The 72,089-nt window shown below is 39.8% G+C and overlaps 2 protein-coding genes and 2 pseudogenes across 2 annotated transcripts; 3 read left to right on the forward strand and 1 right to left on the reverse strand.

The window, feature by feature from the left end:
- Positions 1-5,494: 5,494 nt before the first annotated feature.
- LOC118241700 (scavenger receptor cysteine-rich type 1 protein M130) lies at positions 5,495-10,049 on the forward strand. Its single transcript, XM_035528163.1, has 4 exons — positions 5,495-5,600; positions 5,892-6,206; positions 9,428-9,507; positions 10,041-10,049. The coding sequence occupies exons 1-4, from the start codon at positions 5,522-5,524 to the stop codon at positions 10,047-10,049; spliced, it is 483 nt and encodes a 160-aa protein (XP_035384056.1). The 5' UTR covers positions 5,495-5,521.
- Positions 10,050-10,185: 136 nt separating this feature from the next.
- LOC113568581 (deleted in malignant brain tumors 1 protein-like) lies at positions 10,186-12,974 on the forward strand. Its single transcript, XM_035528164.1, has 6 exons — positions 10,186-10,349; positions 10,689-10,991; positions 11,150-11,458; positions 11,702-12,016; positions 12,765-12,877; positions 12,945-12,974. The coding sequence occupies exons 1-6, from the start codon at positions 10,238-10,240 to the stop codon at positions 12,972-12,974; spliced, it is 1,182 nt and encodes a 393-aa protein (XP_035384057.1). The 5' UTR covers positions 10,186-10,237.
- Positions 12,975-16,447: 3,473 nt separating this feature from the next.
- Positions 16,448-27,202, forward strand: LOC118241649 (annotated as a pseudogene).
- A 6,938-nt stretch (positions 27,203-34,140) lies between these two features.
- Positions 34,141-48,513, reverse strand: LOC118241701 (annotated as a pseudogene).
- Positions 48,514-72,089: the final 23,576 nt, after the last annotated feature.

Genomic DNA, 72,089 nt, shown 5'->3' on the forward strand with positions numbered 1-72,089 from the left:
ATGCTGTGTTTTCATCAGACAGGTGAGTAAAGGGCTTGGGGATCTTTGTGAGTTTGTGTTGTGGCATCTACAGCTAACTTACTGTGCTTTTCTGTAGTGGTATCAGACCATACTGTGTAAGGGCCATCAAAATGTTCAGCTTCAGCCACCAGAATACTGCTCTGCCTGTCAGTGTGATTGTGACAGTATCACTGTTGCACCTCATTGTTGTAGAGTGCACACTCTGGGATGTCATCCTGTTGTGAAAAGGTGAACAAAATGAGATTTTGACAATACTACTATATTTATAACAACTCAGTGTAAGCTTAGCTCACCTTCAGATGCTTAAAAAGCTTATTTGGTGATACTACTGTCAGAGAAGGAATGCTGAGGAAAGTTTGTTGCTCAGAGCTGCTTTGTGTTTGGTTTACAGAAGTCAGTATTGGACATTGGATTTGGATCAGTCTACAAGAATGATGCAGGTTTGCCAGTTTTATATTTTATTTAATAAAATGGGTAAGAGCACAGCAGTTTAATTCACAATGAGTACATTCAGAAAACAAAACTTTATTAGGTGGCATTGTATTTACCAACCTTTTGGAACTTTTTCAGCCGTTTTCCACAGCCACAAGAACTGTTGCAATATGTCTGCAAACTTCACTTAATCTGAGATTCATCAACTTAACTTGTTCCAACTTCACCATACACATTACTGATGCCCTCTGCACTGTAGAAACACACAGTCCCAACTTTTCCACTAAAAAAGTAAATGTATACGTCCAAACTGCGGTACGCTTTCACTCCCTCTATGGTGTAAAATTCTTCTCAAACGTATCTGGTAAAGATAATTGATCGTGTATGACTACGTTCTGTGTATATCCTATTTTCTCTGCGTTCGGGAGACTCGGAAAGTATGCGCTCGTCATTTTCATAGCCGGATATTTAAAAATGGCTGTACCGGAAACGCGAAAGAAACGGACATGCTTTGTTCTTGTTTCTTTCATTGAAACGGTCTGTAGTCAATGTATTGCTCGTACGAACAATTTCACATACATTTTTCTTTTAGCCTGTTGTCTTTATTCATTCTAAACACTTGCATTTTACACAGGTTGGTCCTTGGTATCTCTGAAAAATAACAAGGGGGTTTGTCATGCACATTATCTATTGTTTACATGTATTGATGTGGAAACCTAGACATGTTTACAACTTTAGTGCATTAATTAACCTGCCAAATAATACTGCCCTGCCTGATCTTTATGCATTTTTACTGTATATTTGAGGCCTACTTATGGTATTCAGTTCCTGTGGGGAGCCTGTCAGATGGGCCATCAAAGTTAATTTTCCACTTGGTACACTACAGAGCACAGGCCAGCTAGTTATCCGCAGAAGAGTTTAGCAAGAGCCTATTTTTATGTTCTATTCTGGCTTTCTGGTACAGGTTAGGTGCAGGTCAAGCATGGGTTGTTTGAGGTTTGCAAAATTGACAAAAAATAGACAAAGCCAGACAAACAGACTCCTGTGTGCCCTTCTAGATCAACTATCCGACCTAGGTGGACCAGTCAGCAGTCAGGAAGGACCGGTCAGCCACCAGAGGGCCAAAACCAGGAGCAACCAGCAAAAAATTCAGGGGACACATCCCCTTGAAAACCCTGGCTACCAGGACAGGGACAGCAGGAGGCTTGGTTCCAGAGCACGCCCCTTGCATCATTGGCAATGTTGTTGGCTGGGGGAGTCACAATCTTCCTCTCTGCTGCCTTATTGGGACAGGGGCCAGCACAACCATGGGGGTGGCCCCTAGCACACCACATGTAGAGGGGCATTGGGCAGGCGTGAGAGATCAGCGGGGGACACCTCCCACAGTCAGGTGTCATGGGGGAGTAGTAGTCTGGTTCCTCATCATCAGAGAAGTGAGGAGGTGATCCATCGGGGCTTTCAAATCTGCCTGGACTGGCATCAGGCAAGGACCAGTATAGAAAAACAGAAAAGGAACTTTATTGATAACAACAACTTATACAACAAAAAAGCCACCTCAAGAAAAAAAGAAAAATAAACTTTTTTCATCTGAAAACCTTAGGTTTGTGGTGTCCTTTTATTCGCATTCTTATCTCCTTATTGTAGTATGTATGAGTGTAATGGAGGTTTCTTGTTTATGTTACAGTCTTGTAACTAGTACTATGCAGAGCACACAGAAAGTTTACATGTGGAGTTATAGTCGGAGTAGAGTTAAGCAAGCCAGAACAGATGTGCTGAGATTGTCCTCTATTTGTTTCGATTAGATTAAACACAATAGCTGCACACTGACCTAGACATTGTATGAAAATGGAATGTATTACAGATGCAATATAAATAATTTCTATCATGCAGCTATTTGCTATTCGATTTTTTGTCAAAAATAAATTTGTCACGCTTGACACAATTTGTTTTCACTAACATACCTAATCTGGATCAGATTTTTAAAATGTATTTTGGCTGAAAAGTTCATTTGGCCGAAGCAGTATAGAGCTGTGTTATTTCTATCAGTTTTAACAGACTTTTTAACCATTTTTACATCTAGCACACATATGAGGCACATTGTAACGTTTGCACTCACTACTTTTGGCTAAATTGTTCAGAACTGGTAGTTGGAAACAAAGTTTACATGTACATTTGTAGCAAAGATGTAAAGCAAAGAAGATATAGGCTACGCTGTTCACTCCGAGCTCCCCTACATGTTATTTTTAAAATCTATTTTATGCATAAAATCTATCGTATGTATACATAAGTGCTTGCACAGCAGGTGAATGACCTCTGTCATAAATGATTACATGTCAATTAGGAATATATTTATATCAATTAAACTGGGAAATATATAAATTAGGAATGCAAATAGGACAGGAATAAACATTCAAAATAGCGATTATGGCAGCAATAAATATTAATCATAATTCTATTATTGCGCTTTTGGGGAAACTGAAAGTTGTGGGTTTATAAAAAGCCATTATTTTTCAAGTGATTTTACGCTTGTGTACGCTAACTAAAAATAAATTTCAAACCTTTTAGAACAATCAAATTTTTAGTAGGGTTAAATGACATTTCTCTCTTTACTACGCTCAACTTCTGTTTAATGTTCCTCCTTTTTAGATAAATACATGAAAAATACACCATCGAAATTTTCTGTATAGGAAACGTTTTACAAGTTTCCTTAATAACTCTTTTCAGGAAAGCGTCAGAGTTTCTGAGCCTCTTCTCTCGAACGAAAATTAGCGGAAGAATGGTTTTAAAGTATGTTTTCCGTTTTCCGTTTGATCATTTGTTGCATTTATTTTAATGTGAACTTGACGATTTAACATCCAGCGATACTGAATGTCAAGCGAATAAACTTTACCACAATAGTAATGACCGTTTTCCGCTGATAGTGTTTGTATAGTATGAGTGAGTATAATGCTTTGAATACTTAGTTGTATGGTAAGTCGTTTAGGGCGAAATGAGTGAAACAGATATGCGCGCACGCACATTGCTTGGGCATACATATGAAAACATTCGCACATACATACAAAAACACATCCTCATATGCACATACTGCTTATATATAGGTTAACTTAAACTTACACATATACACTACTTGCATTTGCGTACGATAACTTGCATATTCATACACTTAGACTATTTTTTGTACGTATGTAGACGCGCGTGTGTAAAAAAAAATGAGTGCGCAAGAAAGTCATTTCATTGTAACAGGAAGGCAGATATTTAACATGTATACTGCACGCTGAGACTAAAGTGTGGAGCGATCTAGCGTTTGTTTAATTGTGAGTTATGGAAATTTGAAAATTAATTTAAGATTGCGGGTTATTGATCGGATTTAGCTACAATTAGAAATGACAAGATTATCTGATATGTTATCTTAGTAAATCATTACAACGAATGTCATTGATATTGGAAGTGTATTCTAATAAGTGATGACGACATATAAGCTCTGAATATTTATTCACATACTGTAGGCCGATTGGAGGATATTGAGAAGCTAACATGTAGCCTAATGGTATGACATAGCCACGTCATTGCCAGCAGGTCTACAGGCTACACATCATATAATCTTATAATTTCTAATTCAAATAACGATGAAACGTTTGAACGTAAAATATCTGAACATAGTTCTCGCTAGCACTGGAAGTGTATTCCAAAATTTGTTTAAAATTCTCATTAGATAATAAAGTTTTTTCTAGTGGTGGGACATCAGTATGTTGTCTGTGTCAAACAATCCATAGATTATTTCCAAAAAGTGAAGTGATTCCGATATGATTAATATGATCCCCTGCCAAAGTGTACTATGGGCTAGTATGGGAGCACTAGTATGAGTTGAACAAAATGTTGGTGGAACTACAAGAATATTCCTTCCTTAGTGTCTTTGATCTTCAATCTATCAGAATTAGATGCGGACATAAAAATGTTTTTCTTTTTTTAGAGGCCTCTCTTCACATTACATTGACGATCATGCTGTATAGATGTTAAATATCTGACTTCCTGTTAAAATGAAATTACTTCTGGGCACACTAAAAATTGTTTTACACACACGTGACCACATACATACACACAAACATAGTTAAACTCTATGTTTATGCACCAGTGAATGAATGTGCAAGTGCGTGTATACATAAGTGTAAGTTATCCTACAAAAAAATGTAGTGAAAATGCTTCAAATGTATGTGCAAATATTTCCTATGAATGCACAAGTGTTTCATATATATGTGCAAGTAGTGTGCATGTGCGCAACTGTTTCACAGTTTTCACCCTAAACGGCCTTCCATATATATGACACTGTGGGATACACCTTCTAGAAAGACGTTGCTCTGACATTATGGTGTTTATCGCTGACTTACAGTTTCAGAAAAAGCAAGTCTATCAATTCCAAAAAAATAAAAAAATAAATATGAATGGCGTTAGTTAGACATGAGCATTTTTCCTAAAAGCTGAACTATTTTTAAACTGCAACTTCTGCAGCATGATTAGACAACAATGTCTAACTTACTGCAGCTGAATGTCTGTATATGAGTGTGGGTTTGCTTCACACGTCTCCTTCATTATTGTTCGGACACTCAGGTGAAATTTACCTTATGTGAACTCTTATTAGCAATGAACTAATATGTGTATCTTTCTCAAGAGGAGTTGTGCTTGACACTGAACGTTATTTATCAGTGCTTAGATCAGCACTGTGCAGGTGGCATTAAAGCTGTATATTCACAAGCGCTTCCTCTCTCCATTTTGGTGGTGTCTTTCTCACCACATTCTCATCAGTCAGAGACCTATAGAGACAGGAGGTGGAGTTCTATTCATCAGTGCTGACGTTCTTTTGATATATATGGAAATTTTTTAAAGAACCTTCTTTGATTTGTCATTGAAGCTGTTTGATGATTTCCCCTTCCATTTCCAATAAGGTAATAGTAAGTGTGATTGGCGACTATGAGGAGCTCTCGCTCTCTATAGGGGGTTGAGGGGACCCAGTTCCTTCAGTCTTTCTGGGGGAGTGGATGTGAAGTTTGTTTTGCCTGCTGAGTTGAACAGAATGTGTGCAGGGCAGAGGGAGATGGAAAGCTATCTGGCTCTCATTCTGCTGTCATCCACAGTCACATTCATCACAGCTGGTAAGTCCTTGGTATCAGAAAACACATTTGAGTATATATTATTATTATTATTATTATTATTATCATTTTTTGTCTAGATATTTTTGCTTTTAACAGAATATCATAATAAATTACAATGATCATGATACATTTATTAAAAATAGAAGAGAGGGAATAAACAGCTGTCTGCAGCATTACATAGCTATTCTGAACTCCTGTGCAGTTAACATGGTCTTTCTCTATTTGTTTCTCACTCTCTGTTTCTCTCTCTCTCTCTCTCTCTCTCTCTCTGTGTGTGTCTCTGGTATACAGATACTGTCAGGCTGATGAATGGTAGCAGTCACTGTGCAGGGAGGGTAGAGACTCTTTATGGAGGAAAGTGGGGAACGGCGTGTGAGGGTGACTGGGATATGAAAAATGCTGCAGTGGTGTGTAGAGAGCTGGGCTGTGGGGAGGCTGTAGATGTACTGGGTAATGCTCACTTTGGACAGGGATCAGGACTAATCTGGGCAAATCATAGGATCTGTACTGGATCAGAGTCCACATGGGAAAAATGTGGAGCTGCTACTACTTGGAAATTGCTTCAGGAATGTAGTCATGAGAACGATGCTGGAATAATCTGCTCAGGTAAACTGTTAATTCTTATTCTCAAATTGAGTTTTTGTGCATGGTCCATGCTAAGATTTTTACTTTTTACATTTCAACACTAGCTTGACTGGAGTCTCTCTTTGAGGCTGTATACTGTACAATAACTATATACTATATGCTATAGTAACAATAAATCTCTCATCTCTCACTCTCTCTCTCTCTCTCTCTCTCTCTCTCTCTCTTTTATATATATATATATATATGCACAAATACATACAATATAGAGTTAGATACAGAGAGAGGGAGTGGGAGAAAATAAATTTTAATTTTTCAGCTGAGTTCACTGAGTATGTACTTTGCATGCACGGGTGTACTATGTCTTGCATATGCATATTTTATGTCACATCACAACTTTTTCAGGCTGGAAAAGGGTAAAAAACCGGACTTAATCCCATTTTGTTTGCCTTCAGATCTGCTATAATTCTTCATGGTGTAGATTCAACAAGATCCTAGAAACATTCCTTAGAGATTTTGGTCCACATTGCCATGATAGCATCATGCAATTGCTGCAGACTTGTTGACTGCACATCTGTGTTGCAAATCTTCCATTCCACATCCAAAAGGTAGTCTATTGGATTGAGATCTGATGACTATGCAGGCTATTTGAGTACAGGCACCTCACTGTCATGTTAAAGAAACCAGAATTAGAAGAATTAGACAAACACACTGTTACACTGTGTTCTGAAGAGCACAGCATGTGAAAAAAATTTTAGTCATGCAGAAGTGAAAATGTAGGTGCACGTTCTTGATTACAAGAAAAGAAGTTTGTACAATATATTTGATATGTTCTCTCTATGTGGGGTTTGGTGCTTCCAATGGACTGTGTTATTACCAAGACAACAGGCACTAAATGCTTCACAGAAGGGGGATGGGCCAGTAGGTGGGTGTTTACCTGGCCAAAAAGTAAAGAAAACTTAAATGTCTGTTGGATTTTTTATTTTTACCTTGAAAATATATGTTTCTTATTTCTTTATTTTAATTAAAAGTCTTACAGGGAGAAAGACAGTTAAGGTAACTGTCCATTTACTGGAAAACTAGTTAAAATGAAAGCAAAAACATGCTGGGAGGTGAGACAGGATGCAGAAACGAGCCGTGTTCACACATGGTCATGTACCCCCCCGACACACACACACACACACACACACACACACACAATGACAAACACCAACAAGACATCACACAGACATGGTGAGGGGCCATGCTGTTACAAAACTCCCCCTTCCCCGATGGCGCGACTCCTGGCGCACCAGCCTATCGAGCCACGGCCCCCAGACCAACAGTAAATGATGAGGTCGGAGGAACAAGTGGACCGACATAGGCTAGCATGGACAGGACAGAGGGGAGGACAACAGAGACTAAGTCAATGACACATGGATGGGCACACTTACAGGAAGGGGGGCAGGAACAGGCAGGAACAGGCACATGTGAAACAGAACCATATAAAGGAGTGGGAAGAGTCTGGTGAGGCCGGGAGGAAAACCAGCCAGTCCTCCAGTCGCAGGTTAAGGCACGGTCCAGTGAGTCTAGGAGGAAGCGCTCACCTCTGGCTTGGGTGGTGATGGCATCTCTGTCTTCTTGCCAGATGACATAGCAAACCTACCATTGGGGTCCAGTGCTAGTGGTGCTTCCATCTCTCCCACTTTGGGGTCGTGTGCACTAGGTGAGAAAGTGTCTCTTAGCGACTTGGGCACTCGCGATGTAGCCTTTTTGGAGGGAACATATGGGCTCTTGAGTGGTGTGCTCTGGATGGAGCCTTGGGTGCTGGGGGCTTGTCATTATCATAGGCCCCTGACCTAATTTCTGATCCAAAAGTATGATCCTCAAGTATAGAAGTATGGAGGGCCTCCTTAACTTCCATGCAAAGGTCCTTAGAGTGATCAGACTTTGCTTTAGACTTGAAGCTTTCGAGGTCATCATAGTCCTCACATTTACATTTACGGCATTTAGCATATGCTCTTATCCAGAGCCACTTACAAAATTCAACCTTGCTATAGCCATCCCGATAGTCTAGGAGGGGCAGGGAAGATCCTTCAGAGTAATCATTCTAGTAGCCTGGGGGGCAGGTAGAATCCTGCAGAGTCTGACCCTGGACCACCAGGCCCACCAAGATGAAAGGTTCCTCCATGCAGGCTGGGGAAGCCTCATGAGGCTCCAATTCCTCAGGTTACCAATGGCTAGGTTAGAATCAGATGAGATATGAGCAACCTTTGTGCGAAACCTTAACTAGCACAAAAAGCATGTCCTTCATGGAAAAAGTACTCACCTTGTCCCTTTTTCTCACGCTCGGCATCAGCCAGCTGCCCAATTTTGAGTGCTAAATAAGTCACAAAAAGTCACAGTCATAAGTGAGGTGTAAACATGTTTATTCCAATATAATTGTTTTGCTTGGTAAATATGCCCACCATTTCACTCATATGATTATGGTAAAAATAGCATAATTTCATGGCCTCATAGATGAGTCAGGTCTCAGAGGGCAGGTGGAGTTTAGAGTAGATTTGCAGCCAGTGACCATCTCTGTTGAAATGTAAAAAGAGACATAGGTGAAATAATAAAGGTCTTTTTGCACATTAAAAAATTCTGTGAAGCAGGAGATTTAAACAAAAGCCTGAAATTTCTTTCAATCATAATTTTCTCATTATCTTTTCATATATGCTTGTTCAAGCACATAAAAGAATAATTAATCACCATCAAAGATCCATAATGAATTTGTGTGGTCTGGCCTTGTTTGTCATTGACTGGGTGAAGAAAGTTATTACACCATCAGAGTGATATAAAAGCACCATAGTTTACATTGTAATTTTAATGCAAGCAAAATGGCATTTTTTTATGCCATGATTGTCTCATCATGAATTAAATTTACAGTATTTAATGATTTTGCTACACCTTTTAAGCTTACAAATACCATGGCACAATTTACAAATAGATTTGGTTTGTGGACATTTATGACGCCATTGGTATACCAGTCTGTTGCATGTGGAATAGAAGTTTTATCATGCATGCTCTGCAGTGAGACCCCATGAAAAGGTTGACACTTACGGAAAGAAACAGCAAAGATCCAGTAAAAGAGGCACAGAGGAACACAGCAAAATAGAAAAAGAAAAAGCCATGAAGAATAATGAATTTAAACTAATAAAAACTTAAATTTAAACCAATAAAAACTAATAAAACTAAAAAGCTCCCATGGTTTTTCGTTTTGTCAGGAGTCAGACTGATTGGTGGATCCCATTGCTCTGGGAGAGTAGAGGTGCTTCATGGGAAGAACTGGACCACAGTGTGTGATGCTGACTTCGACCAGCAGGATGCAGAGGTTGTGTGTAGGGAGCTGGGCTGTGGGGCTCCTGTGAAGGTGCTGGGAGCAGCTGCTTTGGGCAGAGGGGAGGGCCAGGTGTGGACAAAGGAACTTCAGTGTAGAGGCAACGAATCTGATATTTACTCATGTCCAACATCATCTTCACTCAAAGACAGTTGCTCCCATGACAACGATGTGGGTCTGTTGTGTGCTGGTAAGAAATAAATTTATTTTAAATACATTTATATTTCTTTATCCCCATATGAATAAGTGAACCTCAACACTTTGTTTTGCATTTAGAAATGTATAAAAAATGCATTTTATGTATTTATTTATTTGGTTGTTTATTTCTATTTTATATATTAAGATAATAGATTTAAATTCGAAAAAAGGAAGGTCAGATGACAGTTAATATATAGTTTTTAAAATGTCTGCAACATTCGAATAAGCATTCTATTTGTCTCATTTGTATTTGATGTAAAATTGACAGAATTTCTGTTTCATTCTGTATCTCTGTTGTGCAGATAGTGTGAGGCTGGTGGGTGGTATCAGTCGCTGTGCTGGGAGAGTGGAGGTTCTTCATAGAGGACAGTGGGGAACAGTGTGTGATGATGACTGGGATATGAGAGATGCTGCAGTGGTGTGTAGTGAGCTGGGCTGTGGGGAGGCTGTAGATGTACTGGGTAATGCTCAGTTTGGACCAGGATCAGGACCAATCTGGATGGATGATGTGGACTGTAATGGATCTGAGTCTACACTGAAGAACTGTAGATCACCAGGTTGGGGTAAACATAACTGTAATCAAACTAGAAATGCTGGAGTCATCTGCTCAGGTAAGTCACACTACATCTGCATATGACATCTGTAATGAATTCACATTTGTTATATTAGTCACTGTAAGTACTTTAATCAGACTTTGGTCATTTTGATGTTTTTGATATGTACTGTCTTGTGACAATTCTTTAACTGTCCTAGAATATTAGTTTTAGTCATGTCTTGTATGGTTGCAGTATATATTTTAGTATATAAGGGTTTTCCTTTGTGCTGTCATGAATTACAAATGAAAGAAAAATGCTTTAACTAGTGCATTACTTTAACTTTAATTGGTGTAAGCATTTTCTTTTTATTTACAAAAGTTACATGTATCTCTATCCCCTGTGCAAATATTTAAGGAGTCAGACTGGTTGGTGGTCCTCGCTGCTCTGGGAGAGTGGAGGTGCTTCATGGGAAGAACTGGGGCACAGTGTGTGATGCTGACTTTGACCAGCAGGATGCAGAGGTTGTGTGTAGAGAGCTGGACTGTGGACCTCCTGTGGAGATGCTGGGAGCAGCTGCTTTTGGAAGAGGGGAGGGCCAGGCTTGGACAGAGGAGCTTCAGTGCAGAGGCAACGAATCTCAGATTCACCTCTGTCCAAAATCATCTACACTGAATCACAAGTGCTTTAATGACAGTGGTATTGGACTAGTGTGTGGTGGTAAGAACTGCATCTTGTATTCGACAGACTGTAATTTTTTATTTCTTGTAGGATTTTAACCTTCTCTCTGTATCTCCTCCACCATGGTCTCTTTTTCTACTTATTTGTGTCCATACCTCTCTGCCTGATACTTTCTTCCTAATTTTCATTCTGCACAGACAGTGTGAGGCTGGTGGATGGTGGCAGTCGCTGTGCTGGGAGAGTGGAGGTTCTTCATAGAGGACAGTGGGGAACAGTGTGTGATGATGACTGGGATATGAGAGATGCTGCAGTGGTGTGTAGTGAGCTGGGCTGTGGGGAGGCTGTAGATGTACTGGGTAATGCTCACTTTGGACCAGGATCCGGACCAATCTGGATGGATGATGTAGACTGTAGTGGATCAGAGTCTACACTTAAGAACTGTAGATCAGCAGGGTGGGGTAAACATAACTGTAATCAAACTAAAAATGCTGGAGTCATCTGCTCAGGTAAGATGCTCAAAAAGTTTACATAAAACCTAAAGAATACAGTTTACTGCACAAAATTCATTTCCTTTCCTTTGCCATTTATGAACGCAAGAACATCATTATTTGGAAATGCACATTATTACAGTTTTTCCCCACATGATTTTACAGGACATTTAAAGGTTGAAATTCACAAAGAAAATACATTTATTTCAACAATTGAATATTATTCATTAGTAAATACTAACATTTTTTTTTTCTCTTAAGTTAATATATTAGGAGTCAGACTGATTGGTGGTCTTCGCTGCTCTGGGAGAGTAGAACTGTTTCATGGGAAGACCTGGGCCACAGTGTGTGATGCTGACTTTGACCAGCAGGATGCAGAGGTTGTGTGTAGAGAGCTGGGCTGTGGGGCTCCTGTGGAAGTGCTGGGAGCAGCTGCTTTTGGAAGAGGGGGGGGCCAGGTGTGGACAAAGGAGCTTCTGTGTAGAGGCAATGAATCAGATATTCACTCCTGTGAAACATCATCTAAACTAAAACATGACTGCTCCCATGACAATGATGTAGGAGTAGTGTGTGCTGGTAAGAAAAGCATCATTCACATTTTATCTTGCATTTCCCTGACTCTATTTGTGTAAGTTGTTTAGTATTTATACAGTCTCTCTCAGTTATGAGTATATTATCTAAGACTGAATTATGTACACTTTTACAATATTAAAAAATGTTATATTATTATTATTATTATTATTATTATTATTATTATTATTATTATTATTATTAATAATTATTATAAACTATATGATTATAATCCTAATAGCTAAAGAACAAACAGCAAAAATCATAGTAGACTTAATCAGCATAGAGGCAGAAAACCAGGGAATTTGTCCAGATCAGGTAGCGTGACAAAAAGAGCAAGCTACATGAGAAACAGAGTAAACTACAGATGAATTGCTCAGAAATGCAGACAGAGAAAACTAGCAAGACTTCATAACAATGTTGACAATTAAGACTGTTTAAATAATACAGTTAAGGAGTACCAAACAGTTGACATGTCTACTGAATTAAGAACCATGGCAACCAGCCAGTATTCCAGAGCAGGTGAGCTTTGTTGGTGAATGCAAGAGGTGGCTGAACTCTCCATCTGGTGGCCTGTGTGTAACAAGAAGGGCACACATGAAAATTACACTTATGTATTTCCCACATCTCTCTTTCCATCTCTCTCTCTCTCTTTCTCTCTCTCTTTCTCTCTCTCTCTCTCTCGCTCTCTCTCACTCTCTCTCTCTCTCTCTCTCTCTCTCTCTCTCTCTCTCTCTCTCTCTCTGATGAGCAGACATTGTGAGACTGGTGGGTGGTAGCAGTCGCTGTGCTGGGAGAGTGGAGGTTCTTCATAGAGGACAATGGGGAACAGTGTGTGGTGATCATTGGGATATGAGAGATGCTGCAGTGGTGTGTAGAGAGCTGGGCTGCGGGGAGGCTGTAGATGCAGTGGGTAATGCTCACTTTGGACCAGGATCAGGACCAATCTGGTTGGATGATGTGACCTGTAGTGGATCAGAGTCTACACTGAAGAACTGTGGTTCAAGAGGACTGGGGGTTAATGACTGTGGTCATGGCAAAGATGCAGGAGTTATCTGCTCAGGTAAATTAAACTAATCTTTAGAATTAATTTAGGTACCTCTCATTAATTTTTTGTCTCATCATTTTTCAAGCTTCCAGACTGTTTTACCAGTTATGACTTTCTTACACATTTTATGCATCTCAATTGTTTTATTATTTTAATAATAGCAAAAATAGTATTGTCTTTAGAAGCCTCCATGAACATGGACATATGAACTTGACATGTTTTGACAGATCAGTTTTTAATCATTCTTGTTCTCTTGCTTTATTCAGATAGAACAGCACTGATGTCTTTCTTTAGCAATAAATGTAATTAAATTAAACTTTGCCAATTATTAGACCACCCATAGAAATGGGTTTGAGGATGAGAAAAATTACAAATTTTTAAAAGCATAATGAACTTTATTACATAGAATCAATCTGAGCGATAAAGGTTGGTTTTGAAAGCAAACACTGATTAGCTAATGGTGGTGCATAATTTTAAATACCCCACTGGATTCTTTAAGGGCAGGGAATTATAGTCTCTGATTGGCTTGCTTAAATTTTCACTTCTCCCTGTCTTTTCTGGTTGGCATGTTCGCTCTAACTTTAATTCTCTTTATTTGCCACTAGATGTCCCCCTATCCCTCTGTGCAAATACATTGCCGTGGCAGGACTTCAATAATATTGTTCACTGTCTAATGCAAAAAGAATGCAGCTACAGAAGATAGAACATGTGTATCGGGTTAGACTAACCTCAGAGATGTATCTCCTTCCTTGCCAGCATTGATTCATATGGCTCTTAGATAGCACTAAGTTTGGTACAGTTTGATACAAGTTAAACATATTAGACAATTTTACTGGCCTTTTCTTGGGCCTTGAATTGGCTTTACCAAATTTCTTCCTAATAGTAATGGGTACTGCTCAGCCCCAGGTCCTGGTACCCAAGGACACTTGAACTCACGCACCCACACATGGCTCGGTTTAGCGTTTCCCCTACAGTCGCATTTTACAACATAGAAATTGATAGTGTGCAGTATAAGTACATAATATTAAAGTAATATTATTGAAATTTTAAAGTGAAATGTCTATTTTCTAAAGAAATTAGAAAACAAATCAAGAACCATGTATTATCTAGTGTAATATTCTAAAATCAATCTGTGTTAGTATTCTTTCAGCTACTAGAAAATGTTGTCTGTATAAGCATCTAATCAGTAAAAAGTGTTCCATGCTCTATATTTCTTGTGTTAATATTTTAGGGGTCAGACTAGTTAGTGGGTCTCACTGCTCTGGAAGAGTGGAGGTGCTTCATGGAAAGAACTGGGCCACTGTGTGTGATGCTGACTTTGACCAGCAGGATGCAGAGGTTGTATGTAGAGAGCTGGGCTGTGGGCCTCCTGTGAAGGTGCTGTCAGCAGCTGCTTTTGGCAGAGGGGAGGGCCAGGTGTGGACAGAGGAGCTTCAGTGCAGAGGCAACGAATCTGATATTTACTCATGTCCAACATCATCTTCACTCAAAGACAGTTGCTCCCATGACAACGATGTGGGTCTGTTGTGTGCTGGTGAGAAATGCGTCATTAACAGTTTATCTTGCATTTCCCTGACTTTATTTGTGTGTTGTTTGAGATTATCTATCTCTGTCTGTCTCTCTTTGTTACTCTAATCATTTTCTTCTTCTTGGTCATACACAGGCAGTGTGAGGCTGGCGGACGGTGGAAGTCGCTGTGCTGGGAGAGGGGAGGTTTTTCATAGAGGACAGTGGGGACAGTGTGTGCTGAGGGTGGAAAATCCATTAGCTGCAGTAGTGGTGTGTAGAGAGCTGGCTGTGGAGAGTTAATGAGTATTACAGCAGGTAACATACCAGGATCAGGACCAATTTGGATGAGTCCTGTGGACTGCACTGGATCTGAGTCTACAGTGAAACACTGTGGATCATTGGGTTGGGGTGAACATAAATGTAAACATAATGATGACGCCGAAGCAATCTGCTCAGTATGTTTCATTCATGCTTACACCAATAATCAGGTGGTTAATAACACTGAACATCAATATTTCTCATTTCTCTGTTTATAGAATTAACTTTATAGAAGTCTGTGATTTATTAACTTATATATTAATCTAAAAGTATGAATTTAATTATTTAGTTTAATTCTAGATAGATACACATCAGATACTCCTGAATTTAATTATCTTAGTCTGTTTTAAGTAACTGAATGTTTGTAGTCCAATCCATTATTTTATGTGTAGTCCATGGTATTAATGATGTTACTTCACACATAGGCCACAAAATTCCCAGACTTATCGAAGGTCCTCACTTGTGCTCTGGGAGAGTAGAGGTGTTTCATAGGAAGACCTGGGCCACAGTGTGTGATACTGACTTTGACCAACAAGATGCAGAGGTTGTTTGTAGAGAGCTGGGATGTGGGCATCCTATGAAGGTGCTGGAGCAGCTGCTTTGGCAAAGGGGAGGGTCTGGTGTGGACAGATGAACTTCAGTGTAGAGGCAATGAATCTGAGGTTTCTGCTCTCTGTCCAACATCTTCAGTCAAACAGAACTGCTCCCATTACAGTGATGTGGGACTAATATGTTCAGGTTAAGTCTTTGCCATTTTTTTGCCATAAATATATTGTAACTATGAAATACTAAGATAAGCTTTGTTCTTTTCATTTTACATATCTGTAATCAGTTCTATGTTTTACAGGTCACACAGCAGCACAACTGGTGAATGGCTGGGACTCCTGTTCTGGTCGAGTGGAGCTCCAGTACCTCAATGAATGGGGCTCAGTTTGTAGGGCTAGCTGGGATATGAAAGGCTGCCAGTGTCCTCTGTGGACAGCTGAAGTGTGGGAGTGCTGTGGCATTGTTGGCAGGCGGACTGGTTTGGGGAGGGGAGTGGCGACATCTGGCTGATGTGTTTGATTGTCATGGCAACGAGACGCACCTATCAGAATGCCCCATCTCATCATGGAGTCGAGCAGAATGCTCTCATAAACAGGCTGCTGGAGTCATCTGCAATGGTGAGCTCTTCCATTCATGTTCACCACATTAGTGAAATTAGTGATGTTTTGCATGCTAAAATAAGCTTATTAATTTACATGTTTAATTATATTCCCATTCAGGTTCCTCTCAGGCCTTTCATGAGGGGCAAGTGCGGTGTCTGGAGGGAGTGAGTGTGAAGGGGCAGGTGGGAGGTTTACTTCAGCCGTGCTGGAGGAGAGTCTCCTGGACTCCTGGAGTGTATCTGAAGCCTCTGTGGTGTGCAGACAGCTGGGCTGTGGCTCTGTGCTGAACTTCTCCAGCTCCTCTCCATCCAGTCCTGATCAACACAGCCACATGTGTGTGAGGGTTTCAATTGTTCTGGGAGTGAAGCTTCATCTGGGGAACTGCAGCAGTGCAAACCTCCTCAACCTCTCCTGCAGCTCCATGGAACAGCTGTCAATCACCTGCTCTGGTAAGTGTTACATTAACCTAAAAACTGGTAATTGTTAACAAAATTAATAACATGCTTGCCTATTCTACTCTAAAATCTACACCAGTTGTGTGAGGATTCATGACCTTTATGTCACATTAACAAAAATAATAACCTCATGTGCTTATTTTGGTGGAACAATTCTATGTAAATCAAAACCAGAGTTTAAACTGTCTGAAATGTTTTGGACAATTAAGGTGTGTGTGTGTGTGTGTGTGTGTGTGTGTGTGTGTGTGTGTGTGTTTCAGCCCATTCCTCCATCAGGCTGGTTGGCTCTGGGGTAGACTGTGCAGGAAGGCTGGAGGTTTTCCTCAGTGGATCATGGGGGACAGTGTGTGATGACTCATGGGATATTGAGGATGCCCAGGTGGTGTGCAGGCAGCTGCAGTGTGGAGTGGCCCTCAGTGCCTACGTACCAGCCTGGTTTGGTCCAGGAACCGGGCCCATATGGCTGAATGAGGTGCAGTGTGAGGGAACGAGACGTCCCTGTGGAACTGCAGGTATCAATCTGGGGGAAAGCATGACTGCAGACACAAGGAGGATATAGGGGTCGTGTGCTCAGGTTGAAGTATGCTGACTGCAGCTGTTCTTGAATTTGATTTACTTGTATTTTGTTGTTTAAAGTGTATAGTGATAACATAAAATCTAACACATTTGCACAGTTCAAAGGCAAGTGTCCAAATGTAAAACTCTAATGACATTGAGCATACAATAATTATATCTAATAGATTCTGATAGAAGAGAATCCCAAACTGGCACCAAAGCAGTATCATATTTAATAATGCTCATTGTAATTTGCTTTTAGGCTATTTAAGTTTTGTTTGTGTTAAGAAAGCTAAGTTTCATATGGGTTTAAAGAAACATAAATAACGGTAATTAACAGACACTGATGGCAACTGTGCATTTATACTGTGGGTAGAGTGAGCTCTCATGTAGAAACATTTAAGAATCATAGAAAGATTGACAAAATAGTTGCCTGCATATTTTCTCTCACCAGAGTTTAAAGAGATTAGACTCACTGAGGGGTGTAAAGGGAATCTGGAAGTGTTCTACAATGGAACCTGGGGGAATGTGTGTGTGAATGGGATGAATGAGGAAACAGCAAGTTTGATCTGTCAAGAGCTGAACTGTGGGAAAACAGGCAGGGAGTCTGGGGCCAGAGCAAGAGTGCAATCATCTCCTAACTGGCTGGATCAGGTGAAATGTAGGAAACATGACTCCACTCTATGGCACTGCCCATCTGACCCCTGGGGGCACAATAAGTGTGATAATGACAAGGAGGTGGCTCACATTACCTGTTCAGGTAGGCAGATTCTCCCTGCATGTAAATATTCTTGCAGATATCAAGTAGCTGAGAAGTTAAGAATTAAATGCTCATGAATGTTAAATCTGCAATCATAATTTATATTCCCATACTCACAGGAGTGCAGAAACAATTACAAAAACATGTGAAATGCTCTTCATTTCCCCATCAAAGACAGTGCTCAGGTAAGGATGCATTAATTAATGAGAGCATGAATCAAAATTCTTCCAATATCTTACTCTAGTCATTATAAATTTTAATGGATTACTCAACATCAATACTTCACACAATCAAAGCTGACAAGAAATGTGGTATCTGTTGAACCCAGACAGTTATGTTACTACCCTAACTGTCCTGTGCAGTATTTTCTCCTCATGTCATATGTCTGTGGTATAGTTCCGCTGCCTCTCAGGCTGAGTGGACCAGAGGGAAGCTGCTCTGGGAGGCTGGAGGTTTACCATAACGCTGCGTGGGGCTCCATCTGTGATGATCAGTGGGACATCAGGGATGCTGAGGTGGTCTGCAGGCAGCTGGGCTGTGGGAAGGCACTGAGTGCTAATGGGAGTGCTGCCTTTGGTGCTGGTGAAGGGGTGATCTGGTTGAACAGAGTGGAGTGCAGAGGGGAAGAGATTCACCTGTGGGACTGCAGTTATTCACTGAAGAACCACACTGATTGCTCCCACAAAGAGGATGCTGGCGTCACTTGTGCAGGTCAGAGGATACCTCAGACAGGGTTTTGGATTCAATAAATAACTACTTTGACAAATTCAGTAGCTGAAAAATAGAAATTGTGCTTGCAATGTTTTGATGTTTTTTTAGTTTGTAGTCTAATTACACCTTGTTATGCATCTCTGGGTGTTGAACCTGGTGATGAGGGATAAACCTGTGCAGCACATCATCAGTTAGTCATGTTGCTTTAAACTTGTGCTTCAGTAAGCAAGGACTCTGGGTGGAAGTTTTGTCACTGATCCCTCTGTCCTCACATCTTATCCTTGCATCATTTTGTCATGTCCCCAGAGGGAGGAGCTAAGTCATGAGGAAGAGGTGAAAAGAAGTGAGATAACAGTTAAAGAAATGAGAAGAAACTAGTAATTAAGTTTTTCCCTCCTAACAAATGTATAGCCCTGAAAATACACGTCCTTATACACTGAGGTAGCATTAGTATACAGTCAAATCTGATCAAAAAATGAACAAATATAAATGTCATCCGCAGCTTCATTATTCATGAATTGCTTTTTGGCTTACCAGAACTGGCAACCTCAAAATTAAATATTGACATTCATGTACATCAGTGACAATGATAAATTTTTTTAATAACCTGAGAAATGCTGGATTTTTCAGGTAAATCGTTATCATCATTATGAGTGTCAACATCAATAACAACAACAATAATAATAATATCAAAAATGTCTAGAAAGAAATGTAAATTAAATTATATAACAGACATATACTTGCTAGGGTCAGTTAGAGAATAAAACTAATTATGGCTTTGATTTTGTATGTTTGTGTGAGTTCTGTGTCCACCTAACTGATTTGGTTCTCTATTTCTAGACATCTCCCTGACCCCTGTGATTACAAGCAAAGTAACCACCAACTCCATCTCAGGTCCTCTTTTTATTCCTCTGCCTCATTTTTTTTAAAATGTTCAAATAAAAAATACTGTTTATACATGTTCTATTTTGCAATTTCCTTTCCAGTTGGTAAATCTGAGATGATAACAACCAGTCGACCTCTACCTCAACCAGTTACCTCTTCAGTGGTCCTGCTGGTACTGGGAGTGCTGCTCTTCCTGGCCTTAGTGTTTCTCTCTGGGCTGGTTTACCAGAACAGAGTGCTCAGGAAAGGTCGGGCACATTCACATATAATCTACAGTTTTACACATCTTATATCATAGACATCTTTTAATCCTTCAGTCTGTCATTAATTTGCTGAAGCCATGTTTGCACATGTCTTCACACCCAGTGCTCTCTAAGAGGAGGTGTAAGACTTTGCCTGAAGTAATCTATGAGGAGATTGACCACAGAATCACCAATGAAAGAACTCCCATCTCAGCTCAAAAGGGTGAGTAATATGGAAGGGTAATATTGCAGGCAATCCTAGTGTGTATGACACAAAGATTTAAAAAAAAATAACCATTACAAAGTGAGAGAAAAATGAGAGAGCTTGTGTGTTATATTTGTTATTTTGAAGCTGTGTGACTGTATCGCACTCTTTTCATACCTTATGACATTTCACATCTTGCTGCTCACTACATTAAGAGATCTGAACAGTATCATGATAAATGTCTGCCTTATCACTATAAGGCAAGGCAAGTTTTAATATGTAGTACCTTTCATGCACAATAGGAATTCAAAGTACTTTGCTCAAATTTATAGAAACATTGAGTGGGAAAAAAAGTTTTAAATAATAAAGACTGAGATCTGTCACCTCAGAAAGGGCTTTTCAAAAAAATAGAAGTAGAGTTAAAATAAAGTCAAATTAGAAGATAAAAGATAAAGGCACAAGAAAACAAGAACATTGTCAATTTAGACTTAAAAACAGTGACATTTGGGGTATATCTAACATTAAGAAGGTTGTGATTGCTTTTAGCATCATACTGTCTAAAAGTTGCCTCACCATATTTGGTTCTGATTCTAGGCAGCACTAGCCTGACTGGTCTATTGGGTTTGTACTCTTCCAGTAGATCAGAGATGTATTTTGGTTCTAGGCCATTCAGTGATTTATATACAATTGTTTGTATATAATTATATATAGAAGTACCAAAAATGAAGAACTTTGAAATGAATTGGTAGTGGAAAGAATGTGAAAACTGGAATCAATGTGCTCAACTCTATTTGTTTTGGTAAGATTTCTGGCAGCTGCCTTTTGAATAATCTGTAATGGTTTCATTATAAACTTGGCCCGTATTAAGACTAGTGCAGTAATCTTGTCTGTAGGACAAGACATACTTCATTGGTATGTTAGACTCTATCCTACTGTACTGTACTAGGATATTCTATGACAAAGCACTTTTGTAAGTCGCTCTGGATAAGAGCGTCTGCTAAATGCCATAAATGTAAATGTATGAGAAAAAGGCATGTATTAGTTTCTCTATGCCCTGCTTAGACATGAAATCTTTACCCTTTGATATATTCTTTAGATAGTTAACAGTTGTTCTTTGTTAATGATTTGATGTAACTGCTGAAGTTCTGATAAGAATCAACATTCTGATTTCTGACTTTGTCTTTAGTCTTCAAGGCTCTGGTGTAAAGATGAGAACTGACCTCAAGTCAGTCATTGCTGTTAATGGGCAAATGTAATCCCCTCTGTCTTTTCTTTGTTTACTTGGGTGCCTTTCTAGTTGTTTATCTCTAGGCCCTTTTTTTTACATCCTGAATATGTAAATGTGATGTAAAGTAATATATTTAAAGAACTATATAGTTGAGAGGGCAAGTGGTAATTGTGGGAATACTGCTGAGAAGTGTCTGGTTAGGCAAAGTTGGAGTGTGTAATTCTTTTAAGTTTTGGAGAAATTTATGCTTACACCTTTTGCTTTTTGTCTCAAGTGTATGCTTGAGTGTGTTACTATGTGTGAGGGAGAGAGACAGAGAGTGAAATAAATAACAAGAAGGGGAAAGAGAGATAAGGTGAGTGTGTGCATGATTGTTTGAGTTGGCTTGAGTGTGTGAGAGAAGCAGAGATACATAGAAAGAGCAATAGGAAGAGGTAAGGGGTTAAGAACTTACATTTCATGTTAATACTATTTTCACATGTTCTCAGCAGTTAATCTTATGAAATGTTTCCTTTGAGAGATAAAACTACATGTGAATTGTGATTTTGTTTTTGCATCACCAGTTCATGCTAACTAAATAGCACAAATGTGCAAAATGAATAGTTTACTGGTTATATTTCTCATTTTATAAGTTTGTGTTATCTAGTTAGCAGTGCCCCCTTGTTAACTTAACCAGTGCCTTCATTTTAATGGTTCAATATGTGTTTTTTGGTAAGTGAAATGGTTATATGTGAGTAGATTTTAAATGATCATTACCTTGTCTTCTGGTCTTGCATCACTATTATTATTAGCTGCTCAAGCGTTTGGAAAGATACTGGGTCATTATGGGACATGTAGTCCCTGTAGTGAATTTATATGGTATAGTTCTACTCAACAAGGTTAAAATGTAAAGCATTATGGATTTTGTACTGACTTTTAGCTCAGTGGCTTTTACCAGTGATTATAGTGGGGCATGGAAACATTTCAGTGGGGCACATGCTCCATTAATTTTGGTCTAATGTCACCCCTGGATTATTGTATTTGTATTGTATGGAAGCATGGCAGTCAACTGGACAAATATTCTGTTTTTCTCACAACTCATTATTATCCCTGAAGGAAGATACTCATAAGTTCCTGTTTCAAGCATGTTTCATGATTGCTCTGTTCTCTTCTGACAGAATATATCAACTCAGAAGCTCAGCATTCTGGTTATGAAGATGTTGGTAAAGAGCTTCTCTCAGGTAAGGGTGGGATTACATCTCACAGAGAAATATTAGAAATGAAAGAAATCATAGTGTTCTTTAATAATCTTATACTTCCAATCAATGCTGTTTTGTCGTAAACATACAACTTTTTAAAAACTCCTTAGTTAGTGTGTTGTGGGTGCCAGATGTGGTACCTTGTGGATGTGTTACCTTGTAGAGTTTTGGTGATTGTTCTCATAGACAATTCTCTTTGGATGCAACATATATCTTAATATACTTTACAACAAATTCACTTTTCTTTCGGTTACAGCAAAATATGTCAATGAAGAAAAGACTGAGTATTATGATGATGCTGTTACCAGTAGTGGTCTGACAAGTAAGTTGGTTTAATCATTCATCTTTTCACTAAAATTATAGAGATGATGACTGAAATTACAATCTCAGCTCATTTTATTTGATTTAGGTGACACAGAGACAAAAAAGACACGGGAGAATTATGATGACGTCAGACCTGCGCAGACTCCTGATAGTGCAGCAAGTATGTTTGAATATAACCACCTCTCTTCTGGAAAATATAGCTCTGCTCATAACTTCAGTGACACTCCTGTCCAAATAGGTAACTGCAATATGCAGTCAACTTTTGTTTGACTTCACCTGTGACCCTGTGAGAATTTTGCATCAACTATTTTTGTTAAACTTTACTTGATTTTAATATTATTTTGCACTCAGTTTTAAACACATTAATGACACTCAATGTCACTGATGTGTGATGGCATTTATTGCTACATTTTGATAGAGGGTATGGTAGAGATTTATGATGATGCTCTAAGTCTTCAACCAAACTCTCATGTTACAACAGGTTGGTTTCTCTTAAAGTGATAAAGACATTCTCAGAATCAACACATGAATAATGTCAGACTTGTTGCTCTTTAGCATTAAAAGTTGTTTACGTGTGCTGATGTAGCTCTTATTCCAGAGGACTATGATGATGTCATCTCCCCTGGACAGGACTCAGGAGGTGGTACAGGTGAGAATACATTGGCAGTTTAGGTAGAGCCCATTATAACAGGTTTATATTTTCTCTTTACTTGCACATTCCAGCTGCACTGCTTATTATTAATTATGTATTGTAGTGTAATGATAATGTTGATGTAAATGAATACCAAACATTCATTGCAAAGCACTAAACTCCAATGTCTGTGGAGATTAAATAGGAAGAGGAATAAGCAAGGAATAGGTACAGGATGTGATATAATATACAGGTGATTGAGAGTAGGGGTTGAAGTCGAGTGTGATTGACATTTGAGTGATTGGTGCTATGTGATTGGTGGCTGGATATTGGCCAGGGCATGACAGTACCGCCCAACCCCTGAAGGGCCCATCAAAACCCAGGTGCAGGCACAGCAAGGGCAACAAGTGGGATGTGCATGATGGAAAACGTTGACTAGTACGGTGTCGAAAATCTAGCTAGTATCCAACTGCTTTCTTTAGGCACATGCCCTACCAGTCCACCATGTACTGAATCTGTCTGCAGTGACATTGTCGCTGATCAGCATTTCTCTTGAATGCCACTATGATGAAGGCAGTAATATGTCTCCTCCCTTACCCTCTGGCTCTCCTGTAGCCTGTGCAGCACTACCGAAAACTGTAATGTCAACAAGTTCCAGGGGTACAGAAGTGGCTGAAACCCCAGGATGCACTCAAATGGAGTGAGCCCTGTGGAGTAGTGATGTATCGATTTCTGGGAATGTTCAGCCTAGGGCAGGAAAGCACTCCATGTCTCAGGATGTTCTTGGTAGTATAGTCACAAGAACTTCCCTAAATCCTGGTTTAACTGCCCCACCAGTAGCCTGCAGGTGGTATTCAGAGGTCAGTCTCACTGTGACACTGAGTTTGTCCAAAAGCTCCTGCCAGACTCGCAATATAAATTGTACCCCTCAGTCTGACACTATGTCCTCCTGCAGTCTGAACTGATGAAAGACATGTTGGAAGAGGAGGTTGGCCATCTGTAGAGCTGTACAGAGAACTGGAAGAGGGATGAAATGGACCATTTTAGAAAAGAGATTGGCACTGGAAATAATGGTGGTGTTACCATCTGAAACTTAGAGATTGGTGACAAAGTCAAATAATATGTAAGACCATGGCCTATCAGGTACAGGCAGAGGCAGCAGCTTGCTTGCAGGGGGTGTGTAAGGGGTCTTGCTTCTAGCACCAATTGTACAGGAGGCTGCATGGCTGATGATATCTTGCTGCATTGAAAGCCATGATTATCTGGCGGCAAGCAACTTTTCTGTTCGTGTTGAGCCTGGATGGCCCGTTCCTAGTGAGTTAAGGGCCCATATGATGAGAATATAGTGGCACTTAGGTGGTACATACAACTGGTGATCCGGACAGCTTGGTGAGGGTTTGCCAGCAGAATAACTCTGTCCAGGTCCCATCTGATGCCCCCCCCCCCCAGGAAACAGGAAGGAAATAGGATGTGTTTCTGGCTAGTGGGTGTGGCTGCCTTGACAAGGCATCTGCTTTGGTATCCTTCAATGCAGCTTGATAAGTGATGGTAATATTGAACCTGAAGGAAAAACAGACCACCTGGCTTGGTTGGAGTTAAGTTGTCTGGCTGTTTGAAGGTATTGGAGGTTCTTGTGGTCAGTTATTACCACAATTTATTACTGGCCTCCCCATAAAGACAGCCAACTAATGACTGTTCCACATCCTTAAACTAGATGGCAGTTTAATAATTCTTTGTAACAGAATTATTAATTAATAATGTTGTACTTTCACAGTCAATGCTGTATTGTTGTAAACATATAACTTTTAAAATTATTTTTCAGCAAAATATGTCAATGAAGAAAAGACTGAGTATTATGATGATGCTGTTACCAGTAGTGGCCTGACAAGTAAGTTTGTTAAATTTGTCACTTCATTAAAATTAAAGAGATGATTACAGAAATTACTGTGTCAGATCATTGTATTTGATTTACGTGGCCTAGGGACAGAAAAAACATCAGATGATTATGATATCACACCTTCACAGGCTCCTGATGGTGTAGAAAGTATGTTTGAATATCTCGAATTTGCTTCTGGAAAATACAGTACTGCTAATAACTTAATTTATCCACACTACTGCCCAAATAGGCAACTTCTATCTGCAGCCAACTTTTGTATGATTTTAACTTTGTGCAGCTTTGTCCTGACAGTGTAGCATATGCAAAGCTAATCCTGTCAGAATCTTGCATCAACAATTATTGTTAAACTGTTCTTTCTTTTGATTTTAACATTATATTGCACCATCAGTCTTTAACACATGAATGACACTCAATGACACTGATGTCTGATGGCATTTATCTTACATTTTGATAGAGGATGTGGTAGAGATTTATGATGATGCCGTTACTCTTGCACCAAACTCAGATGTTACAACAGGTTGGTTTCTCTTAAAATAATAAAGGAATTCTAAGCACAAGAATCAACACATTTATAATGTCAGACTTGTTGCTCATTGCCATTAAAACTTGTTTACATGTGCTGGTGTGGCTCTCACTCCAGAGGACTATGATGATGTCATCTCCCCTGGACAGGACTCAGGAGGTGGTACAGGTGAGAATACAGATGCAGTTTAGGTGGAGCCCATTATAACAGGTTTGTTTTCTCTTTACTTGCACATTCCAACTTCACTGCGTATTGTTAATTAAAGATGGACTGGCCTCTATGTAGCGTCTGACACTTAATGATAATGTGTAATTATAATGCTGATGTAAATTTAGAAGATTGTTCTGGGTGTTTAGGGGGATCACCACTTACTGAACAACAGAAAATGCAATATCAGTGTGGGTCCTTCAAAGTGATCTTTGGAATATGGTGCATTTGAATATAGCTGCACAACATTATTGTAATGGTTTGGTATTGTCACAATATTGGCCTTTCCAGTGCTGACATCCCAGAAGGCATCAATACGCCAATAGGCCCGCTAATAAATCACAGGATTTTTCTTAATGTGTGCTAAGAGAATGCAGACCAATCTAAAACATTATAGACATGTGCTCTGTGTGTGTTTTGAAGACTCTTGACATTCACCAGATCTAATAATAATCAATAATGTATGTTAAAAAATATATAACCATATTATACCTTCTCTTTAACTATGTGTTTTGTTGCATTGCTAGTCATCCAGTAATAGGAATATACAGTAATAGGAACATACCGGAATGTTATCCAATACAATATTTTGTGACATCACCTTGCAAATCTACATTGGTGTACTCTTTTACTTACAGAGTATGATAAACTGTACGACACAAAGGAAAGGCTTCAGACAGCGAAGACCTCATGAATGAGGTTGCTTATGCTCAGGAAATTACATTTCATGTCTTGAAACTCAAACAGTGATTAGTGATAGTATATAATGGTTCAATGGTCCTGCAGTACCCCTAAAATCATTTCTAAGCATGGAAGCATCCTAGAAATACTTATATTAACCCTTTTATATGCATATATTACATACATAATGTTGAATTTGGTAGCATGTGTAAGTGAATTCATTCTATGGTTTATTTACAGCCCATTTCTAGCTTCTGTGCTTGCTTAATTGTTTAGCACTTTGTATTTTATAGTAGACACTCTAATCAAGAGGAATTTATACATTTATCAGTATTACAGAATGTGTGCTCCCTGAGAATCAAACCCATGAGCTTGGTGTTATTAGCACCATGCTCCTAACATTATTGCATCGCTTTCTTATACATAATTAACCAGGATTTAGATTATTCTGTTTTATCCTGGTCTTGTATTGTATAAAGATGTACACATTATTCTGTAGAGGCCTACAACAGAATCACTAGTGTTAAATGTTTGATTCACTACTGAATCCTGTAAATGTGAGCAATAGATGCTTTGATTTGTCTTGATGATAGCCTTGTGAGTAAAAACTTTGTAATGAATAAAAGATTATTGCACAATTATGAATGATTAAAATAACTAGTTTGTGATTAAAGCAACTAGTGTTACAATTCATGTCTGGTTTATTAAATGCCTTCCCATAAACAGAACCCTCTAATTACTGTTTCACATCCTTAAACTAGATGTTATTTCATTACAGAATTGTAATGATGTGCTTCTATATTGTGGGCCCAAGGCCAAACTACCTGGCCCTTTTCCATCCTCACATGATTCCACATTCCTAAACATGTTTGAAACTTGGTCTCAGGTTAGTAGTATAGTACCTTATTAGCTGAGATGATACTGACCTGAATTCCACAGGCATTGTAATATGAGCAACTATTTTGTTGTTCAACCCATCCACTAACATACAATTTATCCATTAGCATACACACTGAAAATAACTAACATCTCATTCTGGTTAATATGTAATTTATCACCAATATATGTAAGGTAAGGGGTTTGCGTTTCTGTGCTCCTAAAATATAGTAAATTGTTGTGGCTATATTAATAATTCAGTCTCTCTTTCAATAATACATATTTAGCTACACATTACAACTTAATAAAGACAATTTTATTTACCTTGCTTCATGATGGGCAGTCCCCATTCAATCATTAGGTGCACAAATCCATTTTATTGCCAAATACCCAGTCACCATTTTCAAACCTGTATAATCACGGGACAAACAATTTAGACCTCAGAGACTTATGTTGCTAGGCTACTTATCTCTTGAACAGCATGGGCAAATGTCACTTCTAGCTGATTTTCAGATAGAATCCCGCTTTTACCTAAAACAAAATGTTCTTATTGATTCAGATGCACCATGTTGTCCTCCATCTGAAGTAACAGCTTTGTAAATGTCTAAATATGTAGCTATATAATCCATAATTTTTAACATTTTTCTTTCTTTCATTTCAATCTTTTTAGAGGGAATTTGCACTAAAAACAAATATAAATGCACACTGACATATTTGGAATTAATAAAAGCATATTTCACACAGTCTGTGTGGATTTCATTGTCCAATGTATCAGATCAGTGAATAGTTGAATGAGACAGGGCCCATACAGCTCTACTGTAAACAGTTACTCTGCATATGCATGTACATGTAAATACTTTTTATGTTGCTGTTGTTATTTTAGTCGCTAACTTACTGATCGTCAAACATCTAAATATTTAACTTGGACTGATAAATTGTATTAAAGTGGCCTTTTTAGTATCAGCACATTGTAATTACATATAGCGATAACAATGTAATAACATTTTATTAACACCATGTAATAACAACGATAAAGTTAATGAGAGGACACAATATATATATATATATATATTGTGTCCTCTCATTAACTTTATGATGGACAACTGCCACAGTCTGCTGAGATTCTATGCTGTATGAAGAGAAGTAAAAAAATAGCAAATACATTTATTACAAAACTACATTTTGTACATTTTGCCACAAGCTGTCAAGTGTGGGATGGTTAGTGAATTCCAAAAAGATGCTCACTGAGTACCTCTGCTTTGCTTCAGTTGACCTACATAATGAACAGCGAACATTTTCTGGCGTGGGACTCAAATTACTACATTTATGAAAAGTAGCTTGCAATATATACTTTTCTGTGAGATTCATAGATCACACGAACTGTGAAATCAGTTTGCTCTCCTAATATGTGCATTATTAATTATTGATAAAAAAGTAAAATGTGGTTAGATATAAATTATATTCTAAGAAATATTTTTCTACTACAATCAGTAGAAAAATAAATGCAGCAGCTGAACTGAACTCATGGCGTGCAGGAAGGCATGCCCTATATTATGGCATATTTTCAAGATTCTAAAGGTTTTGAGGTTATAAAAATTAAGGTTTATTATTAATTTTACATATTGATATTTCTTTTGACCACATACAGGTGCAGTTTTTAGCTGGGCAATGAAGCATAGCTACATAGCCAGCCAGTCTGACTAATTGGTTACCTTATTGCAATGTAAATATGAAAAGTATAAATATGAAAAGTAAAATGTCTAGAAAGTGACATTTGGCAAGAGCTAGCAATATTCCCAGAAACTGTACTAATCACAAAGTGATTACCAATTTCAGTGTGATGCTTGTGTGTTATGTCATATACACAATGTTTAGCCGATATGAAAAACCTTATGTAGGTTAAACATAACACATGAACTAAGTAGGACAAAGACCCAGAGCAAAGAAAAACCTGTTTGTAAGAATTTCTGTATGCTGAATCCAAATATGTTTTTAGAATTTCTCTATTAAGCTTTTTTGTTGTTGTCGTTCCATTATATTTGCATCTACATGTATGGCATTTAGCAGAAATCTACCAAAGTGCTTTTAGGGTGGAATGTGGCATAGACTCTACATCGCCCTCTGGTGGTGTAAACACCTTAGCTGTTATATATAGATAGATATTGTTTTAATCCTTTTGCCATTGCCTAGTCTGTGACCACAGGACCACTGCGGACAATGAGACTGCAATAATCATGCTATGGTAGTGAGTGCTGTGCTGCTATGAGCTTATAAGGTAACAGCAATGATGGTCGAGTTTTTACACTTTGGTTGTATGATGGGCCTCTAAAAAACTACTACAATTGAAATATTACATAAAGGTACAACAGCATGTATACAGTAATACAGTGGAAGAGCAGGAGGCTCAAACTAAAATATAACTCCGCAGGGATTCTCCCTCGGTGATGGACACCGCGGCGGCGGATTCCGAGAATGAAGGACCTCCGGCGCCCAAGGTACCACCCAAGGCTCCGTCCAGCAGGCACCGCTCCGGAAGAAGTAGGCTGCTCAGTGGGGCTTGCAGGGAGGCGTCATCATCCAATGAGGACACTCCCTCCGCGAAGGCTCACAGTCCCAGAGCTCAAGCGCCTACCCCTAAGCCTCATAAAGGCAAGAGGGCAGCGTCACCAGTGCCTGCACCTGAGATGGACAAATCAGCTGGTGCATCTCTGTATATGCGTGTGCCGAAGCCGGAGCCGCCGCCACCACACAAGCTGGTGAAGGAGGGTCCCGTCCAGCCAGGGTGGACTCCGACGCAACCAATGATAGGAGGACTGGCTGGGTCTCCTGCTACCTTCCCCAGACTGTTTAATAGTTCTTTATATAGTCTTGTTCATATACCTGTCCCAATCACTGTACCTATCCCTGTCTTGATTACTGTGCCAGTTGCTTTGTCCCCCTTTGCGTCTGTACCTGTGCCCATCAGTGTGTACGTCCCTGTGTCTGTTGTTGTCCTGGTCCCTGTCTTCCTCCCCTCTGTCCTGCTCAAGCTAGCACATGTCAGGTCGCTTGGTCCTCCAGCCATGCCATTTGGCATTGGTTTTGGGGCTGTAGCCTGATAGGCTGGCGCGCCAGGATTCATGCAGTTGGGTAGGGGCTCTGTCACGGTACTGCTCCTCCTCCCAAATGTCTCCCTGTGTGTGTGTGTGTGTGTGTGTGTGTGTGTGCTCGTTCGTCCATATGGCCACGCCCTCCCTGTGTTTCACACCTGCTTCTTGTTGCGTTTCGTTAGTGTGTGTGTATATAAGTCTCGTGTTTAAGTGTGAATGTTGTTGATGTTTGAACCATGATGCCACGTATTCGTTATTGTGTTTTAATAAACATGTGTTCTGTGTTCCGCAACTCGTTCCCGCATCCTGCTCTGCGTAACAGAAACATAAAAGATTAAACATATGTCTGCAGGCAAACATAGCTATTTCTAACTCCTGAGCAGTTAATGTGCTCTTTCTATATTTCTTTCTCATTTTTTCTCATTGTGCATCTGAATCGACCATAAGAACATCCTCCTGTCAAAATGTAGATATAAATGCCATCAGACATCAGTGTCATTGAATGTCATTCATGTGTTAAAGACTGACAGTGCAATATAATGTAAAAATCAAAAGAAAGAGCAGTTTAACAAAATTGTTGATGCAAGATTCTGACAGGATCAGCTTTGCATATGTAACACTGTCAGGAAAAAGCTGCACAAAGTTAATCATACAAAAGTTGGTTGCAGATAGAAGTATATTTGGGCAGTAGTGTGGGTAAATAAAGTTATTAGCAGTACTGAATTTTCCAGAAACAAGGTGGTTATATTCAAACATACTTTCTACACTATCAGGAGCCTGTGAAGGTGTGATATAATCATCTGATGTGTTTTCTGTCCCTAGGCCACGTAAATCAAATACAGTGATCTGATAAAGTAATTTCTGTAATCATCTCTTTAATTTTAATGAAGTGATGAATTAAACAAACTTACTTGTCAGGCCACTACTGGTAACAGCATCATCATAATACTCAGTCTTTTCTTCATTGACATATTTTGCTGAAAAATAATTTTAAAAGTTGTATGTTTACGACAATACAGCACTGACTGTGAAAGTATTAATTTCTAATTCTGTTACAAAGTGACATCTAGTTTAAGGATGTGAAACAATCATTAGTTGGCTGTCTTTATGGGGAGGCCAGTAATAAAACAGACATTAAATGGAACATTAGTTGTTTTAATCGTAAACATTCTACTTTTATATTGTAAAGTATGTGAGTTCTTTATGAGCACAGGACAAAATGCACAGAAATGAAACACATTTAATTAATAACCCTTTATTAATTCCAAAGTTTTTACTCACAAAGCTGTCAACAATGCAAGTCAAGGCATCTATTGCTCACACTTATAGGATTCAGTAGTGAGTCAAACCTTTAACACTAGTGATTTTGTTGGAGGCCTATACAAAGTAATGTGTAAGACAGAATGTTTATCTTGACGACATTCTGATCTATTCCCCTTCACTGCCCTGAAAAAGAATTTTAAAAGTTGTATGTTTATGACAATACAGCATAGTCTGTAAAAGTACAACATTATTCATTAATAATTCTGTTACAAAGTGACATCTAGTCTAAGGATGTGAAACAGTCATTTGTTGGCTGTCTGTAATGATCCCACCAGGAACAGGCAAGAGGCAGAATGCATATGCATGAGGTGGTTTAGTAAATGAGGAAAACACAAACAAGAAGAGCAAAATAAACAGAGGCAAGAGGAAAACACTGAGGCAGGTAATACACGAACTCAGCAAACAGTAAAGCATAATCAAAACACAATACAACCAACCTAACTTACCAAAATAACCAACAAACTAGAAGACACTACACAGGGCTTAAATAACCAAGACAATCAGGCACTAAACAGACTCAGGTAAACATGGGACAGGGAGAACCAAAACACGGACTGGAATGAAGGAACAGACGAGGGGCGGAGAAAACGAAACCAAGGAGCGGAACAAGGAGCAGGAAGTAAAGGAAAACAAAGACATGAGAGGGAAATCATAAAACAGAGACGCTAGGAGGGTGACCAATCATCACACTGTCTTCATGGGGAGGCCAGTAATAAAAAATACATTAAATGGAACATTAGTTATTTTAATCATAAACATTCTACTTTTAGCTTGTACAATATGAGTTCTTTATGAGCACAGGACAAAATGCACAGAAATGAAAGCCATTCGTAATTGTGTAATAATATTTTATTCATTGCAACGTTTTTACTCACAAGGCTGTTGTCAAGACAAATAAAGCATCTATTGCTCACATTTATAGGATTCAGTAGTGAATCAAACCTTTAACACCAGTGACTTTGTTGTAGGCCTATACAGAGTAAGGTGTGCATCTTTATACAGGACAAAACAGAATCTAAATGCTAGCTAACTGTTTATAAAACCATAATAATCTTATGAACATGGTGTTAATATCACCATGGTCATGGATTTGATTCCCAGGGAGCACATGCACTGAATACTGATAAATGAGCCCTTGGAACAAATAACATATCAACCATTTCAAGCTACCAAATTCAACATTATGCATGTAATATATGTATATAAAAGGGTTAATATTGTATTTCTATGATGCTTCTATGTTTAAAATGATTTTCAAAAATGTGTTCTGGCAAAAGGGTAAAGCAAGACATTGAACCATTTGTGATCTAAACACTGTTTGAGTTTCAAGAGGTCAAATGTCATTTCCTGAGCAAAAGCACTCTCATGAGGTTTTCTCCGACTGAAGCCTTTCCTCTGTGTCTTACAGGTTATCATAGTCTGCAAGTAAAAGAACAAGAGTAAATATACCAATTTAGTTTTGCAAATTCATATTTCTGTATGTTTCAAATACAGGATGCTTTGCAATGTAACAAAACAAAGTGTTGATATAATAAAAACATAATATAATACAGTCAAATCTTTTTTTAAACATACATTATTGATGCTTTTTAGATTTGGTGATTCTTCAAAGCACACAGATCACATGTCTATAATGTTTTAGATTGGTCAGTATTCTTACAGCACACATTATCTTTACACTACAATACACTCAGAACATTCTTTAAAACATCAGCATTATCATTACATATTATCATTAAGTGTCAGATTCTACATAGAGGCCAGTCCATCTTTAATTAACAATACGCAGTGAAGCTGGAATGTGCAAGTAAAGAGAAAAACCTGTTATAATGGGCTCCACCTAAACTGCATCTGTATTCTCACCTGTATCACCTCCTGAGTCCTGTCCAGGGGAGATGACATCATCATAGTACTCTGGAGTGAGAGCCACACCAGCACATGTAAACAAGTTTTAATGCCACTGAGCAACAAGTCTGACATTATAAATGTGTTGATTCTTGTGCTTAGAATTCCATTATCATTTTAAGAGAAACCAACCTGTTGTAAGATGTGAGTTTGGTCCAACAGTAACAGCATCATCATAGATCTCTATGACATCCTCTATCAAAATGTAAGATAAATACCATCAGACATCAGTGTCATTGAGTGTTATTAATGTGTTTAAAACTGACAGCGCAAACTGATGTAAAAATGAACAAAAATATCTTAAGAAAAATAATTGATAGTATATGTATCACTGTCAATGTTACAAGACAAAGCTGCACAAGGTTGAAGTTGTATTAATGTTGCAAATTGACAGCAAATTACAGTTACCTATTTGGGCAGTAGTGTGAGTAATGAAATGATTAGTAGAGCCTACATTTTCCAAAAGCAAGGGGGTTTTATTCAAGCATACTTGCTACAGTATCAGGTGTCTGTCCATGTGTGATGTCATTGTAATTATCCTGTGTATTTTCTGTCCCTAGATCACCTAAATCAAATAAAATGAGCTGATGGAGTAATTTCAGTCATCATCTCTTTCATTTCAATGAAGTGAGGAATTAAACAAATTTAATTGACAGACCACTACTGGTGACAGCATCATCATAATACTCAGTCTTTTCTTCACTGACAGATTTTGCTGTAACGGAAAGAAAAGTGAATTTGTTGTAAATTATATTAAGATATATGTTGCATCCAAAGAGAATTGTCTATGACAACAGTCACCAAAACTCTACAAGGTACCACAACTGGCACCCACAGCACACTGACTAAGGAGTTTTTAAAAAGTTGTATGTTTACGACAAAACAGCATTGATTGGAAGTATAAGATTATTAAAGAACACTATGATTTCTATCAATTCTAATATTTCTCTGTGAGATGTAATCCGACCCTTACCTGAGAGAAGCTCTTTACCAACATCTTCATAACCAGAATGCTGAGCCTCTGAGTCGATATATTCTGTCAGAAGAGAACAGAGCAATCATGAAACATGCTTGAAACAGGAACTCATGAGCATCTTCCTTCAGGGATAATGAGCTGTGAGAAAAACAGAATATTTGTCCAGTTGACTGCCATGTTTCCATACAATACAAATACAATAATCCAGGGGTGTCACTAGACCCAAATTAATGGAGCATATGCCCCACTGAAATGTTTCCATGCCCCACTATAATCACTGGTAAAAGTCACTGAGCTAAAATTCAGTACAAAATCCATAATGCTTTACATTTTAACCTTGTTGAGTAGAACTATACCATATAAATTCACTACAGGGATTACATGTCCCATAATGACCCAATATCTTTCCAAACGCTTGAGCAGCTAATAATAATAGTGATGCCAGTATTTAAAAGCAAGTCAGAAGACAAGGTAATGATCATTTAAAATGTACTCACATATAACCGTTTCACTTACCAAAAAACACATATTGAACCATTAAAATGAAGGCATTGGTTAAGTTAACAAGGGGGCACTTCTAACTAGATAACCTAAACTTATAAAATGAGAAATATAACCAGTAAACTATTCATTTTGCACATTTGTGTTATTTAGTTAGCATGAACTGGTGATGCAAAAACAAAATCACAATTCACATGTAGTTTTATCTCTCAAAGGAAACATTTCATAAGATTATTTGATGAGAACATGTGAAAATAGTATTAAAATGAAATGCAAGTTCTTTAATGTAACATGTATTAAATGTAAATTACTTTTCACATGACAGAAGTGAGAGAGCAGGGAACAAGAGTGAGAAGAGAAGAAGAAGAGAGAGAAAGCATGAAAGCATATGCAGAACAGGTAGAAGTAGTAAGAGAAAGAGAGTGTAAGGGCTGGCGCCAGGCCGAGGCCCCTTCCGGCTACCAGAGGGAGGCCTCGAGTCAACCACACCACTAATCAGGCTTAACACCCAACAGTTGGGCTAGACCTTATATAAGCCCAGTGAACCAGTCATTCAGTGCTGGGTCTTTGCCAAAGTTCTGAGCTAAGATCCTAGCCGGTAACTTAAGGTATTGAGTTCTTTGAGCTCTCGTGCTACACCTCACTTCTGTGCTGCGAGGGTGTCCGTGTTCACACGTCCCCTCCTCTCTCCAGTTTTCCCTCTCGAGTCTGTCTTTCTCCGGAGGCTTCCCTTAGCCATTCAAGTTCCTCCCTGTTTTGTGGTTTTGTTTGGGAAGTTTTAGTTTGAGTTTTCCCCAGTGCATCGGGGTTGCCATTTCTTCCTCTGGCGTCCTTTGTTCTCGCTTTTTTTCCACGCTCAGCGTGGTGTTTAGTTTTTTCTTTTGTTTTACCTGACCCGAGCTCTAACTGTTCGGCACACGGGCCCACCATTGTTAGAGCATGGTTGCTCACCCAATAGGCTGTTGGTGGCTGTTGACCTGGGTTTGAGACCACCTTACAGAGAGCAGGGAAAGGAGCAACAGAAAAGCATAGGCACAGTTCTGCCCCTCCTACTGACTGGCAAACAAAGGGGCTGAGCTATACCCTCCTTCATTCTGTGTGTGTCTCAGTTTAGACAAGAGTCTTGAAGTACCCCTGCACCACACATGCAAATAAAAACACACAAATATGTGCACACACTCTGTGTAACCTTTATCCTCTTAGTCTTTCTGTCTGTCGGAGCTACACAGAGTCACACAAAGATTTAACCCCTTACCTCTTCCTATTGCTCTTTCTATGTATCTCTGCTTCTCTCACACACTCAAGCCAACTCAAACAATCATGCACACACTCACCTTATCTCTCTTTCCCCTTCTTGTTATTTATTTCACTCTCTGTCTCTCTCCCTCACACATAGTATCACATTCAAGCATACACTTGAGACAAAAAGCAAAAGGTGTAAGCATATATTTCTTCAAAACCTAAAAGAATTACACACTCCAACTTTGCCTAACCAGATACTTCTCAACAGTATTCCCACAATTACCACTTGCCCTGTCAACTATATAATTCATTAAATATATTACTTTACATCACATTTACATATTCAGGATTTAAAAAAAAGTGCCTAGAGATAAACAACTGGAAAGGCACCAAATTGAACAAAGAAAAGACAACATTTGGCCATTAACAGCAATGACTGACTTGAGGTCAGTTCTCGTACATCAGAGCCTTGAAGACTAAAGACAAAGTCAGAAATCAGAATGTTGTTTCAGATCAGAATGACTTTTAACTAAAGAATATATCAAAGGGTAAAAATCTCATGTCTAAACAGGACATAGAAATTTACATTTATGACATTTAGCAGACACTCTTATCCAGAGCGAGTGACAAAAGTGCTTTGTCATTTACTCATAGAATATCCTAGTACAGTACAGTAGGATAGAGTCCAACAATGAAGTATGTCTTGTCCTACAGACAAGATTACTGCACTAGTCTTTATACTGGCCTAAACAAGTTCACAATTAAACTGTTACATCTTATTCAAAAGGCAGCTGCCAGAAATCTTACCAAAACAAATAGAGTTGAGCACACTGATTCCAGTTTTCACATTCTTACATCCACTACCAATTCATTTCAAAGTTCCTAATTTTTGGTATTTCTAAATATAATGATATACAAACAATTGTATATAAATCACTGAATCGCCTAGAACCAAAATACATCTCTACTTGAAGAGTACAAACCCAACAGGCCAGTCAGGCTAGTCAGCTAATGCGGCCTAGAATCAGAACCAAATATGGTGAGGCAGCTTTTAGACAGTATGATGCTAAATGCAATCACAACCTTCCTGATGTTAGATATACCCCAAATGTTATTGTTTAGATTGACAATGTTCTTGTTTTCTTGTGCCTTTATCTTTTAACTTGTAATTTTACTTTACTTTAAATCTACTCCTATTTTTTAAAGCCCTTTCTGAGGTGACAGATCTCAGCCTTTATTATTTAAAACCTTTTTCCACTCAATGTTTCTATAAATTTGAGTAAAGTACTTTGAATTCCTATTGTGCATGAAAGGTACTACATATTAAAACTTGCCTTGCCTTACAGTGATAAGGCAAATATTTATCATGATCCTGCTCATATCTCTTAATGTAGTGAGCAGCAAGATGTGAAATGTCATAAGGTATGAAAAGAGTGCGATACAGTCACACAGCTTCAAAATAACAAATATAACACACAAGCTCTCTCATTTTTCTCTCACTCTGTCTTTTTCTTTTATCTCTGTGTCATACACACTAGGAATGCCTGCAATATTACCCTTCCATATTACTCACCCTTTTGAGCTGAGATGGGAGTTCTTTCATTGGTGATTCTGTGGTCAATCTCTTCATAGATTACTTCAGGCAAAGTCTTATGCCTCCTCTTAGAGAGCACTGGGTGCAAAGACAGGATGAAACGTGGCTCCAGCAAATGAATGAAAGACTGAAGGATTAAAAGATGTCTATGATATAAGATGTGTAAAACTGTAGATTATATGTGAATGTGCCCCACCTTTCCTGAGCACTCTGTTCTGGTAAACCAGCCCAGAGAGAAGCACTAAGGCCAGGAAGAGCAGCACTCCCAGTACCAGCAGGACCACTGAAGAGGTAACTGGTTGAGGTAGAGGTCGACTGGTTATCATCTCAGATTTACCAACTGGACAAGAAATTGCAAAAGAGAACGTGTATAAACAGTATTTTCCATTTGAACATTTTAGAAAAATGAGGGAGAGGAATCAAAAAAGGACCTGAGATGGAGTTGGTGGTTACTTTGCTTGTAATAACAGGGGTCAGGGAGATGTCTAGAAATAGATAACCAAATCAGTTAGGTGGACACAGAACTCACACACACATACAAAATCAAAGCCATAATTTGTCCCCTCTGGGGACATGACAAAATGATGCAAGGATGAGATAAGGGATGAGGACAGAGGGCTCAGTGACAAAACTTCCACCAAGAGTCCTTGCTTACTGAAGCACAAGTTTAAAGCAACATGACTAACTGATGATGTGCTGCACAGGTTTATCCCTCATCACCAGGTTCAACACCCAGAGATGCATAACAAGGTGTAATTAGCCTACAAACTAAAAAAACATCAAAACATTGCAAGCACAATTTCTATTTTTTCAGCTACTGAATTTGTCAAAGTATTTAGTTATTTATTGAATCCAAAACCCTGTCTGAGGTATCCTCTGACCTGCACAAGTGACACCAGCATCTTCTTTGTGAGAGCAGTCAGTGTGGTTCTTCAGTGAATAACTGCAGTCCCACAGGTGAATCTCATCCCCTCTACACTCCACTCTGTTCAACCAGATCACCCCTTCACCAGCACCAAAGGCAGCACTCCCATTAGCACTCAGTGCCTTCCCACAGCCCAGCTGCCTGCAGACCACCTCAGCATCCCTGATGACCCACTGATCATCACAGATGGAGCCCCATGCAGCATTATGATAAACCTCCAGCCTCCCAGAGCAGCTTCCCTCTGGTCCACTCAGCCTGAGAGGCAGCAGAACTATACCACAGACATATGACATGAGGAGAAAATACTGCACAGGACAGTTAGGGTAGTAACATAACTGTCTGGGTTCAGCAGATACCACATTTCTTGTCAGCTTTGATTGTGTGAAGTATTGATGTTGAGTAATCCATTAAAATTTACAATGACTAGAGTAAGATATTGGAAGAATTTTGATTAATGCTCTCATTAATTAATGCATGCTTACCTGAACACTGTCTTTGATGGGGAAATGAAGAGCATTTCACATGTTTTTGTAATTGTTTCTGCACTCCTGTGAGTATGATAATATAAATTATGATTGCAAATTTAATATTCATGAGCATTTAATTCTTAACTTCTCAGCTACTTGATATCTGCAAGAATCTTTACATGTAGGGATAATCTGCCTACCTGAACAAGTAATCTGAGCCACCTCCGTGTCATTATCACACTTATTGTGCCCCCAGGGGTCAGATGGGCAGTGCCATAGAGTGGAGTCATGTTTCCTACATTTCACCTGATCCAGCCAGTTAGGAGATGATTCCACTCTTGCTCTGGGCCCAGACTCCCTGCCTGTTTTCCCACAGTTCAGCTCTTGACAGATCAAACTTGCTGTTTCTTCATTCATCCCATTCACACACACATTCCCCCAGGTTCCATTGTAGAACACTTCCAGATTCCCTTTACACCCCTCAGTGAGTCTGATCTCTTTAACTCTGGTGAGAGAAAATATGCAAGCAACTATTTTGTCAATCTTTCTATGATTCTTAAATGTTTCTACATGAGAGCTCACTCTACCCACAGAATAAATGCACAGTTGCCATCAATGTCTGTTAATTACCGTTATTTATGTTTCTTTAAACCCATATGAAACAAAACTTAAATAGCTAAACTCAAATACCAATGAGCATTATTAAATATGACACTGCTTTGGTCCAGTTTGGGATTCTCTTCTATCAGAATTATTAGATATCATTCTTGTATGCTTAATGTCATAGAGTTTTACATTTGACACTTGCCTTTGAACTGTGCAAACGTGTTACATTTTAGGTTAGCACTATACACTTTAAAGAACAAAAGACAAGTAAATCAAATTCAAGAACAGCTGCAGTCAGCATACTTCACCTGAGCACACGACCCCTACATCCTCCTTGTGTCTGCAGTCATGCTTTCCCCAGACTGATACCTGCAGTTCCACAGGGATGTCTCATTCCCTCACACTGCACCTCATTCAGCCATATGGGTCCGCTTCCTGGACCAAACCAGGCTGGTACGTAGGCACTGAGGGCCACTCCACACTGCAGCTGCCTGCACACCACCTGGGCATCCTCAATATCCCATGAATCATCACACACTGTCCCCCACGATCCACTGAGGAAAACCTCCAGCCTTCCTGCACAGTCTCCCCCAGAGCCAACCAGCCTGATGGAGGAGTGGGCTGAAACACACACACACACACAGTCACACCTTAATTGTCCAAAACATTTCAGACAGTTTAAACTCTGGTTTTGATTTACATAGAATTGTTCCACCAAAATAAGAACACCAGGTTATTATTTTTGTTAATGTGACAAACATCATAAACGTCATCCTGACACAACTGGTGTACATTTTAGAGTAGATTAGGCAAGCATGTTATTAATTTTGTTAACAATTACCAGTTTTTAGGTTAATGTAACAATTACCAGAGCAGGTGATTGACAGCTGTTCCATGGAGCTGCAGGAGAGGTTGAGGAGGTTTGCACTGCTGCAGTTCCCCAGATGAGCTTCACTCCCAGAACAATTGAAACCCGTCACACACATGTGCCTGTGTTGATCAGGACTGGATGGAGAGGAGCTGTAGAAGTTTAGCGCAGAGCCACAGCCCAGCTGTCTGCAGACCACTGAGGCCTCAGTCACACTCCAGGAGTCCAGGAGAACTCTCCTCCAGTCCTGGCTGAAGTAAACCTCAACCTGCCCCTCACACTCCCTCCCTCCAGACAACCGCACTTGCCCCTCATGAAAGGCCTGAGAGGAACCTGAATGGGAATATAATTAAACATGTAAATTAATAAGCTTATTTTAGTATGCAAAATATCACTAATTTCACTAATGTGCTGAACATGAGTGGAAGAGCTCACCATTGCAGATGACTCCAGCATCCTGTTTATGAGAGCATACTGCTCGACTCCATGATGAGATGGGACATTCTGACAGGTGTGTCTCATTCCCATGACAATTAAAAACATCAGCCCAGGTGCGGCCGCTCCCCTCCCCAAACCAGTCCGCCGCCAACAAAGCCACAGCACTCCCACACTTCAGCTGTCCACAGAGGACACTGGCAGCTCTCATATCCCAGCTAGCACCACAAACTGAGCCCCATTCACTGAGATACTGGAGCTCCACTCGACCAGAACAGGAGTCCCAGCCGTTCACCAGATGTGCTGCTGTGTGACCTGTAAAACAACACAGAACTGATTACAGATCTGTAAAAAAGACAAGAACAACACTTATCTTAGTATCTCATAGTTGCATAATATTTCTGACAAAAAATGGCAAAGACTTAACCTGAACATATTAGTCCCACATCCCTGTAATGGGAGCAGTTCTGTTTGACTGAAGATGTTGGACAAAGAGAAATCTCAGATTCATTGCCCCTACACTGAAGTTCCTCTGTCCACACCAGGCCCTCCCCTCTGCCAAAAGCAGCTGCTCCCAGCACTTCGATAGGATGCCCACATCCCAGCTCTCTACAAACAACCTCTGCATCCTGTTGGTCAAAATTAGCATCACACACTGTGACCCAGGTCTTCCCATGAAGCATCTCTACTCTCCCAGAACACAGGTGAGGACCATCTTTAAGTCTGGGAATTTTGTGACATGTGTGTAAAGTAACATCATTAACACAATCGACAACACATATAAGAATGAATTGTCTACAATCATGCAGTTACTTAAAACATACTATGAAATTTAAAGTCAGATTCATCTCATCTATGTTCTGTGGGTGATGGGTCTAGAATTAATCACAAATATGATATTTCTGATGTTTATACAAATCATTCTAAAAGAGATTAATAGAAAATAGACTGATTGAATAAACATACTGATTTAAACATACCTGAGCAGATTAATTCAGCATCATAATAATGAAGACAGCTATGTTTACCCCAGCCCAAGGATCCACAGTGTTTCACTGTAGACTCAGTTCCACTGCAGTCCACATGACTCATCCAAATTTGTCCTGATCCTGGTGTGTAACCTGCAGTACCACTCAATATCTCTCCACAGCCCAGCTCTCTAAACACCTACTACTGCAGCTATTGTACTTATACCAACAACACACACTGTTCCCCACTGTCCTCTATGAAGAACCTCCACTCTCCCAGCACAGTGACTTCCACCATCCACCAGCCTCACACTGCCTGTGTATGACCAAGAAGAAGAACATGATAGAGTAAAAAAGAGAGACAGACAGATCATCATGTACAATGGGTTTTTAACACAGAAAATGTGTTTTATGTAAAATGTGAAATCAGTTTTAAAAAACACAGTTCTTACCAGCACACACCAGTCCCACATCACTGTCATGAGAACAGTCAAGTTTGACTGCAGATGATCTTGGACAGGAATAAATATCCGATTCGTTGCCTCTACACTGAAGCTCTTCTGTCCACACCTGGCCCTTCCCTCTGCCAAAAGCAGCTGCTCCTAGCACCTCCACAAGAGGCCCACAGCCCAGCTCTCTACACACAACCTCTGCATCCTGCTGGTCAAAGTCAGCATCACACACTGTGGTCCAGGTCTTCCCATGAAGTACCTCCACTCTTCCAGAGCAGCGAGGACCACCAACCAGCCTTACTCCTAAAATATTAGTATGGGGAATAGAGACAATATAACACATTCTAGTGATAGAAAAATTACTTACATTATTGATTTTTTATAATATTGCACAAGTTCAGACTATATCAGACCATAACCTGGTTCTGTTGTCACCCTCATACCGGTCTGTTGTTTTAAAACAACCTGTGACAAAGAAGTTAATAAGGTTTCACCAGGCAGAAGAGGCTCTACAGGTTTGCTTTGAGACTACAGACTGGGAGGTGCTCTATGAATCAGCTGGCAAGGACATTAACAGTATCACAGACTGCATCACCGACTATATCAACTTTTGACATCATTGTTCCTGTCAGGTGGGTATGTTGTTTCCTTAACAACAAGCCATGGGTCACCAAAAACCTGAAGGAACTTCTTAATAGGAAAAAACAGCCTTTCAGACTTAATGACAAAGAACTATTGAAGGGGGTGCAGAAAGAGCTTAAGGTGAGAGTCCAGGAGAACAAGGAAGCCCATAGAAGGAAGCTGGAGATGAAGCTTCAGCAGAATACAAAGGAGGTGTGGACAGGCATGAAGCAGGTCACTGGCTTCAAAATAAGGCAACAGACTGTTGAGGGCAGTCAAGACAAGGCCAATGAGTTTAATGTGTTTTTTAACAGGTTCAGCACAACACCCTCCGCCCACACCTGCAGGGGCATCTCCCCCACTTCCTCAACATCAACACCTCTTAAACATGAGCACCCACCCCCTCTTGCCCTACAGTCATTATCTGTTGATTCGCAACTTTCACAACTCCCCCACCAAGAAGTAACAACCAGCCAGGTGAAAAGACAGCTGTAAAAGCATAGAGTCGGCAAAGCTGCAGGGCCGGATGGAATCAGCCCAAGGGTACTGAAGGTTTGTGCAACCCAGTTGTGTGGGATCCTTCAGCAGCTCTATAACCTGAGCCTTAAGCAGGAGACTGCCAAGGCGGTGGAAAACTTCCTGCCTAGTTCCTGTTCAAAAGAAGTCTACATCTTCCTTAAATGACTACAGACCAGTAGCGCTCACAATCTCACGTCATGAAGTTCCTAGAAAGACTAGTGCTGTCATATCTTAGACCTATAGTCAGCCCTTTCCTGGACCCTCTGCAGTTTGCTTACCAGCAGCAGGTAGGCATGGATGATGCTGTTATCTACCTACTGCAGAAGGCACACACACATCTGGATCAGATCAACACCACTGTAAGAATCACCTTTTTTGATTTCTCAAACATATTCAACACCATCCAACCTGTCAGACTGGGGGAGAAGATAGAGAGACTGCAGGTGGATGTGTCCATGATTGCCTGGTTCAAGGACTACCTGTCTGACAGACCCCAGTATGTGCAGCTGGGAGCAAGCCGATCTGAAGTCTTGGTCAGTAACATTGGCGCACCACAGGGAACTGTACTCTCACCTTTCCTATTCACCCTGTACACGACTGACTTCCAGTACGTGTCTGACCTATGCTATCTTCAGAAGTTTTCTGATGATTCTGCGGTGGTTGGATGTATCAAGGATGGTCAGGAGGGAGAACACAGAAATGTGGTTAACAGTTTTGTAGAGTGGTGTGAGAGGAACCATCTGCTCCTCAGTGTGGACAAGACCAAGGAAATGGTGGTGGATCTATCTATCTATCTATCTAGTTCATGCATGGTTCTTCATTAATGGCAGCAAATAAGAAATATATTATTAGAAAATAGATTTTGTGGTGGTCTATTAAGTGACAAAGGATAATTTAATTTCCTTTACAAAAGCTGAAGAAAGAAAGCACAGCTATTCTCTCTGAAAAAGGAACTCCACAAGAATTGTTAAAAACTGATCTATCATAGCATGTCACATTCATAGGTTCATGTCCATAGAAGCTTCTAATGATAATGATTCCATGCTTTCCTTTTATTAAACAAATATAAAACTGAGATGCACAAAATTTGTAATGTCATAACTGGTATAATAAAGTCTGAAAGCTAGCAAATATGCAGAAATGCCAGTCGAGGTAAATATATCCATTCTAAAGATTAATATAATTTACCTGAGCAGATAACTCCTGCAAGATGACAGTCACTAACCCTTCTACTTGAACCACAGTTCTTCAGTGTAGACTCTGATCCACTACAGGCCACTTTATTCATCCAAATTGGTCCTGATCCTGGTCCAAAGTGAGCTTTACCCAGTACATCTACAGCCTCCCCACAGCCCAGCTCTCTACACACCACTGCAGCATCTCTCATATCCCAGTCATCATCACAAACTGTTCCCCACTGTCCTTGATGAAGAATCTCCACTCTCCCAGTACAAGGCCTGCTGCTATTTGCCAGCCTCACCATGTCTGTTTGTCAGGGAGAGAGAAAGTGAGAGCAAGAGTGAGAGAGAGAGAGAGAGAGAGAGAGAGAGAGAGAGAGAGAGAGAGAGAGAGAGAGAGTGATTAAGTTGGGGGAGGGGGTATGCGTAATTGTCATGTAAGTCACTGTTGTTACACACAGGCCATCAGATGGAGGACTCAGACACTTCCCACATCCACCACCAGAGCTCACCTGCTCCAGAATACTGACTGGTTGCCATGGTTCTTAACTCTGCACACTAAGAAATGTTTGGAACTCTTTAACTGTATTATTTAAACTCGCTTGTTTTATTCTGAAGTCTTGCCACTTTTCTCTGTCTGCATTTCTGAACTATTTATCTGATGCATTTGGCTCTTTTTGTTTCTGACCCTCCTTTTTTAATGGTTTGTGATCTTAGCCATTTGTGTTTTGGCACTGCTGCCTGATATCAAATAATTCCCTGGTTTTCTGCCTCTATACTTGTTAAGACTACACTTATTGTTGCTCTGTCTTCTTTAACTATTTCCACAGCAAGAAATCTGTAAATTAATCCTAATACTTCTTGAGCTTCAGCATCACCATTACAAAGAGAAAATGCTAAAATTATATATAATTCATATATAGATAAAATTCTATAACAGAATGGGTTTAAATTGTGAATAACTTACATGATTAGTCTCAGAAAATACAAGATTAACTGTGAATGATGCATTTCTTACCAGCACACAACAGTCCCACATCATTGTCATGAGAGCAGTCATGTTTGAGAGTAGATGATTTTGGACAGAGGTTAATCTGGGATTCGTTGCCTCTACAATGAAGCTTCTCTGTCCACACCTGGCCCTCCCCTCTGCCAAACGCAGCTGCTCCCAGCACCTCCACAGGAAGCCCACAGCCCAGCTCTCTACACACAACCTCTGCATCTTGCTGGTCAAAGTCTTTAACACATACTGTGGCCCAGGTGTTCTCATGAAGCACCTCTACTCTCCCAGAGCAGCGAGGACCACCAACCAATCTGACCCCTAAAATATTATCATAAAAGAACAAAGAAAATTCAGTGCTTTCTAATGATTATTATTCACATGTTGAAATATGAATGTATTTGTTGGGCCATTAAAGTCTCAACCCTTAAAAGTCATGGAAAATCTTGAGTTGGAGGTGGGAAAAATACAATAATATGCATTATATTTTTAGATTCATAAATGACAAAGGCAAGGAAATTAATAAATGTTCAGTAGTAAACTGTATTATTTGAGTTTTATATTGAGATTTAGAGCATCTTACCTGAACAGATGACTCCAGCATTTTTGGTTTGATTACAGTCATGTTTACCCCACCCTGCTGATGTACAGTTCTTCAGTGTAGACTCTGATCCACTACAGTCCACATCATCCATCCAGACTGGTCCTGATCCTGGTCCAAAGTGAGAATTACCCAGTACATCTACAGCCTCCCCACAGCCCAGCTCTCTACACAACACTGCAGCATCTCTCATATCCCAGTCATCATCACACACTGTTCCCCACTGTCCTCTATGAAGAACCTCCACTCTCCCAGAACAGTGACCACCACCATCCATCAGCCATACACTGTCTGTGCAAAATGAAAATTAGGAAGAAAGAAAGAGGTAGAGAGGTATGGAAACAAATCGGTAGAAAAAGACAGTTGTGGAAGAGATACAAAAAAAATGTTAAAATCTTACATAACGTATGATTATAGTTTGATAAATACATGTTTATATATGAATTACCCCAAATCTTACCCCCACACACTAGTGCCACACCATGCTCATGAAAGCAGTTGTGTTTAAGTGTAGATGATGAGGGACAGAGGTGAATCTGAGATTCGTTGCCTGTACAATGAAGCTCTTCTGACCACACCTGGCCCTCCCCTCTGCCAAAAGCAGCTGCTCCCAGCACCTTCACAGGAGCCCCACAGCCCAGCTCTCTACACACAACTTCTGCATCCTGCTGGTCAAAGTCAGCATCACACACTGTGTCCCAGGTCTTCCCATGAAGTACCTCCACTCTCCCAGTGCAGCGAGGACCACCAACCAGCCTCACTCCTAAAATATTAGTATGGGGAATAGAGACACATGTAACTTATTGTGAAGACCAAGAAATGCTTAAATAGATTAATATTAAGGTAATGCTCTAATTAATGCTTGGTTCATGTGGTTTTCTTTAATGTCATAAAATATCAGTAAAAACCTTTATGTACAAAATACTGCCAACATACATGACAAACACAAATAGTCAGAAAAGTTTAAGAAATGTAATATATATAAAAACACCAAAATTTGCCAAAGACATGTGAAAGTAGAGCCATAGTGACTAATACTATATTAGGTTGTGAATTACAATCAGTATAGATGCCATATGCATATGTATTGTAGTTTACCTGAGCAGATGACTCCAGCATTTTTAGTATGATTACAGTTATGTTTACCCCAACCTGCTGATCTACAGTTCTTCAGTGTAGACTCTGATCCACTACAGTCCACATCATCCATCCAGATTGGTCCTGATCCTGGTCCAAAGTGAGAATTACCCAGTACATCTACAGCCTCCCCACAGCCCAGCTCTCTACACACTACTGCAGCATCTCTCATATCCCAGCCATCATCACACACTGATCCCCACTGTCCTCTGTGAAGAACCTCTACTCTCCCAGCACAGTGACTACTACCATCCACCAGTCTCACACTGTCTGTGGAAGACAGAATGTATAGAGTGAAGACAATCTCTTCTAAATGTGAAAGTGTTTTACATAAACAAATGAAGATGTGGAAATATGTCATTACTTAAAATAAATGTATTTCTTACCAGCACACAACAGACCCACATCGTTGTCATGAGAGCAACCTTGTTTGAATGAAGATGTCGGACAAGAGTAAATATCAGATTCGTTGCCTCTACACTGAAGCTCCTCTGTCCACACCTGGCCCTCCCCTCTGCCAAAAGCAGCTGCTCCCACCATCTCCACAGGAGCCCCACAGCCCAGATCTCTACACGCAACCTCTGCATCCTGCTGGTCAAAGTCAGCATCACACACTGTGGTCCAGGTCTTCCCATGAAGCACCTCTACCCTCCCAGAGCAGCGAGGACCACCGACCAGCCTCACTCCTAAAATATTAGTATAAGGAATAGAGACAAATGTAACTTAATGTAATGACTAAGAAATGCTAAAACAGATTTCACAAAACCATGTTAACTTTTGATTCATTTTAACCTTGTTTTTATTCCTTTTCTTCCTGACTTTCTTTTTCATGTATTCTCTTTTTTTTTGGTTGTTTTTTTTTTGTTTCTCTCTCTCCCTCGGCTGGTTTCAACCATTTGAGAGGGGTCTCACTGCAGAGCATGCATGATATTAATCCTATTCCACAGACAACAGACTGGTATACCAGTGGGTTTATAAACCTCCACAAACCGAATGCATTTGTGATTTGTAATATTGTAACAGGTTGCAAAGTGAATTTGTGCGTTTATTGACAAAACTAAACGGTCACAAAAAGAAAAACAAAAAATAAGCTTTTTATCTTTCGGTGCTTCTTTGCTCTCATAATATTGCTCTCATAATATTGTAACAGCTTAAAACAGCTGAGAAATTGTAGCAAAAATCATTAAATGCTGTAAACTGACGAACTTTATACTACGTCAATGACAATGTGCAAAGTTTGCAATGACAGTTTGTGACCTCAGTTCTCTAAGCGAGCCCTGTCTGACTCCACTCCCTCCTGTTGCAAGTATTGTTCAAGATTTGTTTAATAATGACAAGAAGTTGTCACCAACACAAGTCAGTCAACAAAAATGAAGAGTAGTTATCCTTCTGGCAGTGAAAAGAGAAAGAAGAAAAAAGAGGATAAGGAGAAAACACATTACTAGTGAGCGGGGCAGATAATACCAATTAAATATAATGATTAATAACTAATTCCTGCAAGTCTAGCCTTAAATTTGTGGGAGATACACTTGAATAACATAACATCCACTAGAATTACATTATTTCATTTGTTTACCTTGACATTTAATATTAGTTAGCCTAGCTTGCAAAGCATCCTAGTGTGTCCAGCTCAGTTTTCCATGACATGAGTCAGAGTCAGTATACAGGCAGTTGACTCAGTAGTGTAGCTAGCCTATCAGGCTGTCAGAACGTAGACGCTAGTAGTTACAGTATTAACACTTCATAACCAGTCAACTTGTTCTTGTTCTAGAGTAGGTAATGTTTTACCTGTAGTTTTATAGAACACAGGTAATGGAGTGATTTGGAGGGGGGAATTAGATTATTTAAACATTAGTTTTTCTCTAGCTAACTGATGAAAGCTGTGTCTAACTGAGCTAAATGTCAAGCTAATTTATGCTAATTTATGAACTTTAGATGGAAAGAAGCTTGTAAGAGTGTATTCTGAATTACTGAGGTTTATTGTTATACATTATTGTGCTATATGTGCAGTGTGGTTTGTGTATTTTATTGTATTTCCCATATCTGTCGTCGTTTTGATATAATGAAGACTATACATTTTCATTAAAATGTTATTTATATTTATATTCTGAAAATAATAGCACTGTTAACTTTTGAAATAAAAAGTTAACATTTTGCAGTTTCTTGTTGGTGTTAGGTTATTTATAAGATAATGGCGATGAACACTGCTTGGAGGGGCCTCTTAGAATTTTTGGCTAGGGCCCCAACAGACGTTAGAATCGACACGGCATACAAATCTGCATACATAGATCGGGGATAAAAGCTGGCGTTAAACGGCAAACGTTGTGACAAGCTGTGACATGTCTTTCTCGCCTCGCCGCACAACTTCTGGTGTGAAATGTTTAATATTTCAACGTGATTCAAAAGCAAGACAAGAATAATCGAACACACTGCTTTCTCTACCATGTTGGTTTACCGTAGTGAAGAAAGAAATCCATAAATCGATAAATACATTGCTTTTATGTTGCCCATTTATTCACTTATTTATGTAGGGTTTTGTTTATTGATTGATTTAGATTTTTTTAAATTTAATCCTCCATAAGAACTGTTGAAAATAATATTTAATGAAACCTAGCTAAATAGTTTATAGCTATACAGAGCATGCTTGACTGTAAAAAGGGAACACATCTGCCAACATTGCGTGTTGTGATTTCTAAAAGGATGGATACGTTCTCCTGCTAAAAATACGCATAGGCCACGGTAATAAACAACGTGTTAACTCAGTTACAAGACTAGGTTTCTCCTTTGACAAAATAAAACTGAGCATGCGCTGATCTCTCCTCAGCCGTCTTCTACGAGTGCAGCGGGGCATGTGAGGTTTTCTTTCTCCGACATAGTATATATATTTGAACAGTACCGTAGTCAATGGCATTAGACAGACTTCGATTCAAGACCGAGACGACACCACGACCAGTTCGATATTTTTGCATAATATAAAAATAAAACGTTTTACATTAGTTATACTTCAAATATACTAAATATCAAATGTGTGTATATTATATATTGTATGTTGTGTAACATTAAATAATTTATAAATAGTAAAATATAGTCAAATATTATATTTTCTGTCCAACTGTATTGAAATTTATGGAGGCAAATGATACAATTAAGACATTTCTGTCCCTACTGTACTTTTATAAATGTTATTCACGTATATTCAATTTAGGTCAGCTAAGTTTAAACCAAACAAAGAGGTTCATATACTCAAGTGTATTATTAAATGAAAACAGGAGTAATATGAATGAATGAACATAAAAAAAAAAAACAGAAAAAAAATCAAATTGTTATGGAAAGGATCAATTACATGCATTCTGTTACGTACAATTCCACATGTCTTGATAAAGTGGAAGATTGAGCAATATCACCATAGATATAATAATAATGATAATACATAAAACCTACAAATATATAAAATATATAATAAAATTATGCAGCTATATTACTACTACCAACACCACCAACACCACGACTACTAACTACCACTAGTACTACTACTGCTACTACTACTACTACTACTACTATTAATAACAATAATAATAATAATAATAATAATAATAATAATAATAATAATTTTACAAAGCTGCCATCTATGTTTGTTGAGGACACATAACCACGCACCAGCAAGCAAATACGAACACTATCACTTAAGTTTCATGAAATGAAACTTTTTAACTTTTAGCCTGTATCCTTTGAGAAGGCATATTGTCTTAGTCTCTTAAAACTATAAATTTGGAAGCAATTGTCTTTGGAAATGCTACATCTTTCAAAACACTATACCACAATGACAGTTATGAACATCATTTACTTGCTCTGGTCATATTTGCTGATGATCATGTGAAAATGTGAAGCTTACAAATTTCAGTCCTCCTACCCTAAAACCAAGACAATTAATTTATGGTTCCATATACTACAACACTACATATGGAAACAAACCCCTTTACTAGTTATATTGAATCTTCAAGTCATTCCAAAGTTTTGGACTGTTATGTACTTTGCACAAATAAACTACTTTTTTATATTATTAATTATACACCTTTGTGGGGTTTTTTTAATAGACTCTGAATTTATATACTCTAACCTAGCATAATTACTATATAGTGTATTATACACATACTACAGAAATGGACAAATACATCAGATTGCAAATATTATAACATCAACATAGTCTTTTAATAAGTTGTGTTGTTCCCTAGTGTGACCAAAATAGAATACTATAGCAATAACACAATATACGTATTATATAAATATAATGTTGTATGATACATTCTTGTTTATTTAATTGAATGATATTGTTCACTATCAGATAATAGTAAACCTTGAAAGAGATTAACACAAGACAAGATTAGATATTTCCCTGGTCTAATATGTTTCCCAAACAAAGTTTGACTCCATTTGCCTCAGTAATTTTGTATCTCCATTTCATCTAATATTGTTTCTTCTAAAGACTTTATTCATCATTTAGCATTTGTTTTTTAATAAATAAATAAATAAGATAGTTGTCAAAAAGATTTTAGGAAGTGTGATGTTTAAAATGTGAAATGTATGTTACAATTAAACAAAGTTTTACAGTGGACCACTGAAAAAATTAATTACATTTGAGAATGAGAATTAGCACAGTTTACCTGAGCAGATCATTCCAGCTTCTTTATCATGATTACATTCAAGTTGTCTCAAAATTTTAGAGGTTCCACATATTTCCCACGTAGGCTCTGATCCAGTACACATCCTTTGATTTATCCAGATTGGTCCTGATCCTGGTCCAAAGTAGGCATTACCCAGTACATCTACAGCCTCCCCACAGCCCAGCTCTCTACACACCACTGCAGCAATTTTCATATCCCAGTAATCATCACACACTGTTCTCCACTGTCCTCTATGAAGAACCTCCACTCTCCCAGCACAGTGACTACCACCATCCACCAGCCTCACACTGCCTGCATACCAAATAGAAGATACCAGATGGAGATAGAAAGAGAGAGACAGAGAGACAGATAGAGAAAAAAGAGAGATAAAAAGTCCATATTAACTGCACAGGAGTTATGTATGACTATGTATGCCTGCCTGTCTATTCTGTCCTTCTTTTATGTGTAGCTACAGATGTAAAAATGTCAAGGAATAATTAACTTACAATAGTGTTAAGATATAAGCAAACACATTAATAATAATAATAATAATAATAATAATAATAATAATAATAATAATAATATGACTATCTGCTCAAATGTGTTTTTGACATGAGGACTTACCCGCAGTAGTGAGTGTGACTGTGGACATCAGAAGAATTAAAGTCCGATAGCTGTCCATCTCCCTCTGCCTTGCACACACTCGTTAAACTCAGCAGGCAATAAACTCAGCAGGCAAAACAATCTTTAACTCCACTACCTCGGAGAGACAGAAGAAACTAGCCCCCTAGACAAAGAGAGAGAGAGAGAGAGAGAGAGAGAGAGAGAGAGAGAGAGAGAGAGAGAGAGAGAGTTTCTAACAGCCACCAATCACAATCACTATTACCTTATTAGACAGAGAAGTATAATCATCAAACATCTTCAGTGACAAATCAAAAAGGTATTTTTTTATTTCTCCATATATATCAGAAGAACGTCAGCGCTGATGAACAGAACTCCACCTCCCGTCTTTAGAGGCGTCTGACTGAGGAGAGTGTGGTGAGAAAGTCACCAGCATGCAGGAGACTGATTTCAGAGAGAGGAAGCACTCCGTGTAGATACAGCTTTCATGCCACCTGCACAGAGCTGATCTAAGCACTGATAAATAACTTTCGGTGTCAAACGCGACTCCTCTCGATAAAGCTACACATGCGTAGAAAAGAGTTTTTTTTAATTTACATTTTTACATTTTTTTAATTTTTCATTTTTAACCTGACTCAGGGATCAAAGGAAACATGTGAAACATCCGTCATATTCACATATTAAGGTATTAGCCCCAACCAAAAGAGTCAGTTTTCTTTCTGGTACAGAAAGTTAGACAATGGTGTGATCATGCAGTAGAGACTGGGATTTAAAAATAGTTCAACTTTTAGAAAAAAAAGCTTCATGGCAAACGCCACTCAGAATTTTGCAGGCAGCCATTAAATTATTTAAAGCGGATTTTACTTTATAAACGTTTTTCTCTGAACCTGTGAGTAAGCGATAAAGTGAATAATGTAAGCGTATCGTCTTTCACTTGTAGGCTTGTCCCACAGTGTCAAATGAATATTGAAAGCACTCAGCCCACCCTACACGTGGAAAGCGGTCATTACTGTTGCTGTACTATTGCGAATTTGTTATTCGCTTGATTCAGTGTAGCATGATGTTCTTTCGTCGAATTCTCAGTAAAATAAACGTAATTATCAGCCCTATAAAATACAAAGTAGAGGCTACTTCCCATCGTTCTCCCGCGAAATTGTGTTCAAGAGAAAAAGTTCTGAAACGCTGATAACTGACGCTTTCCAGAAGAGAATCATTAAGGAGCTTCACAAAAGCGGAAGCTTTCGTAAGATGTTTTTACATATAATATAAAATGGTTAAAACACAAAAACTGAGCGTAGTAAAGCGAGAAACACCGTTTATACCACAGTTCTATTTTTCTAAGACCTCATTGTTGAATTTTTAGTTTAATCTGTACCATGCCTGTTACACATACAAGTATAAAATCATTTGTAAAAATAATGTTTGTTTTTTGTCCAAGCCCACTACAATTTTCAGTTTCCACAAATACACAACAGTAGAATTCCGATTAATATTTATTCCTGTTTTAATCACCACTACTTCACAGTAGTAATGAGACCTTTGGTACAGGTATTTCGACTCTTGTGTCGAGTTTCTGAAGCGCAGCGTTTCGAAACATTGCTCTGAAGGATGTTTTAAAAAGCTAATTTTCTGTTGCGTTTCACCTGATTCGATAGGTGGCATGTAGTACCGGCGGCTTCTACGTATTATTAACTATTTATTAACTATTGTGGAGAAAGCACGCATATTGTTAAATAAAGACTTGAATTGGAGGAAAATCTTTTCTTATTGCCTGCAAAGATTCCTAATCAGATACATTGACTACTGATGGAGCAGTAATAGGAACGTGAGTCAGTGCAGGATATAAGAAATAAAAACTTCATGGTGAGATTAATAGTCTTATAGTCACATATTTTTTAAAAGTGAAAAAATGAAATCATCAAAGTTATATAGAGATCTTGATTCTTTATATATATTCTCTCTTGTTCAGAGGCGGGTTCGGGAGAGCAGATGCGGCATTCAGCGCATCTGGAGGTCCGGGGGCGTGCCTGCGGCGTTCAGAAGAAGGTCTGGGAGGTGCAAAAGCGTAGCCACAGGAACTGACTGGATGGCGTCCTGGGTGGCATCCTTCACACCAATCTTAGCCTCTGTATGTATGTCTGTATTCCAGCCTCGTGTTTTCTTGTTTGTTATCGCTAGTGTTCTTTCTACAGTTTGGGTATTCACTAGCGATTCAAGTAAGTAACCTGTCAAAGTTTTACGTGTGTGCGTCGCCTTTTGTCTCCGCAGACGTGTGTGCGTGTGCACGACGCTTGTGTCTTTTCCTCTCTTGTTTCATTTTGGACAGAACGGATTACAAGCCCGCATTCAGGCGAGAGACCTCCCGCGAGCTCACCCTCCAGCCTTCGCCCGAGACCGTGGAGCTTTCCAACGCGTACAAGCGTTGGTCGGCCCCGTCTTGGGTTTGGAGCGCCGAGAGGATGACGGAGGAGGTCAAGGACCGCGTGGTGGCGACCGTGGGCGATCGCGGGAACGACCGGCCAGTGCTGAGCGAGAGCACGATCCAGTACCGGGGTGAAACATTTAAATGGCTGCTGATATGCTGTCATGGTGTTGGCAGCCCATCAACCAGGGATGGGTCCTCCTCTCCTGGGTGGGAGGACCAACGTCTCGTTGGCTTCGGGGAACACCAGAGCGTCTCGTATAGGGATCTATATGAGGGTGGGGACAGTTAGAAGAGGAGGTAGGTATTGAATTCACACATGACGAACAGAGCAGCATTGGAACCTGGAAGGTTTTGCAGTTACATGCGGCAATTTGTTAGTCCAGTTACATCCAGTGGATCTGGCGGCAGAAAGTGAGGCCTGGGAGCAAGATGGAGGCGCTGCAAAAGTACATCCAGCTCAGAGACACAAAGGAGAGCAGTCATCCGCAGACTCACTCTGCAACCGCGGCGACCGCCACCCAACGGTGCCTGCTCTGGCACTGGTGCCCCATCTTACAGGTGCGTGCGTGCGTGTGCGGATGACCGATTCATTGAGTGCCATTGAATGTAACCCCTTTCTGGTGTCTGAAGTTGCTCCTTGTGTCTGTACGCAGGCGTCTTCAGCCATCGGACTTCCACAGCCATGGAACTAGATGCTGAAGGTGAGTTGTGCTGCTGAATGGACTGAGTGAACTACACAAGTATAAAATTGAAGGTCTGTCTTGTTGTTTGTCATGACTGTAACTTGTTTTGTTGTGATACATTGTAATGCAGCTATAATGGGAAGGACTTGGAAGCAGTCAGGTAGGTGATGTGAGATGGTGGTGTTAGAATGACCTGCAAGGTCATTAATTCATTCTGTGGTGCTCTTCATGTTTGCTGGCTAAAACATGGCACTGGTAGTTCAGTGGTTAATGCATTTGGACTTGTAGTTGGGATGTTGCTGGTTCAAGCCCCATTACTGCCCCTGTTAGCCCCCTCAGCAAGGCCCTTAACCCTCAGTTGTACTCAATTGTAATTTGCCTTGGATAAAAGTGTGTCATCTCCTTGTTTAATTAACATAGCTGCACCTAATTACATAGATTTGCTTGAAGCTTCTGTCGTCATGGATTGGGAGCACAATTGGGCTCACTCTTCAATAACACTAGATACTTTCAGCTTCTTGGCTGTGTTAGTCGTCCCTGCAGGCTGATGTGCACCCATCCTGTGATGTCAAGTGACATCTTTTGCGCTTTTCTAAGCTCATTAATGCATGTTGTTCCAGCTCTCTTGTCCTATGCTCCGGAGGTCCCTGCACCACCCCAGCGCTCCCTGCAGACGGCTGAACCGGAAAAGCAGACTTCGCAATTGCAGCCAGTGCCTACTGCTGAGTTGAGCAGCACCACCCTGTCTCTCGTATTTTTGCGGTAGGTTGAGGAAAATGCCAAGCACATATATACGATGCATCTGTTTGTTCATTTAAGGTGCTTCTGCCTGAGGGCTGGAAGCAGATGCTGCCCAGAGAGCAGCATCAGTGGGTCAGCTGGGTGCTCTTCAACAGAGAGCAGTCTGGGAGGCCAGTGCTGACCAAGAATCTGCGTCTGTGGTGGTTGCCTCCCGGACCCTGGCTGGTTTACACGCAACCTCCATCTTCACCCAATGCCTTCTTTCACAGCAGACTGTTCCTGTGGATGCCGTACCGCATGTGGGCATTCAAGCTGCTGTACGCACAGCCCAAGTGCCATCAGCTGGGCCATAAGCTGACGGCCTGTGGGCTGTACAAGACTGTTTGGAGGGTCTTGGACTTCAGTGGCTGGTACTTCATGGCCACTGTGAACCTGTAGTGCTGCCGCTGCAAGAAGAAGCTGGCGGGCTGGTCGCAGGACGTGTTGGATCAGCTGAACCCTGCCCATTGGGAGAAGTTCCCAGCGGTCCTGACATACAAGTGTGTGTGTACAGGAGGGTGGGGCAAGTGACCAGGGGAGGGGTCATCCTGCCCATGTATCGCTGTGCATGCGGTTCCACTTCCTTGGAGTCGTTCCACCTGCACCTGAAGTCCCTCTCTCTCACTCTCACTCTCTGTATGCATCTCAGCACTGTTTACTAAAAGCCTCCTTTCCTTGACTGTTGCAGGTACAAGTGTGAGTGCCCTGCACTTTCAGTCATACCTGCTTGAACAGTTGGTGAGGTGGAATGTGGACCGCATAGCAGCAGCAGTGGAGGGAAGTGATCCTACTCAGGTCTGCTACAGCAGCCAGCTGCAGCATTACGCCAACCAGCTGAGCAAGCATTTCCTTAGGCTCCAGATGGACTACACTAGGCCTAGAGAGTATACATGTACTATCCTCTCAATCTCTCTCGATCTCTCTCTCTCTCTCTCTCTCTCTCTCTCTCTCTCTCTCTCTCTCTCTCTCTCTCTCTCTCTCATATTCACATACACACACACACACACACACATAGCCCTCTTGAATAGGTGAACTCATCGGGGTGGAGTACCTGTACTCTCAGACCGGTGTAGTGCTGCATTAGGACGTTGGCAGGGATACAGACGCTCCCAATGGGCTTAGCGATGAGGACCTTCCAGAACTGGAGGACAAGGGATTCGAGGATGTGGATGTGGGGTTCAATGAGTTTCAAATCACTGCTGCCTCTCCATCGCACAGCAATGGGACCTCGTTCTCTGGCTGCCTCGTCGCGGACCCAGTCGTACCGAACCAAGTCCTCTGCGTCCGGGCCAACCAAGGAGACTGTCCCTGATGGCCCGGTTGCTACCCAGATTCAGGCTTTGTCTGGGGATGAGGAGGATGTAAGTACATTGTAGTTCTTTCTATTCACTTTGTGTTTACATGTACAGTACAACACAAGTCCTAACCAATTTAATCTCCCAGTGTGGGAGAGGTCTAACACACAAACAAAAACCCTTCAGACTGATTTCTCAGGCTGTCATGTTATGCATCTACAATGTGTAAAACAAGTTCCAATGATCTGAGCCTATTCTGCTGAAAATCCCAAGTTTCAGGACTGGTAAAGTATCAGGACTGGTAAACTAAGAAGCCAAATCCTCTGCTTGTATTACCCAATGATAAAATAGTATGCACAAAGAAAAGGGAAGCATGTAGGAACAATTAATAAAAATCCCACAGTATTAATGTTCATTGAATTTCTCTCATTGCTAAGCTTTTATTTAGCAGTGTGAAGAGAAAAGCCACTGCAGATAAGCAGATGGTTAAGCAGGTTGTTACGTGGGGGAGGTGGAGAGCGAACACACTTGCGAAGTGACAATACCACTAACTAGGGAAGCCATAATGAAGTAGACAGATTGGAGAGAATAAATGTTTAATAACAGAAACAGACTAACAATACAAATTAGAATACAGGCTAATGGGGTGAGGCTGAGAACTAGGCAACAAAGGAAATAAACACTAAGGAAAGACTAACGGAGAACAATGATGAGGTATAAAACTGGTATAAGCGGGGAATACACAGAACCGGGCTACGTAAAATAGACAAGCAACCAAGACAAAAAAACACCGGTAATCAGTCTGGGCGCATGACACAGGTGCTTCTATTCAAACACATGCAGAAGAGCTTCTCTTATAGAGCAAATTAATGACAACTACAGAGTGAGGTCTCTAAATGCTAATCAGAAAGAAGACATTCACAGAATGTGAGACAATCCACCAAATGAGTCGTCTTCAAATATCTGTCCAGTTCTAGACAGAGGGGGAGGGGTCTCTAGACAGGTGAAGGTTTTATGAAGGTGTCATGTGGCCATCTAAACTTTACCCTTCAGTAAAGTGTTACTGAAAATTTTGATTGTCAGCATCTTATAAACATACATGTCTTATACCTCTCATGTCTAATATTGGGCTACATCACAAATTGTCCAAGGTGATATTTCCAAATTCGCAGATCCATGGTGCCGAATGCCAAATAGTATCAGCATTTCAGCAATAACTGAATAGGCCCAATTAAATGTTTAAAGTGAAATGCCATTTTTTCACCTCACTAGGCTTAGGCCCATGCTCTCCAAACAAGATGCTGAGACCCTGGTTCACGCCTTTGTCAAATATGGAACACTTTACCTCAATCTCTCCGTCTCTGCTCTTCACTTTACTCTTTCAGCTCACAGCTTAAAACATGAGAGAAGTTGAGACAAGAGATATAATATCTCTTCCTCGTCATATTTGTTAATTTGACGATTGTGACAATGTCTTTTTATTCTCTCCATCTTTGTTATTGTAAAGCAACCTTGAGTCTGTGAAAATCACTGTATAAATTAAACTTTTTTTTTTTTTTTACTTGAAATTGCCAATTGTACCTAACATAATCATTATGAAGCCTCTGAAACACCAACAAAATGCAGCATGTTCTTTCACAGACACACACAAAAAAAACCCAAAATTTTAAATCCCCAACACCATTCAGAACAGGAATTCTAATTTTTGCTAAAAGTGAGGTTATCCAAAGTCTCAGAACTGTCCATGCTGCAGAATAAAACTTATTTTGATATCTTACATAAATGCATAATATTTAGGACAGTTGCATCCACTTCTGAAAAAAACATTTTAAACAGGCATAACTGATACATGGTACAGAAATGGACCACCTGTTAATACAGTTGTGGAATTTGCTGTCTAGTGACTTGAGGGCTATTTGACAATCAAGGCACCTTTAGGGGTCAAGACTAGTCTGTTTAGACATATCTGTTTAGAGCTAACTGAGAATATCAGGGTGAAACAAGAATAATAAAATGATAATACAGTGGGGAAATAAAAAAATACAATTACAAATTAAAACATGGTAAAAGTTACAGTAAGAGACTTGCAATACAAAACATAACTATGATAAAATAAAGCAGTGAGGCAATAAGAAAATAAGATGTACAAATTAGGAAAAGCAATTGAAAAGACATATGTTTTTAAAAGCTTTGTGAAGGTGGATAGTGATGGCGTTGGGGTTCCATATCTTTGGGCATGCAACGCTAAATGCTCTTTCACCATTAGAGCATAATTTGGCAGGAGTAACAGAGAGCATATGAGCATCAGCAGTTGCTGTATGCGATAATGGACCAGGAGCCAGTGTAGGTTTTTTAACTTGGGGGTTATGTGTTTCCATCATCTAGTGCACATGAGAATTTTTACTGCTGAATTCTACACATATTGGAGCTTCTTGAAAAGACTAACAGAGAGCCCAACCAGAACTAAGTTGCAGTAATCCAGTCTGGATGTAATAAAATAATGAATTAGAGTTTCACACACAGAATCAGGGAGTAAGGTATGCAGTCTGGCAATATTTTTAAGATGAAAAAAGGCAATTATAATTATTATTATAAATTATAATTATATTTATTATTATTATTATTATAGTTATTAATGTTGGCCTCAAGAGATTGTAGAGTCCATGATAACACTGAGGTAGTGAATCTGAGTCACAGAGAATGTCATAAAACCTGGGTTACATAGGTTGGGTTGACAACATTTCCTCAGTGTGGAAGGTAGATGCTATTAGAGTAGCTTCAGATTTAGTACTATTAAGTTTGAAGAAGTTCATAGCCATCCAGTTTTTAATGTCAACCAGGCAACTGATCAGTGAGTCAGGGGGCAGTGTATCAGAGGGCTTGGTGCAGATGTAAACTTGAGCATCATCAGCATAACAGTGAACCTTAATATCACCACGTGGAAGCAAGTCGATTATGAAAAGAAGGGGGTCAAGAACTGAACCCTGGGGACACCATGAGTGAGAGCTGAAGTATCTGACCTGAGGCTGCCAAGAGTGATGAATTGTTGCCTTTCAGTGAGATAAGGCCTAAACCAAGCAATGTGTCAGTGCTGTGTCAGTGACACCAGTCCAGGTCTCTAGCCCATGCAATAAAATATTATGACAGACTGTATCAACTGCCACAGCAAGATCTAGGAGGACAAGGATTTTCACTAGACCAGCATCACCTGCCAATAACAGATCCTTAAGATCAATTGACTTCACTTTATTTTCTATGTATTTTATTTTTAATATTACTTTATGTTTTAGCTTGTTTGTAAAAGTTCATTATAAATAAAGGTTATTATTAATATACTGTGTGGCGCACTCATACATGATAAGCATAACTAAGAAATGTACAAAATAACTTGCTCTCTGTTAGCAATCAAGTACTGGTCAACTCTACACTGGCTATTCATCTTATCTAAGTACCGCATCAGCAGTGCAGTCAAATACCCATTTAGCTTATTGTCCCTTCATTCACTCTCTATAGTTTAATACAGGCTCTGGTAGCAAGAGGGTCTTGTCAAGAATGGATTCGACTTTGTTTCCTAATTACCAAATGATGAATATAAACTCAGATTATTCAGTCTATCATTGGGAGAATCCTGAATGTTATGCTTTTATTTTCAAGTGTTGATTATAAACAGGACTTGTGTTGACTGTGATGTGCAGAGCAAGTTGAAGTCCAAAAGTTCGCACTGAGCATGCACATACTCCAAAAGCAATGTTACTGCCAGTTCAGCTCTATGGACAGTGGTCACCCCACCTCTGGCAATCATTAGAGTATTAGGCCAGTGTCACTGTGTAGTTCTTCTACAGGCTTATCTGCTTAGGAATATTTGGCTGCATTTGTTCATAGACACACTGTGTATATGTGTTGTGTTTTGGTAGTTCACATCAATTATGTCTAGCACAATTTACAATGAAGGTAAAGATGCTAACATTGAAATTTCACTTTTATACAGTTTACACTGTTAATACAATTTGTAATTATTACAGAAGGGCAGAAGTTCAGAACCATGGACAGTTCCACGATTTTTGATGACATCACATTCGGATAAACTAGCCTACTGCCAAGATTCAAAGTTATTTAATCTCATCTTTATCATAAAAATTATGTGTATAATTCTTAGTGCACAAGAACTCATTAGAATGCTCAACTTTATATTTGAAATTAATCATAATAAAGTCTAATTTAAGAAATCGTATCTTGATTGAAAATTGATCTAATATTGCAGGGAAAGCTCTAAACTAGCTAAGAAATATTACCATAGTTCCCATGGTGATGTTCATCTCATGGTCTTTGTTTGTTTTTGGTTTCTTTCCTTGTTTCCCTTTTTGTTTATCTGCAGGTGTTTCTTGTTGTCTTTGTGTATTTAAACCCTGTTTTCTAGTTTATGTTCGTCATTGCCAGTGTTTTTGCTTCTGTGTTCTTAGTGCCTTGTTGGTCTGTTTCACTGTTAGCTGTACGATATCTGTACTATGCTTCGTTCTGTCAGCCTGTTTAATTTTCTGGTTAGCTTCTGTGTTTTTGATACGAACCCCAGGAACTACCCTTAGCCCCGCACAGCCACGCCCTCTCGCACACACCCCCGAATTCTAGCACACACCTGGTTCCTATTCCCCTCATTACCAGTCCCTTTATAAGCTTCTCCTCCCTGTATACTAATCGCAAATTATTGCTTAACTATGTGGTGTACCAAGGGTTTCCTGAACATGTGTGGTTTCCCGGTTATTGACTCTTGCCTGGCCCTCAGACACCTCCTGTACGCTACCCCGTGCTTCGACCCCGGACCGACCCGACCACGCTTACCTGTCTTACTGCACGTATTAGTTTAGTTGTTAAAATAAAACCTCTGCAACTGGATCCTCTTCTATGTATTTAAACCGTGTATTTAATCATTGTTCAATGTCGCAAGTGTTTTTGCTTTTGTGTTTTTACTGCCTTGTTTGCCTGTTTCACTGTTAGCTGTACTACATCTGTACTATGCTTCATTCCGTCAGCCTGTTTAGTTTTCTGTGTTTAGCTTTTATGTTTTGCTTCTTATGTTTGTTATGTACTCTGCCTTTTTTTCTGTATCTGACACTGCTGGCTTTTTGCCCTCATTCTATGTGACTACAACAATAATGGATTTGCCCTTAATTAATATCAGTCTACTTAGTCCTACCTCCGTCCGCCCACCATTAGTCTTAGACTGAAAAGAAAAAGAACCCTCAAACAAATAGCAATAGCAGCAAAAGACTTTTACATGGACATACATATGCTTTAAATGTAACTGTTTACAGTATAGCTGTACTGTGCATTACTTACATTTTCACTGATCTCATTCATTGACCTTAACAATGACATCCATACAGACAGTGTGTCAATGTTTTATTCATTACAAATAACTCAATATGCATTTTTGAAATTAGATTCCCTCTAATTAGATTTGAATAAGATAAAAGGTATTATTAAACACATGGATGGACTGTAGAGCTATGTATGTAGACATTTCCAAAGCTGTTATTTCAGCTGGAGAACATGGTGCACCTGAATCAAACATAAGAAAATGGCATCTCCTGGATTGAGTAAAAGGGAGATGGTATCTGACCATCACCTAGAAGTGGTAGTTGCCCATGATGTAAGACTGTAGTTGCCCATGATGTAAGACTGCCTGGTTGTTAGCCTAAAAACATGAGTCTCGAGTCTCTGAGGTCTCATTTGTCTATGATACAATGATCTAATTTGTTCCATGATTATACAGGTGTGATATATGGATTCAAAATGCTGACTGGTTATTTAGCAATAAATGGGATCTGAAAACTGAATGGTGGCTACCCATCACAAAGTTACATAGATAAAATTGTCCTTTTAAAAAAGTTATGGCATTTAGCAGACGCTCTTATCCAGAGCGACTTACAAAAGTGCTTTGTCATTTACTCATAGAATATATCCAAGTACAGTACAGTAGGTTAAAATTAAACATAACAATGAATTAGAATACTGTAGAATACAGGGATGAATGCTGAGACCTAGAAGTGCAAAATACATAAGGTCTATCTTATAAAATGATAAGTGCTATAAACAATAATTGCTAGAGTTTGTTAAAAAACATAAACAGTGCCCTACAATAAGTATTAAATTAGTCAGTCAATAAGGGAGCAGTGTCAGTTGTCCTTTAAATATTCAGCAAATGGGTGGGTCTTCAGTCTGCGTTTGAAGACTGCAAGGGACTCCACTGTCCAGACAGCAAGTGAGAGTTCATTCCACCATCTTGGAGCCAGGACAGATGCTTGTCGTCCATGAGAACTGAAACAAGGTATTTCAAGCCGAGCCATACATGAGGTTCAAAGTACTGAAGGTACGGATTGGACTTTGACCATTGACCTCATGTATGAAGGGGCTGGTCCATTTTTGGCTTTGTAGGCAAGCATCAAGGTTTTAAATCTGATGTGTGCAGCTACAGGGAGCCAATGAAGGGAGCGCAGCAGTGGAGTAACATGTGTGAACTTTGGAAGATTGAAGACCAGTCATGCTGCTGCATTCTGGACAAGTTGTAGAGGTTTGATGGTTCTTAGAGGAAGATCAACAAGTTGCGAGTTGCAGTAGTCTAGCTTTGAGATCACAAGAGACTACACAAGCACCTGGGTAGCTTCCTGCGAAAGAAAGGTTTGAATCCTTTGTATGTCACAAAGGAGGAATCTGCAAGACCGGGTTAGATTAGAAACATGAGTTGAGAACGACAACTGGTTGTCCAAAGTTACGCCCAGGCTACGGGCAGCTTCGGATGGTGATACCAGGGAGTTCTCAAAGGAAACAATGAGGTCATGGTAAGGGTTGGAATTATCTGGGATGAACAGAAGCTCGGTTTTACTGGGGTTGAGCTTCAAGTGGTGGGCTGTCATCCATAACGCAATGTCAGTCAAGCATGCTGAGATATGTCTGGAGACCTGCATGTCAGAGGGTGGAAAAGAAAGAAATAATTGAGTGTCATCAGCATAGCAGTGATAGGAGAAACCATGAGAAGATATTACATCACCAAGAGAACGAGTTTACAAAGAGAAGAGAAGGGGGCCCAATACTGAGCCTTGTGGAACACCAGTGGAGAGTATACACGGTTTGGATGTGGATCCTCTCCATATCATCTGATAAGACCATCCCTCCAGATGGAACTGAAACCATCTCCAAGCAGAGCCAGTCACACCAAGCCTGGAAAGAACAGAGAGATTAATGTTGTGGTTCACTGTGTCAAAGGCTGCTGAAAGGTCTAGAAGAATCAAAACAGATGACTGTTTTAGTGGCAGCTTTAGTGGCATGAAGTTTCTTAGTCACTGCTATGAGGGCTGTTTCTGTAGAATGTGCCAGTTTGTAGCCAGGCTGATTGGGATCATGCAGCTGGTTCTGGGTTAGAAAAAGAGACAATTGATTATAAATTGCTTGTTCAAGGGCTTTTGAGGGGAAAGAGAGAAGTGATACCAGTCTGTAGTTGGTAATGTTGGAGCTGTCAAGTGTGGCCTTCTTGAGGATTGGTACCACCCTGGCAGTTTTGAATGCAGTAGGCACATATCCAGAAGATAAGGAGTTGTTGATGATGACAGGGATGAAAGGAAGCAGATCTCTTGCGATTGTCTGGAACAGAGCAGAAGGAATTGGATCCAGTGGACACGTAGTCGGATTGCTGGAAGTCAGGAGTTGAAGAATTTCATCTGTGGAGAGAGGACAAAAAGAAGTCAGAGAGTTGGATGTTGGGGAATGCACATTGGTTGGAGGAGGTTGGAGGATTTCTGCAACCTTCTCCTCAAAGAAGGTAATAAAATCCTCTGGAGTAAGAGATGAGGAAGGGGTTGGGAGGGGAGGATTTAGGATAGAAGAAAAAATAGTGAAGAGCTTGCATGGATCAGATGATGATGATTCAAATTTCTCTCTGTAGTAGGATGACTTTGCAGAGGTTACTTCCAGTGAGAAAGGAGAGACTTGTATGAGCTGAGGTCTGAATCTCCACGAGATTTCATCCACTGCCTCTCTGCAGTCCTTAGTTCTCTCCTGTGGCAGTGAAGTGTTTCTGTTAGACAGGGGGCAGGTGGGGAGGACTTAGGAGGTCTAGAGGCAAGAGGGCACAGAAGATTAATTGATGAGGATAGTGTAGAAATGAAAGTATTTGTAACTGTATCCAAAGAGAGAGAGGATAGAGAGTCAGTGTGAGGAAGGGTGGACAAAATAGTAGAAGTAAGGGAAGAGGGAGTTATGGAGTGCAGATTGCAAGGGAGGGAGGAGGAATATGTTGGAGAGGACTGGATGGAAAGAGAAGGAAGGGAGAGAGAGAAGGATAGAAAGTGATGGTCCGAGGGGTGGAGGGGGGTGACTGCGATGTCCGATGTTGTGGTGGTACGGGTGAAGGTCAGGTCCAGAACATTGCCTGCTTTGTGAGTTGGAAGAGAGTGGTTCAGGGTGAGGTCAAATGCTGTCAACAGCGGAAGGATGCAGGAGGAATGCAGCTTGTTTCCTTCAATGGGGAAATGACTCAAAGGATGTCGAGCTCATCAATGAAGTGATCTAGGGAACCTGGAGGGTGGTAGATGACAATGAAAAGAAGTTTGGTGGGGAAAGACACTGTAATGGCATGAAATTCAAAAGAGGAGATGCAAAGTGTAGAGAAGCAAAGTGGAGCGAAACACCACTCTCGAGACATTAGTAAACCTGTGCCACCACCCCTGCCAAGATGCCTCGGAGAATGCGTAAATGAGAAGGCAGAGGACAGGGCAGCCAGAGTCGCCGAGTTCTCAGGGGTGATCCATGTTTCTGTCAGAGCCAGGAAGTGTAGGAAGTGGAGGGATGCTAATGCTGAGATGAAGTTAGCCTTCTGGACAGCAGATTAGCAGTTCCAGAGCCCTCCTGCCACCACGATATGTGATGGTGTGAATCGTTGTGAGTCAGTGAGGTTGCTGAGATTATGACGTCTATGATTGTGTCGAGGAGATCTGTGGGATATGTGGACAGGAATTGTGAAGCACATTTCAGATGCTTGATTTGTGGATGTATGAGATAAAGGATTGAGATAATATGAGAAGATACTTAGCTCAGTTTGTGAAGTCCTGTAGGTGAGATGTAGATGAACTGATTGAGAACACCACCAAACCTTCTCCAGATGTTGAGTCATCCTAATTTAACTCAGTTCAATAAGTGCTGAGCCCGCCCCTCAATTCACACTTAAGGTCAGGGCGAAACTACACCTGTAGTGAATAATTACCGCTACCAGGCAACTAACAACTAGGTTTAGACAACAAGCCTTGAATTTCACAGAATCTAAGACAAAAGTAAGTGAACTCAGAGCCTACCTTAACCAACCAGATGGTAATCCAACAAGACAAACCAAACCAAAGCACACTGTACAGCACACAGGTTCATAAATCATCACACAATAAATGCAAATTTTAGAGGAGATTATTTAAGAATTTTAAATGCAACACATACCAGAGCTGGTGATTGACAGCTGTTCCCTGGAGCTGCAGGAGAGGTTGAGGAGGTTTGCACTGCTGCAGTTACCCAGATGAGCTTCACTCCCAGAACAATTGAAACCCATCACACAGATGTGGCTGTGTTGTTCAGGACTAGATGGAGAGGAGCTGGAGAAGTTCAGCACAGAGCCACAGCCCAGCTGTCTGCACACCACAGAGGCATCAGATACACTCCAGGAGTCCAGGAGAACTTTCCTCCAGCCTGGGCTGAAGTAATCCTCCATCTGCCCCTCACACTCACTCCCTCCAGACAACTGCACTCGGCCCTCATGAAAGGCCTGAGAGGAAACTGAAACAGAAAGATGCATAAAAATATGGGTATATAGCTATATACTTATGTGTATATTTTTTTCTGAGAATGCAGTAGATATAATCTAATGTTTACTTTCACAGATTACCAGAGGAGGGCATGTTCCCATAAAATGTATTTTTCAGTAAAGTGGTGTAAAAATGTTCACCACTGCAGATGATTCCAGCATCCTTTTTATGAGAGTGTGCTGCTCGACTCCATGATCAGATGGGACATTCTGAGAGGTGTGTCTCGTTCCCATGACAATCAAACACATCAGCCCAGGTGCAGCTGCTCCACTCCCCAAACTAGTCCGCCCCCAATACAGCCACAGCACTCCCACACTTCAGCTGTCCACAGAGGACACTGGCAGCTCTCATATCCCAGTTACTACCACAAACTGAGCCCCAGTCACTGAGGTACAGGAGCTCCACTCGACCAGAACAGGAGTCCCAGCCATTCAAGAGACACACTGTTGTGTGACCTGTAAAACACAGAACTGATTACAGATCTCTAAAATGACAAGAACAAAGCTTATCTTAGTATCTCATAGTTACAATATATTTCTGGCAGAAAAACACTTAACCTGAACATATTAGTCCCACTTCACTTTAATGGGAGCAGTTCTGTTTGACTACAGATGACAGGAGTAAATATCTGATTCATTGCCTCTACACTGAAGCTCTTCTGTCCACACCTGGCCCTCCCCTCTGCCAAAAGCAGCACCTCCACAAGAGGCCCACAGCCCAGCTCTCTACACACAACCTCTGCATCCTGTTGGTCAAAGTCAACATCACACACTGTGGTCCAGGTCTTCCCATGAAGCACCTCCACTCTCCCAGAGTGGACTGCTGTTATTCTGTCTCTTCTTTTATGTTTAGTTGCAGAGGTAGAAATTCATTCAAGAAATTACTTTTTTACAAATGTGTTCTGGTGCAAATAAATACATTTTAAATAATAATAATAATAATAATAATAATAATAATAATAACAATAATAATAATAAGTATTATTATAACTATTATTATAATTATCATTATTATAATAATATTAGTATTATTATCATTATTATTATAATAGTAATAATTATTAGTATTTTTATAATTATTATAATAATAATAATAAGTATTATTATTATGAACTCAAATGTGTAAGTACATACCAGCTGTAATGAGTGTGACTGCAAAAGTCAGTAGAATAGGAGCCAGATAGCTGTCCATCTCCCTCTGCCCTGCACACACTCGACTCAGCAGGCAACACAAACTTCACCTCCACTCCCCCAGAGAGACTGAAGGAACTGGATCCCCTCAACCCCGCAATATAAAGAGAGAGAGCTCCTTGCAGCCGCCAATCACACTCACTATTACCTTATTGAAAAGTAAAGGGGAAATCATCAAACATCTTCAATGACAAATCAAAGAAGGCATTTTTAAATCTCACCCCAAAAATTCACTGTTTTGTTCTGCTGCTGTAAGTTAGACATTGCTGTCTAGTCATGCTGCAGAAGTGGCGGAAAATAGTTCGGTTTTAAAAAAATGCCCATGTCTAACTAACGCCACTTATGTGTTTTTTTATTTTTTTTATTTTTAAATGAATTTACTTGATAGACTTGCTTTCTCTGACCCTGTCAGTTTGCGATAAAGAGAATAATGACACATCCCACATGACACATCCCACAGTGTCAAGTAAATATTATAAGCATTATATACTCACTCACCCCACACAATACGTGTAAAAAGCTCATTACTATTGCGGGAAAGTTGTTTATTCGCTTGACGAATAAAATAAAGTATCGTGTGATGTTCTGGAGTCAAGTTCTCACTAAAATAAACGTACCAAATGTATCAAATCCTCTAGCGTAAAACGTATTTTAAACTGTTCTCCCGATAAATTTCGTTCAAGAGAAAATTCTGAGAAACGCTTGAACTTTCCTCAAGAGAGTCATTAAGGAACCGTCTAAAAAGTTCAAAAAGCGGAAATTTTCGTATACTGTATTTTCCACGTATTTATCTAACAAAAATAATTGACCGTATCAAAATTGACCTTCGTGAAGAGAGACACGCCCCCACTTTACTACAAATGTAATTGTCTATGTTTAAGGGGACCTTTTTGTCCCCTCATACAGGTTTCCCCTGCCCTACTTGTGTTTTCTTTCTTACCTGTATATATCCCTTATCTCCTAGTCTCTCTTGGCAGTCAGTATTTACATTTGGAGTTTACTGTGTTTGTGTACACCCATTATTGACTATACATGCACCTGCCTTCATAATCTGTTCCCTGCTTTGTTTTACAACTTCTGTTAAATTTACCTTTCAGCGGTTGAATAAAACAGCTCCCCTGAAATGTATTGGGCTCGGGGGTTGGGGGGTGCCTGTGTGCTCATGCCAACTAGTCCTTGCCTGACTCCCATCTAGATGGGTCAGTTGGTCTGGGAGGACACCCAGGAGTCTGTCTGGCATTGTATATGTTTCCAGCCTCCAGTGTTGTGTCCTCCACATCATACCAACCTGCAGGCACTCCCCAGTAAATAGTGAATTTTGAATACCAAAAAACTTGAGAAAATTTAATTTACAGAAGATCTATACTGTAAAGTGGCATTTAATATCTTTTGACAGACACTGAAAAATACAGGATTTCTTTTTACAAAATGAATTTTGTGAACCAGGAACAACCCATGTCTGACCTGCACCTAACCTGTATCAGAAAGCAGGTGCCGAGCATAGAAACAGGCCCTTGCTAAACTCTTCATTGTTCAGAGTGACCAGCTATGTACTATGACTATGTAGATAATTGCTAAAGTTAATGTATATGCATATATAAATATATCTTTACTGCAATAATGTAAAGGGAGTTTGAGTCCAAAGAGTATATTTACCTGTTTTATCCAGTGGTGCACAGTATTGAAGGGATTTGAAATTTTTGGTTCACGTTATCAGATCAGGTAATTTTCCAAGCAGAATGGGGGAGGACAAAATCTTGGTTAATGGCTCTATATATTTAGATATGTATATACTTATTTTAATAAGGAAATGCTGTATAACTGGAACATGTTTTTGATAAGCCTTTATCAAGACAAAGACAATATGGGGGAAATATTAAGAACGTAATAATTTAACTACCTGTAAATAGTCCGGTCCAAGGGGCGAAGAGTATATATAAGGAGCGAGGTATTGTAATGGCCCGAGTGCCGCAGGGTGCAGAGCAGGACGCATAGACTCTCTTGACAGCGACAGACGTTTATTGGTAGCCGCACACAACAGTGGCACTTACACATAATGTGAACAGTGAACACGAACAGAAACAATGACCGACCGTGATGCACACAATGACAGGGGTTTAAATACATAAACACAGAACAACACTAACTAGGTACAGGTGTGTGCTAACATGAAGACCCACTGCACGTGACAGGTATAGACACAGGCATCTGGAAGTAGATGGTAGATATGCGCTGATATACTACTATAACTGGAATGCACGTTGAGCTACATTTATTTGGGCTTTTTAATTTTTTGGTAAACTGAATTTATTTTCTTTCTTTGGTAGTTTTCTTTGAAATTTAATTTCTTCTATGTCTGCTTATGGCATGATGCCCCCTGTCACAGGAGTTTTGGGAAAATAAATCCCCATCATTTTCAGAAATACCACCTGTATCGCACTCTGTTTGATCTCCCACTGCAATCTTGTTACATTCCCCATCTACAATTTGTTACAGAGGAAGTTACAGAGGAGGCCCCTACATTAGGACGTGTACAAACTGTTTGGCTTTTGTTTTGTTTTGAGAGGGAGTATGGTCGCTTCTCATAAGTATTTGTGTAAAAAATGTGAAGACACCTGAGAAAAAGCCTGTCTTTAACCTACAGTTTATTTAAATACCTGTGACTAATAATGTTTTAAGGGAAGAAGATGGTTTCATACACCAATCTCATACTGTCACGGAATGCTCACCTCCCGCA

This window comes from Electrophorus electricus, chromosome 7, assembly GCF_013358815.1.
Source record: "Electrophorus electricus isolate fEleEle1 chromosome 7, fEleEle1.pri, whole genome shotgun sequence".
NCBI lineage: Eukaryota > Metazoa > Chordata > Actinopteri > Gymnotiformes > Gymnotidae > Electrophorus > Electrophorus electricus.

Excerpts from the sequence above, each read along its gene's own strand:
- LOC118241700 (XM_035528163.1), top strand. The coding sequence starts at position 5,522 with ATGTGTGCAGGGCAGAGGGAGATGGAAAGCTATCTGGCTCTCATTCTG. Across the intron at positions 5,601-5,891 it reads AGTCACATTCATCACAGCTG|ATACTGTCAGGCTGATGAAT; the intron begins GTAAGTCCTTGG and ends TCTGGTATACAG. Across the intron at positions 6,207-9,427 it reads TGCTGGAATAATCTGCTCAG|GAGTCAGACTGATTGGTGGA; the intron begins GTAAACTGTTAA and ends TCGTTTTGTCAG.
- LOC113568581 (XM_035528164.1), top strand. The coding sequence starts at position 10,238 with ATGGATGATGTGGACTGTAATGGATCTGAGTCTACACTGAAGAACTGT. Across the intron at positions 10,992-11,149 it reads TATTGGACTAGTGTGTGGTG|ACAGTGTGAGGCTGGTGGAT; the intron begins GTAAGAACTGCA and ends CATTCTGCACAG. Across the intron at positions 12,017-12,764 it reads TGTAGGAGTAGTGTGTGCTG|ACATTGTGAGACTGGTGGGT; the intron begins GTAAGAAAAGCA and ends TCTGATGAGCAG.